At 33.2% G+C, this 64,704-nt stretch overlaps 5 protein-coding genes across 8 annotated transcripts; 3 read left to right on the forward strand and 2 right to left on the reverse strand.

Annotated features, from left to right (window-relative positions):
- Positions 1-13,127: 13,127 nt before the first annotated feature.
- Positions 13,128-17,400, forward strand: LOC7482798 (glucose-6-phosphate 1-dehydrogenase, chloroplastic). The gene is made up of 10 exons (XM_002297818.4): positions 13,128-13,553; positions 13,970-14,205; positions 14,338-14,432; positions 14,545-14,659; positions 15,515-15,720; positions 15,801-15,950; positions 16,042-16,162; positions 16,250-16,479; positions 16,603-16,803; positions 16,918-17,400. The coding sequence occupies exons 1-10, from the start codon at positions 13,346-13,348 to the stop codon at positions 17,165-17,167; spliced, it is 1,812 nt and encodes a 603-aa protein (XP_002297854.1). The 5' UTR covers positions 13,128-13,345; the 3' UTR covers positions 17,168-17,400.
- Positions 17,401-27,031: 9,631 nt separating this feature from the next.
- LOC7482799 (transcription factor TCP20) lies at positions 27,032-28,512 on the forward strand. Its single transcript, XM_024596593.2, has 2 exons — positions 27,032-28,202; positions 28,321-28,512. Exon 1 carries the CDS (start codon positions 27,141-27,143, stop codon positions 28,047-28,049), a length of 909 nt encoding a protein of 302 aa, XP_024452361.1. The 5' UTR covers positions 27,032-27,140; the 3' UTR covers positions 28,050-28,202; positions 28,321-28,512.
- A 6,335-nt stretch (positions 28,513-34,847) lies between these two features.
- On the forward strand, positions 34,848-39,174 carry LOC7482800 (ACT domain-containing protein ACR4). Of its 2 annotated transcripts, none has more exons than XM_002297820.4 (7): positions 34,848-35,800; positions 35,992-36,037; positions 36,125-36,239; positions 36,336-36,403; positions 37,016-37,612; positions 37,895-37,999; positions 38,087-39,174. In XM_002297820.4, exons 1-7 carry the CDS (start codon positions 35,730-35,732, stop codon positions 38,429-38,431), a joined length of 1,347 nt encoding a protein of 448 aa, XP_002297856.1. In that variant the 5' UTR covers positions 34,848-35,729; the 3' UTR covers positions 38,432-39,174. The 2 variants fall into 2 exon arrangements, with proteins under 2 accessions (XP_002297856.1, XP_024446117.1); XM_024590349.2 differs by having other exon boundaries at positions 35,653-35,800; positions 35,973-36,037.
- A 6,543-nt stretch (positions 39,175-45,717) lies between these two features.
- LOC7482801 (photosynthetic NDH subunit of lumenal location 5, chloroplastic) lies at positions 45,718-49,824 on the reverse strand. The gene is made up of 7 exons (XM_002299290.4): positions 49,609-49,824; positions 49,275-49,502; positions 48,741-48,891; positions 48,543-48,631; positions 47,502-47,556; positions 47,082-47,167; positions 45,718-46,126 (listed from the first exon to the last, which is right to left on the reverse strand). The coding sequence occupies exons 1-7, from the start codon at positions 49,630-49,632 to the stop codon at positions 45,968-45,970; spliced, it is 792 nt and encodes a 263-aa protein (XP_002299326.3). The 5' UTR covers positions 49,633-49,824; the 3' UTR covers positions 45,718-45,967.
- Positions 49,825-52,035: 2,211 nt separating this feature from the next.
- On the reverse strand, positions 52,036-57,364 carry LOC7460567 (uncharacterized). Of its 3 annotated transcripts, none has more exons than XM_024608376.2 (10): positions 57,034-57,362; positions 56,764-56,936; positions 56,525-56,683; positions 55,580-55,729; positions 54,889-55,032; positions 53,980-54,136; positions 53,365-53,537; positions 53,084-53,139; positions 52,475-52,577; positions 52,036-52,373 (listed from the first exon to the last, which is right to left on the reverse strand). In XM_024608376.2, exons 1-10 carry the CDS (start codon positions 57,254-57,256, stop codon positions 52,284-52,286), a joined length of 1,428 nt encoding a protein of 475 aa, XP_024464144.1. In that variant the 5' UTR covers positions 57,257-57,362; the 3' UTR covers positions 52,036-52,283. The 3 variants fall into 3 exon arrangements, 1 of the variants encoding a protein (XP_024464144.1); XR_002983692.2 differs by having other exon boundaries at positions 52,347-52,373; positions 52,993-53,139; positions 57,034-57,364; XR_002983700.2 differs by lacking the exon at positions 52,036-52,373 and having other exon boundaries at positions 52,500-52,577; positions 53,310-53,537; positions 57,034-57,364.
- Between the last annotated feature and the right edge of the window lie 7,340 nt (positions 57,365-64,704).

The following is a 64,704-nucleotide window of genomic DNA, read 5'->3' on the forward strand; positions in this document are numbered from 1 at the left end:
CGAAGCACCACACACTGATTCAAAGATTTGATACATCACAGCAATAGTTGCTTTAATTTCTCCCCTTGTAGCATATAAATGCATCTCTTCATAGCCCTCGTGCTTTTGCCAAGTCTCCAGAAAATAAATTGTACTTGGAGACGAAAGCATCAACTTTTGCGCGTCATCCTTTCTTTTAAAGCTCTTCATAATTCCTCTTCCCCCCTACGGTAAACATGGTTCCTTGGGGAATCTAAGGAAATTTCCAGCTCGCAAAAGCAAGTGCATGCCAATTTGTTGAATCTACAGCCTACAGGACTCTTCAAATTAAAAAAGGGTGTCTAGCATTTGTATCTGTGAGGAAGGAAGGTTGTATCCGTAGAGGGTTATTGTCATAGCCGACCATGACATATAAGACAACAACTTGGATAATAGCTCAAGACTGCTTCCACTTAAAAAAAAAAAAAAACTTCAAGAATAAATAGAGTATATTTGTTAATTATACTTTATAAAATAAAAAAAAATCTCAAATACAAATGAAGATTGCTCAAGATCTTACTTGTTATAATTACATAAAAATAATAAAAAAGTATTTTTAAAATATTTTAAAACAACTCAATTATAATTTATCCAAGATAACTATTTACCTTACACAATACACAGGCTCCAATTATTGTCGCTGGTAACTTGACATAACCCCTCAAGGTTGACATCAATAAAAATCATAGCATCTACCAAACCAGATCCACCATCCACGCATGATTTGATTTGATCACCTCATGTGGTAGCTTCTCTTCATAAAGCCACTACTATTTCCTACAGAAGTGACACGAAACTACTCAAGCTTTTAAACTTTCCCCTTTCCAAAAATAGGAGTATATGGTGAATGGAATTGTTATGCTCAAGTTTCTGATAGCCTTCCTAATATTTACTATTCTGTATATTGTAGCTAGCTAGGTTGGGATCATGAGCTAACAACTAATTCCAAGTATTCTATACTCCCAGCAACAATTTTTTTTAGCAAGACATTCCTGTGCAATTCTAAATTGTTGGCGAACTCATACGACCAAGTTAAAACTACAGAAAATCTTGGATGTGGATGAGTCTCTCTCGCATCACAATTTAGGAGTGCACTACTCGATCCTAAGTCCTCACAACGTGTGATCTTTACTGTCGATATTGAAATCAATGTCAAGTACGCCATAATAATTTAGGTTTCTCATCTATAAAATCAAAGCATGGCCATGATGATTAGTTTAGATACTAAAGCTGTAGATTGTGCTGGGTTTTATGCTGGAATCTTGCTTTGCCTAGTAAAAGAGTTGCCGACCTAGAACTATTTTGACAATGACCTTTGCACCTATTTCACAAGTTCCTTTAGTGTCTCCATTCAACAAATGTGCTGCCATCTGCTTCAATTATAGGAGGAAAAGCATGGAAAACAAGAATAAAAAAACATAGAAAATAAATGTCCATTTCCACCACAGTTCTCTTCTGTTCAAAAGCCAAAAAGCAATTATCAGTTAGAAATCACGTGCACTTCTTGAAAGAATATGCATAACATATTCAGGGGCAAGAAAATAAATCTAAAAGATTTAGAGGAGGAAAGATTCTGAGCAGCAAATTAAGGATTAGATTTCACAGTAATTATAATAATAAGCATTTTAGTGCAATAATTAACTGAAAACATACAGGACGGTTGTACCTCTAAGCCCATAACACCATTATTAAAGAGATAACGAACCGGTATACCATTCCCACATTGCTATATATGCTACATGCATGCATAGCTTGAACTTTTGGCCTAGTTCATAGTTATCCTATGCCAAATTGCCACTAGGTCTGATTTCAGAGACTGGATAGTTGAATCCAGCGAGTAGGGGTCATCACAGGTTGCTGATTCTAAACACGTATTAATTAAGATTTAGATGGAGTGTTCAAAACCATTAACAGAAATAGTGGAAAGCCATGGAGGCTATAAAACAAAAGCAACCAAACGAACGCATTCTCAACCTGCCATGCCTTTTCACAAAAGTAATTTCCTATTCCCTTAAACAACAAGAAAGTAGCCTCTCTATATAAGTCCTTGTCTCCACTGCTTCATTGTCTGTCAGATGTGAGTCCTCATCGATAATTAGCCTCTTCTAACTAAGTTCTCCACGACTTTCCAAAAAAAAATAATCTCTCTAAACTCGCTTATAAATTAACCCCACTAGTCTGCTTGTTAAACCTGTTTCAACAATGGATTCTATAAGAAAGGCTAAAAAGATTCAAGCTATGCACAGTTTCAAGAATCAGTTTTATTACAATCTCATGTTTCATTCTTTCCTTGCCTTGACATGTAGTTTGCTTTGTTCCTCTCCTCTTTGGTTTCCCTCTCTGTGTTCATCCATGAAGCATTTTCTGTTTCTATCTCTCCCAAATAAGCTTTCCTCCTACTTTGGCCCCAAGTGCTTGTTTATACTGGTAAATGTAATTGTTGTCTTTCTTGTTGGAGAATCAAGGCTTGTTGGGTCACAGTCATCTCCAGTAGGCGGAATTTATGATGACTACGTAGAGAGGAGCAGGAGTCTTAGAGGAGTCTCAACTCACCAAGACAAGGCAGAGGACAGCAAACCGGAGATTGACCAGGACCAACAGACTAATATTCAAGATAAAGAAGTAGTGGTGAAGGCAGAAGATGATAAAGAAGTTACTGAACTAACCAACGAAGGAGATAAGGATGTTCATGAAGAAGCTGGAGTGGAAGATGATCAGCATGAGGAGAAGGACATAATTGAGGAAGAAGACAGTGGATTGCCTCCGGAGGAACTAAACAGAAGAGTTGAAGAGTTCATTGCAAGGGTTAATAAGCAACGGTGGCTCGAAGGCCAGTTTTTAGTCTGTTGTAAGTCGTAATTATTAGGATTTAGGACACTGTTGTGCCATCAGAAAGTGGGGTAAATAAATTCATGGAAATATTGTTTTTCTTATTGCTATGGCCATTGTTTTTGGCACAAATCTGTCAACATTTCATTTTTCTGCACTTGGAACTTAGAAGAAGGGCTTTGTGATTAACTCTACTTAATTATGAATATTCATCTCTATTGATAAATAGTTTATGAATAATGGACTCTTTATTTGAAATTTTTATTTTTCACTTAAAATAAAAACAGAGAGAAAAACAAAAAAAAAAATGCTCTGGTGCTTTGTATAGAAACATTGACAATTAATAGATTAATTGGTCTGGTGCATTTTGCAATTTTGCATCCACGCCCATCGTCAAATTTTTTTAAAAAAAGAAAAAGAATCAAGGTTGTAATGTAAAGGAAGATTTGGCGTTCTAATGGGCAGAAAACGACATAGTTGAATGGGGAACAAAACATGTTATTATACTGATATATTATGATTTTATTAATAAAGCTTGCGGTACTTGATTATTTTAGCCCCGTTGCAACTCCCAGCTGGGTTCCGCGATGGTTTTTCAAGCAAGGGAGATCAATATACATAAATTAGTAATTTTTCAAATCACCACTATTTGTCCCGTCTAAGAAAAACGGGACTTCTTTGTCCACTTGGTGCACGACAAATTTGTATAGTTAATGTTCTGTTACCAGTCACAGCACTTCTGATGGCTTATGGTAGATAATGACTCCCAGAAGAGGTAAGTATTCTCTTCGCATACTGAGTTTTGATGGTTTGCTGCAGTAACAGTAAATGCACAATGTTATGTCTGCGTTGGGAATCGTATCGAGTTGAAAAGAAAAAGAAAAAAATCCCAAATGGGCATTTAATACCCTCTTTAGCTAGAACCATGAATGCAGAATTTCAAAATATGCAAATAAATATTACAGCATGTGGCACTTCTTGCTAGAGTTACAGATAGCTTAATTCAGTCATCAAACACTTGTAATGATCAGTTTGGTCACGAGACATGGAAGACAGGCGGCTGTTTCTGCTGTCTCTTTAGGTGGTGGGTTTGAAATGTCAAGGGGAATAATATTGCTTTTTTAGGAGGCGAGATAGTGCTCTTTCAATTTTCAAATGGGAACTCCTTGGATCCTGGGAGTATTTTCTGGGCCAGCCATGGCTCATATTCCTTCCTTCGCACACAAGTATGATAGTTCAACAGGAAAGAGGGCAACCATTGAGTTCGTTCTGATTAAACATAATCTCTTTCAATAAAATTGTCTTCAATCAGCCGATCGAGTGTAATAAGTTGAAAACTTACACACTAATTTTTTTCTCAACTATAAAGACAAAGCTATGTCCTGGTTATAGAATAGGTTAGAAGTAGGTCACTGTTAAACTACCTCGTGATGGGTCCGAGTCTCCGTTTAGTCTGGATCAATTTGGATTTTTTAATAAATTTATGTTCAATAAAAATAGCATATGAGAAGAAATCTATTATTTATTTATAAAAAAACAAAAAAAATATCATTATTATTTTAGAAGAATTGGAAGGCCTACTTCTTTGTTTTAACAGCGTTGGACCAAACGGTTGCTCAACCAATCTCCAGTGATTCGATCTTTTCTGATTGATCTGATGAGATTCTCAGGGCACCAAATTCAGCTCTGTTTTCTCCCACAATTATACTCTGATGCCGGGTCCCTCTTAACACTCATCTCCATTCTTCGAAATTTGTGTTTGACACTTTTAAATCTCAAAAGAGAAAAGGAAAGAAACTGGAAAATCAATAACCATCAAATAGCATTTGGATTTTCTTCCACTTCCCAGATCACTCGATTCACTAAATTGGATTTTATGGGGAATGTGTTCACAAGCACATGGTGACTTTTGGAATCCCAAGGTGTTACCTAGCGGAAAAGAGCTGGAACTTGGCAGTGTGATCTTGTTCAAGATCCTAGATTCTACTCTTGCCGGTGCAAACAATTCCATTAAGTTATCGGATTTGGGTAAAATCCATGAAATAACCGCGGTGTATTTGCGGAAAAATCCTTGTCGAAGGCCTATGCAACTCCGGAATTAGTCGGGACTCAGCCTAGACACCTTTTCTAAGCTAAAAAAAAGAGACTTTTGGGAAGTTACAACTTACATGCATGAGAAATAGAGTCTTTAACTAACCTTGGTTCCCGTGCTTCAATACGGGTCGGGCCATTTTCCCATCAATGCCCAGCAGCACGTGAGGCTGCTACTTATTGGACGGTAGGAGTTTTTTCCCATCAGGAAGCAAGAAAGTTTATCCAAAAAAAATAGTACTATATTTTAATTATTATCGGATTGGGCTCTGCTGCCTGTCCTCCAACTAGAAATCCTTAAACTAGGCTCAAGACATCTTGTTTGAATTTTTTTTTTTTTGGATTTTATATTTATTTAGATTTTATACTATTTTTTTTTTTGTTCTAGAATTCTAATTTGTTACCGAGTAGAAATCAATTTTTTTAACCAATTTAAAAGAATTGTAAACTTTTTTAAAATGAAATAATAAATTTAAAGTTCAAGTTTACAACCATTTTTTGCATCATATATACTATGCTTATACAGAATAATGAAATAATCACTTAAAATTCATAAACCATCATATATTTTTATGGCACCTTGCAACCTGTTGTTTGAAACCTTGCCTATTTACAATTTCTATTTATTGATCGATGTAGTTTGCAATTGCATCCTCCATCCAAGAGCAATTTATTGTATTTTAAGGTTAGGAAAAAAAATTCACTTCTTGGTTAAAAACCATTAAACTGACCAAAATGTCCCTACTCTTGAACTCAAACTAACAGCATTATTTGCCAAGTTCCAGTTAGTATTTTATGTTTTTTAAGAACAATACCTACATCATCATAAGGATATTTTGGGTATTTGAAAGTTGTTACCTGAGCTGTTAACCTACTTATTTTGAGAACGGGTTGTAAAGTGGAATTGGGCCCTGTCCCAGACCCTTTCCGGCCGTATTTTTTTTCAGCGACCTGAGAGAGGTATACAGGCTAAGAATACCAGGGCCTTATGCTCCTTTGATTTTTGTCAGGTATCCATCCATGAGATCTTCAACATTTTATTTGAAAGCAGCAAGTCCAAGCGAACGGGGAAATATGGGAAACGAATAAAAACCTCTTAAAGATGAGATTACTTGATGATAAATTATTGAGAAATAAGATTTTGAATTAGGTTTTTTTGATATGGTTACCCTATTCATTAGAATTTTGTGTTGTTTATTATAGATGTTTTTCTTGTGTTGTTTTCCGTCAGTGTTAGTTGGTATTAAAACCCAACGATTCCTAGTGGTTAATAATCATGGAAGGAAGATGTATTCGCATAACAAAATATGCTCACTTAGAAGGGGATGAGATATTTCTCCCTCGAGAAGGGATGTTCAGGAACTGGTTATATAACACATGCAAAAACATATTGCAAAATTGACTTGTCAGTTAACGATGATAAAATTGTAAAGGCAAAATGAAGAATTATCATGTTGATTAACAAATATGAAGAAAAAAAAGTAGAGGATCATGTGGAGAGTAATCATGGATCCATGAACAATTATGAAAACTCATTTCAAAAGCATGAGTAGAGGAGACAACTTCTTGATCGGGATAAATATCGTGGAGATTTTGGTTATTCCATTTATAATGAAATAGATGTAGATTGTTATTCTCCATCAATTTATGATGTTTATTTTGATGATGATAATTTTGAAAATGATGCCATAAATAATGACAATAATGAAAGTGATAATGTCATCAATGGTGTCCTCATTAATAAGTTAGGGGTTAAGTGCAAAGATAATGCAAAAGTGTTTAATAATTTTTTTTTTTAATTTAAGCTATGTTGATCCATTTGATTATAAATTGACTATTATAAAAAATGTATATTTATTCAAGGTTTATATAGATACAACATATGATGATGAAGGAAGTTTGAGGTTTGTAATCCATTATTCTAAAAGCCAATGCAAGAGGTATTATTTGTCAATTGATATTTTTTATGTAAAATCTAACATGAAAGAGTTGAAGTTGATATCTAAAATTATTGTACATCCAAAAAAAAGAAAGAAAATAGGTTGAAGAGTCTTGAATTCATTCATAAGATCGAGACAGAAGTGATTTACACTCGATGATAGAGTAAACTGATGTAGAAGGTTTATAGGGAAGATTATTTTTCCTTAGTTATTTTTATTTTTTCCTATGTATTTTAGAAAATTAGATGTTATGCTTAAAAATTTGGACTTTTATTGTTTTTCCTTTATTTTTTAGATTTTTTTAGTTTCTTTAGGTTGTATGTGGGTTTATTTAAGAAGTTGTAAACCTGTTAAAAATGAGATTACTTGATGAATTATTAAGAAATAAAGTTTTAAATTAGAGGTTTTGATGTAGTGACCCTATTTGGTAGAGTTTTGTGTTGTTTCTTATTGTTATCTTTCTTATATTGTTTTTATCTATTTTAGTTGGTATACATATAATGTTTAAACTTGATGGATATTGATCCGAACCAAGTTAAATAAAGTCATGGTTAATTGAGATGGTGACATGAAGAGTTATGGTTAGGGGTGACAATTTCATCCAAACTTGATGGATATTGACTCGAACCAAGTTGAACAGGTAGAAAATTTTATGCATAGTTTGGGTAAAACTCAAGGATACAATTTTGAGTTTCAAGTTAGGCACAAATACTGTTTTACCCTACTTGAAGCCCTACCGAAATGCATTAATAACTTTAATACTGCTTCATATATATATATATATATATATATATATATATATATATATATATAGAGAGAGAGAGAGAGAGAGAGAGAGAGAGAGAGAGAGAGAGAGAGAGTTTAGAGTTTTAACTATTAGACTTCCATTAGGATAATATTTAAATAGTGACTAGAGTTCAACAAGCATGGATCTTTACTATAACTGGTTTAGTATGATAAATCCTACACGCATCAATATAACTTTTCTAATTTATAAACAAGCAATAAACAAATTATGCCTAGTATGATATTTTCTTAGCTTTCCTTTTTTCTCTCTTTTAATATTTGTAGGATAATTTGTTGGAGGGTGACTTGCCTCACCCTAAAAGCTCTTCAAATGAGTGTGTTGTTGGCTTTCAAGGGAGGGTGTTGTTTCTTCGTGCTCCAGTTTATGACCTTGACAATAATCTTTTCATTTTTTTTTATCCTCGTGTCTCTTTAACATCATTAGTAATTAAAGGAAACCAACTAGCTTTGTAAACCCCTGAACAAATTTTTTTGGTGTTAAAAAAATTAATTAAATTAAATTAACTTGATAATAAAGTAGGTTAATCAAAAAATAAAATGAAATAATATTGAATAATTATAAAAAAGGTTTATAGAATAAAACTTTTATGTATGGAGTTTTAAAAGTAAACCAAGATGAAATATCCAGTTAAATGAAAAATAAAACATGAAAGTTCAACATAAGAGAAGTTTTGCAAATAACATAAATTTGGGACTATAAATATGGTTGTTTATTGGCCAATGGCTAACAATATGAAGAAGAAAAAAAGGAGGTTAGAGTTCTTTCATTTTTTCATTAGTTCATGAGAGAAAATGTGTAATTTCAAGTTAGATTAGTGAATCAAATGGAGTTTTGATGAATTCAGAGAAGATTTGAAAAATTTAGAAAAGGGTTTTCAGCTTAGAAAAGGGTGGAATTGGGAGTTAAAGGGAAAAGGTGGAGAAGGTTAACAAAAATTGGATTATTTCTTATAATTTATTCTTGAATGATTTTTATTATGAGGCAAGAACTACCCATATTATGATTCATTTAAATTCTAATGTGTTTTAAAGTTAATTGTATAGTGTATATATTATGGAATGTTGGATTATATAGGTTGGATTGTTTATAATGGTAATCTTGGTTTGGAATTGTCGCACTCGATATCGCGACAACCTTTATGTTTCTAGAAAAAAAAAATATTTGACATCTTATTCTTAGAGGGGAAAGATGTCTAGTTTAAGGAGTCATCACCTAGTATTATGGTTGTTAGAAACCCTAACTGGTCAACAAAGATTCTATGGTACGAGACTAATTACGTAAAATAAAAGCTACCATCACCTTTTAAGTGTTCTATCAGAGGTAAACTGCATTGCTGATTTTGTTTTAAATTTGCTAAGGATTTGTTGTATTATGTTTTTGATGGTCTGACTATAATATTTCTAAATATTTAATTACAAATACTTCCAACTCTTGTTGTAACACCCTCAATTTTATTTATGTTATATTCGTTGAAAAATTAGGAATTTTTTTTTGTGTGCATATATATATATATATATATATATCATGATCTCTGATCCCTAACTATCCTGACAATAATTTTAAGCTTATTATTAGTATTTACACATAGATATAATTTACATATTTTTTTTTCTTTTTAACACCATAATCTCTAATAAATTTTCTGTAGATATATCCTTCAACTTTAGTTACTTGAGATGACTTCTCCATTACCAAGCTTCATAGTTTGCTTGTAAAGTTTACTCCTTTTATCACCTTGGTCCTCATCTTAATGGAAACCAAGTAATCACATAAACAATTTGGGTCTTCCTTAATTCCTGATCAAATTCATTACCACCTTAACCATTTCATACATAGATGACTAAGTTCTATAACCACACCTTAGTTTCCATTCTTACGAATGACTAAATCATATGTCTATACCATTTTAGTCATGCCTCTGCGAATGATTAAGTCAAATACTATGCACTTTAGCTTTCTACCCCTTTGGAAACTAAGTCAAAATCAAATGTTTATATCTACTCAATTTCTAACCATTTAGACAACTAAGTCATACACATTATCTTTTATATTAATTAATTTCATTCATCGAATAATTCTTTTTATTTTTAACCATGTGTTCTCATAATTCTCTTACAACCATGACATAGTTCAGTTCTAATAATGATCAAACATGCATAACAAAGACAACCCAATCACATAAAAGAAAATGAAAGAACAACTACAATAACTTTACATAGTTAAAAAGCGAAACACCAACCTGCAGCTCCTGGTATTCGAGTTCGCTCTGCTAAAGTTTCAGCCATGAATGATCCTCCTATAAATAAAAGGAAGATATTCTTGTTACAATATTCATATCTAGAATTGTAACACGCACATAATTTCATTGTCACGTTATATATTTCAATATTACATATTCCAATAATTCTCGTCTCAACATTAATTTCATTCATACTAATTAATTCTTCTGTTAGTATTTGTTATCAAAAATACATATTTTCCTAACTTAATTTCCCTTAAAATGCATCTTTTATTATCGGTAATAAATACCTTCAATCCTCATTGATTTACACTTTCATACTTCAATTATTTCTTTTTCATAACTTTTTAATTTAATTTTTTTTGTTTATATTTGATTTTACTAAGCATGACAAAATAACTATGTCATATGATCATCCAAATAAATCCTCACACCATTCCTTATACCTTCATAATTAACTAACTTGTTCATGAACATATAATTTAATACTCTTTCTAATAATTTGCATTGTAATACATTAAATTCTCTACCTATATATATTAGTATGCATTGACATTAACCATTTATTTACTTAAATTTTCCACATATTATTATATCCCTATATACAACTTAATCATTTATGCATCAACACACCATAATCACACATAATTATACAAGCTTTATTACATTCCATGTTCATCCTCCTTTATTTCAAATGTGATCGGCATTGTTGTTTTTCATAACACCCAATTTTTATCTTCCATCCTTCATTATTTTGCTTCATTATCAACCTATCCTATCACAATGTATCAATTTCAACAATTTCACATTTTCCCCTAAATTCTCTCCTAAAAACTGTAATTCAAGAAATCTAAGAACAATGCATTAAATCTATTTCTTTTCACCCAAACTTGTTTAAACAACTTAGAACTCATTACCCAACACTAAAATGAACTTCGAAAGCTAACCTGGTGATGTTTTCCTTCCCTTACTTACAACCCTTTTCTCTCCCTTCTCCCTCACTTAGTTTTTCTTCTTAAATCATTGCTTGAGGGAGTGATTTGTTGTTTTACACCTTTTAGATCCTTGATTCTACACAATTTCTACTCTTTCTCTCAAGGTAATTTTTTGTTTCAAGCGTTTTCCACTCCTTATTTCCTCTCCCTTCTGTTTTATTCCTTTGTTTCTGGCGTCAAAAGAAGGGAGAATAAATTGCTAGACTTTGTCAGCTCATCAGATTATTTACAAAACTGTCATTGATGAATTTTATGTTATTTACTATCTGACTATTAACATTTTTAAAAATATCTTCCCGAACTCGGATTGCCATAAAATTTTAATCGAATGTAGGACTATATGTTATGAGATTTCTTGTAAAATTTCAGTTCAATCTAACTGTCGGATTGAGCGTTCTGCTCAATAGCATGAAACTAGTCAATATGAGAATTATTATTATTATTATTATTATTATTATTATTATTATTATTATTATTATTATTTAACCATTTATTTTAATCACTTTTTTTTCAGGGTTTCACACTGGTATTGACAAATATTACGTAAGAAAAAAAAGTAATATATCCCTAACATTGGCATCAATGAATATTGGGGGGTTCAGAATGATTCTCAACCCTAGTTTCAATATTTCTAACTCTAACTTTAGTGTATACCGAGAGTACTTTCAATTTGGCATTAGTGAATATGAATATTACTGACTCTAGCGTCAGTGCATAAATAAGTAAAACTTGAATTGAAAGAAAAAAAAATATTTTTTTTGCATTAAAGGAGCCCTTTTTTTTCCAGAGAAAAAGAAAAGACAAATATATTTTATATCAGATTCATATTTTTACAGTATAAGTTTACAACCCAATACTAGGTGAAGTCATTGAAAAAAAAAACATGTGAGGGACCCGTAAATAAATTCAAGAAGATCCCTGAATTTGAACTTTAGAACAATTATGATTTCACACAATAAGGTAGAGACTCTTTCACGAAGGGAGATTTGTCTTAGACCTTAGAAGAGACCAATGTATAGAAAGATGACATAGAAAAACAATCATACAACAATGCAGCTTACCTTATGTATGGTGCACTGAGGGTGATGCGTCTTTCCCTTGTACAACTAGTCCCTTACTCGAACTCTCGCAGACTATAGGTTTCCTAGTAACTTTAATACTAGGTGGAAACTCCTGAATCTCATAATCATAATTTTATGATTATATCCAAACCTCTTTCCTTTCCAACACACTCTCAGGAGGCTTAGCCTGCTATTCGATGTCGCCTCGCGATAAGCATAGTTAACAAGACATTTTATTGGGTTTCAACATATCGAGATTATTTACTAAATTTGACTTTTAGAATTAGCTTTGACTTAATAGTTACAAAAATTTAAAAGAATTATAAAATTATTTTTATTATTTTTTACTATAGTTACAAATATTAAAAAAAAAAACTCATTTAAACAAAACAATTTATACCATTTATATCTTGTTTATATTTTTATTTTCTATCACTCAACATATAATTATAATTCTAAAATAATAAGTTACATTAAAATTTAAAATATTATTAAATTGGATCTTAGTATTTTTTTTAAAAGGGATATTTAGCTATAGTCTTATTTTATATTTCACATCATTAGATTAAATTATTTTTTTCTTTTGAAAAACTCTTCCTTTTAAAGAAAACTTATGTCAAAAGATAGCGTGAAATTCTTATGTGTCTATATTTTTTATATTTTCCTCACATTTATTAAAAAAACTCTTTAATATTTGCAACATATTTATTAAAAAATATATAATTATGTTACAATTCATATCACGTAAATAAGCATCAAACTAGATAAGAGAAATGTTTGAAAATGTGAAAAAAATATTTAATTTTGGGAGGCCACGTTGTGTGCTTTCTTCTAAAATTTGGGTTTCATTTAAACTTAAACTTTATTGATTAATAATTTATTATGATGAGAATAATTAAGTTGTCACTGAGTTTTTATATACTTCTTATCATCTATGTTATTAATTGTTTATTGATTATAATATTATTGATTTTTTTTTTCAGATTTTAATATAATATAATTTCTTCAATGAAACTATTAATATATAATTAGTTAAAAAATTAACTTATAATTTTATAATTTTACAATTTAATAACTTTAATTACTATGTAAAACACTACCTTCATCTGTCTCTCTCTAAAAAGAGAAACAAAAGGAAATACAAAAACAAGACAAGTGTTGTTTGGTGAAGACAAAAGAGCAGCCTTTCGGAGATCTCAAAGGCCTTACGCCCTTGCCCTTTAACCCTCGACGTTTCCGAAGTTTGTTTTTAGGCCCCAGTCATCACCATCACCAACTCCCTCAAAACCGATCTCTTTGATTCTTCCAAAACATACTGACTCTTTTAAAACAGAAAGCTGAGAAACTGTTATCTTTCTAAAAACATGGCTACCCTTTATTCGACGACATGTCGTTCCATTTCATATTCTCTAACACCATCTTCTTCTTCTTCTTCTTCACTATCAATTAACGGGCAGAATCACCATCAACGACTAAACTTCTCTTCTTGTATTGCTAAAAGGGTTTTACCTGTTAAGGTCTCTTTTCATTCTCGAAGAAATTTTCATTTAAATGTGGTTCTCATGCAAGATGGTTAGTCCTTTTAGTTTTATTGTTCTCATTTCTTTTTTCTGAAAAAGATGATTTTTTTTCATTTGTTGTATGAATTGTTTAGCTGATTTATTTGTATATTGACAAAAATGTTTGGTTAAACTGTCTACATGTACCGTTTTGTGCTTTTTGATTGCCGAATGTTTGGTTTGTCTTCTGTTTTATTGCTTGAAAATCCACAAGATGCCCTTTGATCTGTATAGCTTCAGTTGTGATAAGTTCTGTTTTTTTCTTCTTTTAGAAACTGAAAAACAATATAGAAGCAGAGAAAAGTTTTCAGCTTTTAATATTTTCGCAAGTCATTTTTTGAGATATTACTTGGTCAGTTTTTTTTTTTTTGAAAAAAAGAATACCTATGCTCTCTTGTTTGTTCTTATTTGAATGGTAACTGATTGTAGGTGCAGTGGCCACTCCAGTGACCCCAGTTGAAAATGAGACTCCTTTTAAGAAATTGAAAGATGGGTTCTTGTCTTCAGTTCCATCAACTGAGGAAATTAAAGAAGCAGCTAGTTTTGATGTAAATAAAGATGAGTCGACTGTCAGTATCACTGTGGTTGGAGCATCTGGTGACCTTGCAAAGAAAAAGATATTTCCTGCACTTTTTGCTCTTTATTATGAGGGTTGTCTCCCGGAGGTTCAATTTTGGATTTTTCTGTTATCCGTCTACGCTTGAAAGCTTGATTTCAATGATTGATTGTTTTTAAAGTCTTCTTCTTCAGTTTATGATCATATTCATATTTTAAGTTGTGAAGTTATTTGGTTGCAGCATTTTACTATCTTTGGTTATGCTCGGAGCAAGATGACTGATGCTGAACTTAGAAACATGGTTAGCAAGACCCTTACTTGCAGAATTGATAAGAGGTGATTTTAGTCCTTTCCTTTTTGGCCATGACGTGAAGCTTACATGTTATAAATGCCTGTGATTTATTTGGAGGTTGGGACGTGATATGTATTGCTGCTTCTGGATTTTCAGGGAGAACTGTGATGAAAAGATGGACCAATTTCTTAAGAGATGTTTCTACCATTCTGGTCAATACGGTTCTCAGGAAAACTTTGCGGAGTTAGACAAGAAGCTGAAAGAACATGAGGTAATGGGGATCTGGGCTAGCATTGCAGCAGAATGGAATATCTCTATTAGTAGTGGATAACTTATTGGTGCTTGGCATGTAAAATGAACATTTAACAAAATTCTTATTCCATTTGTGGTTTGTGGATCAAAGTGAGGGTTTTGTTGATAAGAATATCACTTTTGACTATGAGTTAATTGGACATTATGCCTTATTGTTATCTGTAGACATTCCTAGTAAGGTGCATAAACTGGGCTGAATGGGTGGTAGGGAGGTTTTGCACTTAAGATATTTTTATGCCAATACCCAGATTTTGTGCACCTTAGCTTGTGGTAAGTGCACACTGCTGTATCACATAGCAAATTCTTGGATCACTATGTTGGTGTTACCATTTACCATCTCCAGGCTGATTGAAAGAGGTTTTGATGTAATTACGGGTATAATTGTTGGGGAGATGTGTTTAGTAATCACATGCAGTATTGCAGTGCATGAGTGAAGTATTTGGTCATTAATGTATGGGTCATATGATTTGTACAACCAGTCACTGTAACTACGGATGTGGCAATTTTTCATGCAAATTGGTGGCATGTTCATATTGCAAGGATTTAGCACCATTCTTCATTATCATTTTCATGATTTCACTTTTAAATTGTAATTATCATTGTTCTGTACTATTTTCAGTGGCTGGTGAACTATGCAGCAACTGAGATACGATTAATATTTTATCTGTTGGTTAGAATATCATAGAATGCCTTGTTTTTTCTATATGGTTAAGATAACTAGAATGGGGGTTCCTTACAATTTTCTATGAAAGGTTCTACTACTTGAGCATTTATATAATCTGATCATGTTTGATAATGAAATTTGCATGTGCAGGGTGCGAGAGTTTCTAATCGCCTCTTCTATCTATCAATTCCTCCAAATATATTTATAGAAGCGGTAAAATGTGCAAGCTCATCAGCTTCATCTGGTATTGGCTGGACCAGGGTCATTGTTGAGAAACCCTTTGGCCGAGATTCAGATTCATCGGCTGCTTTGACAAAAGCTCTCAAGCAATACCTTGATGAAGATCAAATATTCAGGTAGAAGATTTCTAAACTTAATCAGCTTTTATCGAGGAAATTGGAGCACGATCTGATCAGATGAATACTCCTTTTTTCAGGATAGACCATTATCTGGGAAAGGAGCTTGTGGAAAACCTGTCTGTTCTGCGCTTCTCTAATCTCATTTTTGAACCCTTGTGGTCAAGGCAATATATCAGAAACGTACAGTTGATATTCTCTGAAGATTTTGGCACTGAAGGACGTGGAGGGTACTTTGCATTCTGAGATGAGAATACAGCTTACAGTTCTACATTCTATCTAACAGCTTATGGCTAAAATTTTTGAATTGGTTTAAATTAGGTACTTTGACAATTACGGAATAATAAGAGACATAATGCAGAACCATCTGCTTCAAATACTAGCCCTCTTTGCGATGGAAACACCTGTCAGTTTGGATGCAGAAGACATCAGAAACGAAAAGGTTATTGTTACTTGCATGAATGTGGGATTTTAGTAAGTTATTTGTTTTCTTTATTCTTAATTAAATATTATTGCTTACTGATTGCAGGTCAAAGTTTTAAGATCAATGAGGCCTTTACAACTCGAAGATGTTGTTGTTGGGCAGTACAAGAATCACACAAAAGGAGGAGTTACTTACCCAGCATACACTGATGACAACACTGTACCAAAAGGCAGCTTAACTCCAACATTTGCTGCAGCCGCTCTCTTCATAGACAATGCAAGATGGGATGGAGTGCCTTTTCTAATGAAAGCTGGCAAAGCATTGCATAATAAGAGGTGAGCATTACATACTACACTGATAACAAAATGTAACAGGTTGTTAGATGCATGCAACTAACCTGTTCTCTCAGGACCGGGTAATAGGTTATATAATACATGCAATTTACTTATTTTTGTCAGTGCCGAGATAAGGGTACAGTTCAGGCATGTGCCTGGCAACTTATACAACCGGAATTTTGGAACGGATCTTGATCGGGCTACAAACGAGCTTGTTATTCGAGTGCAACCAGATGAAGCTATCTATCTGAAGATCAATAACAAGGTTCCTGGATTGGGAATGAGATTGGACCGTAGCAATCTACATCTTCACTACGCAGCAAGGTAAAATTTAAGACCATTTGAATCATATACATGAAAAGACTAATTTATATGCAACAAGTTCTATTTAACACAATTGCCTTGATTGCAAATCAACTTGGTGTGCCCCCATTGTAGATATTCAAAAGAGATTCCAGATGCATACGAGAGGCTTCTGCTGGATGCAATTGAAGGCGAAAGGAGATTGTTTATCAGGAGTGATGAACTGGATGCAGCATGGGCACTCTTCACTCCTGTTCTTAAGGAGCTTGAAGAGAAGAAGATCATCCCCGAATATTATCCTTATGGTAGTCGGGGCCCTGTTGGGGCTCACTATCTTGCAGCAAGATACAAAGTCAGATGGGGCGACCTTGGTATAGAGCAATAACTCACGGGGAGGTTTTGACACTTATAGCGTAGCGGGATAAGAAGAGCATATCGCTTTGTGATTTTGCTGTCATTTGTTAGGGTACTGAAAATAATTTTCCTTATCTCCGTGGGTTACGAAAGAGCTCTTGTATTTGAACTCGTGGGATACAAGGAGCATGCCAGTTACTGGTGCAAGCAAGCAGAATTTATCATTGAAGAAAAGGAATATCCTTCCTTTTGTGATTTGAATCATCACTTTTTTTTCTTGCGTTGCCATGTATTGTTTGTTCTTCAAGAAAAATAGGAAAAAAGAAAAAACAACACACATTTATTGTATTCCCAATATTATATGCTACATGGATTTAATTAGATAAATCAAGAACCATTTATATTAGAAAAAAAAAAGTTGTCGACAATAACTAAAGATGATCTGGAAAAAAATTAATAAATAAATATAAATTAAGATATTTAATTTTGTAATATGAGTCATTTACTTATTTGGTTGTGTTTAATGATTTTTTTTATTAAAAATATTTTTTTATTTAATCAAATAATAATAGAAATAGACACGCATATAAAATCGATTATAAAAATAAAATATTATGTAATGTTGTATGTATTAGAAAAAAAATACTATTATTTTATGTGAAAATCAAGTAAAAGCCAAACAATATTTAAACAAATAATAAATTTAAAATTTAAAAGATAAATGTAAATATAGATATCTGATTTCAAAAAATGAGGTATGAACTTGATTATATTTAATAATATTGTTTATTAAAATCAATGTTTTATTTAATGAAACAACAATAAAAAAATGTATAAAAAATGATTTAATAAAATTAAAGAACTTTTTTAAAATAAGGCTTCACAAAAAAAAAAATACCTCTTAAGATTTAAAAAAATAAAATTAAAAGCGTATTTACGAACTAAATAAAAATTAAATCATATCTTTTTAGAAACCAATTGAACCAAAACAAAAGATTCAAGAGTGCGGGGCTGGCATGGATGGCTTGTATACCTAGTTTTTTTTTTTAAAAAAGGTTAAATAAATAGTCTAAAAAATCAGAGAGAAGTAATATTAATTTATTATTTCAAAAAATATATATTAAAAAAAGGTATTAATTAAAAAAATAAAATTAGAAAAAAAGAGGTTAGGTGTTGTTGGGTCTAGAAAACTAGGATCGCTCGCATAACCTATTTTTGAAATTGTTCGCACTCATATGTCTTTATTTTTTTAATTTGAAAATAGAGCGAGCAACATGTTATCTGCCCCATAATTGTTTGAAAAAATATAAAAGCATGCAACATATCACCTACTTTTCTCTTGATTCCGGTCATTGTAGGGGTTGGAAAATCGAGATTGATGATTTTTTAATCTAAAAACCTATTTTTCTACTCAGTTTGACTAAAAACATCTATAAATCATCCTAAACATCTTGATAAACTCACATATGAACTCAAACAACCCAAAAATTTATCCAAAAACCACAAAAAAAAAAAAAAAACCCATGCTCATATCTACCATATAGGGAAACTCATGGTCAAATAACATCTAGGATAAACTTCTAATGGAACCTATTAACTTTAAAATTGATTTTTTTTATGTTAGAGTAGTGTCAATTGAGACTTTATCTCTCAATCACTATCACTAGGTGACTCATAAAAATTTTATTTTTTAAAAAAATAGGAATCAAAGTCTTATGATTTGAAAAGTTTCACCAGAGTGAACTATGGTCAAAATTTAATTCTGCTCTATTATGCAGGATTACAAAAGATTATACAACATTGATGTTTTGGCAATAGCTTAACCATCAACCAAGGGTAAGTGGCATTGTTGCTGATAAGTTTATAGAAAAGCCTAGTTTTACTAGTAGTTTTAGGGTGGAAGCTCAAGGAAAGTCTGGTGGTTTATGGCTTTTGTGGGGGAAAAAAAATATGGTTGACCTAAGGGTCTTACAATCCTCTCGCTATTTTATACATACTTTAATGGATGATGGCAGAGGTTCATCATGGACATGTACTGTTGTTTATATGAATCCAAAAGATTAGTTGGAGTGTGTGGAGGAGATTGGGTTGTTAGCCAACTCTATAGCTTCCCTCTGGTTAATGATAGGGGATCTCAATGAAATTATTTTGATTTCAGAGAAAGTAGGGGGGGCAACAGCTAATGTGAGGAAATGTCTTCGTTTTGGTAAATGGGAACAAAATTGTGGATTAATTGATCTTGACAGTGGAGGTCCTAAGTACACGTAGAGAGAGCAAGAGAGAAGAGGGTATAGAAGAGTTTATGAACGTCTGGACAGAGGGTTTGGTAATCATGCTTGGAGATTGAAGTTTTCTGAAGCTTATGTTAAAGTACTGCCTCGAGTTAAGTCAGACCACCACCCAATTCTTGTAGAGTTGAATAGCACAGACAAGAGGATGCAAATTTCCAGTGAATCTTTTCGGTTTGAAGCAGCGTGGGCCACTTAAGAAAATTTTGCAGAGTTCTTAAGAGAAAATTGGCAAAATGATCGAGGTTTGACATCTTCACTAAACATGATGACAGTTAAGTGAAAGGAATTGAACATAAGAGTTTTTGGTAACATCTTTGTACGTAAACAAAAGGTGTTAGCTCAACTTGGAGGAATACAAAGTCATGTCTAATGGAGGTAATCAGTATCTGTATAAGCTAGACATAAACTTACAGAGAAGTATAATCATATTCTTTCCCGAGGGGAGATCTTTTGGTTCCAAAAGTCTAGATGCCAATGGATTTCATTTCAAGATAAAAATTCAGCAACATGGGTCCCAACATCTCCCATTTATGCTTCGCAGATGACATGTTATTTGATGGGGACATCACCATTTAGGCCCATTTCATTGTTATTTTATTTATTTAGTTCATTTGAGCCTGCTGATTGTTATTTTATTATTTATGTTAAACAGTTTGATTTAATGGGCCGAGCCTAATAGCGGGATGTTTTAGGATTTACTATTTATATGTTCTTCTATTATTTTGAGAGAGTTTTGATGATTAATGAAAATTACTATTATTTACTAAAGCTAGTGAAGTAAAGATGGGGCGTGTGTTGCATTGTTTTAAGTTGTTCGGTGATTCTTCTGGACAGAAGGTGAGTATTGCAAAGACAAAGATTTATTTCTCCAAGAATGTCTCATCCATGTTAGAACGAGCCATTAGTCATAAAAGTGGTTTTGCTAAAACGGATGACCTTGAAAAATATTTGGGAGTCCCTCTCTTGCATCGAAGAATTAATATTGAGAACATGTAGCGGAAGCTGACAGATTGGAAGTCTAATAATTTATCACTAGCAAGGAGAATAACCTTGCGTGAGTAAAAACTAGCAACGGTATCGTTGTATCCTATGCAATCTTCCGTTATCCCGAAATCAGTCTGTTCAGATATTGAGAGAATTTGTATGGATTTCATATGGGATCCCTCAAGTACGGGCTACAGGCTAAAGGCAAAGACTCTCCACTATGAAAAACAATCTGTAAAATCTGGCCTAAAGTAGTTGATGGAGTTTGGTGGTCTACAGGCAAAGGGTCAGAAATGCGGTTTTGGATGGATTTGGACCGTAATATCAAACTGCAGTGCAAGTGATTTAAGAGGATTTGAGAGATTGCTCTATGGCTGACTTTGTGGATTCTAGTAATCAATGGAAGCGGGAATTCTTCGCTCATTTATTACCCGTGCAGATGCAGGTGCTGATGATAATGGCTAGCTACCCTCCTCTAATGACAAATGAGAGTAGAGTGCATAGACGTTATGCTGAGGATCCATATATATTGTCAACATTGCCCGTTTGAGATGGAATCTGTTCTTCATGTTCTGAGGGACTGTCCACTTCCACAGAATGTATGGAATGTTATTATTAAACCAAGTGACACAGAGAAGTTTTGTCCTCTACAGGTTTTATCCCATGGCTAATAAGTAATCTCTCATCTACTGCTTCTATTCCATGGCTAATTATGTTTGGGGTTGTGCCTGGAAATGGAGAAAAGGAGTTTTTGGAGGAGATGCCAGTTTACATTCCACTCCGTTAAATGCCAAAAACCCTGCTGCTCGCATCCATTTTAGCAATGAGTCTGTCTTAAATTTAGTGGTCAAGAAGCAAGCTGAAACACCCCCCCCCCCCCCCAGGTGCTGCTGGAACGGGAGGACTTCTTCGAGACAACTATGGAACTCATTTATCTTTTCTCAATTTAGAAAAAACTTATTTTATGGGATCATGTATCTTTTTCAATCTAGGAAAACGTACCGTTATGTTTGTATGATCTGTATATGTTGATATGAATGGAATGAAGAATGTTGTCTCTTTTTTTTTTTTTTTTTTTCAATTTTAGCATTCTCACAATGAGTGATAATAATGGAGACGTACGGAGATTTGGAAATCCTTCACGGCGACCATATTTATGTTTGGCAGAAGGTAGTCAATCTGTACGCACACTCTTATAAGTATATATGTAGGGTGCCGAAAGGGACTAAAAAAATCAAGCGTCTTCTCAAAAGTCAAGACAAAAGCAAAACGAAGGAGAAAGGTAGCCTTTTAATTTGATTTTGATGGAGGGTACCATGCGTTCAGTTTTGGTGTTTGTTCTTGTGGGATTGATTTTCATGGCAGCCGGTCCTAGCACAGCTAAAGCAGAATTTGGCGTTGTTGTAAACCCATGCATGTACCCCTGATAGGTGCATCGCTGCTTGCAAAAAAATTCTCGAGGAAAAGTTTCTTAGCGCTACTAGCCACAAATGGAGGGTGTATTTGTTTTGGCTGAAAATTGAGAGCGCTTTAGCTTTTAGGAATTGACGTTGCAAGGGCAATGAAAAAATAACAATCTCAAAGTTACGTACTCCTTTTTTTCTTATAATAATTGATCAGTGTTATCCTATACTTCTACTTCTGAAATATTCGTGAGGGCTCTTCCTTCCTCTCTTGCATCCATTTACTTGTAGAATCTTCATTTGGATAATGAAAAATGATCTTCAAAAATTATATATTTCTCATGATTTAAAATGCAAAATGCAAAATGCAAAATGAATATCATAACTAATTTATAATTATTTATTAGTATTTGATCAAAATATCAAAAACTTTTCACCAATCATTTTGTTCTCTTTATATTTAAAGTGTTAGGATTTAGCTGTAAACTTTAGTATTTGGAGATATAAAACTATATTATAGAGTATACCTTTAGATATTAAAGATACAAAAAATAAACGTGATGTTGAAATTTGAATTTTAGAATTTAACCCAGCAAGGTAGAGACTTCCTCACGAAGAGAAATTTGCATTGGATCTTAAAAAAAGACCAACGAATAGAAATCTGACCCAGTAAAACAATCAAATAACAACATAGTTTATCTTAGATAAGATACACTGAGGGTGATGCGTCTTTTTTTTATACAACTAGTCTTTTACTCAAACTCTCGCAAATCATAGATTTTCTAATAATCTTAATACCAGATCCTAGTAATCTTAATATTAAATAGCGACTCCTAATTTTTAATGATAATTTTATAATTGTATCTAAAACTTTTTTTTTTCAATAATATCATCTTTCAAGAGATATTTTAGAACGCGATGTTTTATGTATCCGGTGAAACATGGATAGTGAAAAATAATTGGATGAATGCATATGCTTGGTACGCAACGAGGACACACTTCAAAGTTGTTTTGTTCGCTTCCTCCAATCCAACGTAGATCATATCGATTCTGTTACGAGCTGGTATTGTCCCATATGGAATCATCACGGTGGTTGCAATGTCTAAGCCACTTGGGATTAAACGTGAGGTGCTTATAGACCTTTTTTTTTTTGTTTGTGTGTGTAACATTCATGTCTATCTTTAATGCTATATATAATTTGCTTCATGAGGCTGTCTAATTCATTTCAGGAGACAAGTAAAAGAGAGATAAAAATATGGTGAGTGTAGTTTCTTCCACCACCTCCTTTTCAAAACATGCCAACAAAAATCTGAGGTTGTCCTTGTAGAGCCTTTACATTTTCCACATACATGACATAGGGAGGGAAAAGAAGTTAAATGGTCCATACCCTCGAACTAATTTCCTTATCCTAAACTCAAGGCTTCTGTAACTAGGAGGTAGGAAGGACAACGAGGCTTTGTAGATTGTTACTATTTAATTAAAATTTATGTTGTTCGGCACGTGATCTTAAGGCCCTCGCCTAGCTAGGATACACTGAGACCGAAAATAGGGTTCAGCACCGGTAATGAAGACGATGGATTTTAACAAGCTAACCAAAAAAAATAAAAGGGAGGCCGGGGGGGTCGCTATTTTATTTCTTCTTGTGAATTGGTGGAGGAGGGAGTTGAGATATGCAAATCACCGCAAACTTCAGTGGACCAACATAAAAGCAAGAAACCTGACTAACAAAAGACCAGCCACCATAGTATCAAGTTTGAGATCTGCTATGACTCGTGTCATTAATTAGCAAGAAGTTTTTCTAAAGAGGCGATGGACAAATGGTCAAGGTTTGGTTGGTTTTCTTGGTTCTCAAAAGTATTTGATTGATGGCACCGTTCTGATTCACAAAGATAAGGTTTTTTTCAAAGGGATTTTAGAGGTTCATGAGTTATGAAAGAAACATCTTGAAACCTACTAAAGTTGAGAGTACTCTAGATAAAAGCTTTGAAGTTTAGTGAATTTGGTGATATGTCGATAGCTAACTTTTGAAGGCTTGTCCTATATGTTCCCAATATGGGCAGCAGATATGGTAAGAACAGTACTGCACGCACCAAAACTTCAATCATGGCCTACCCCATTATCATCAATCATCATCTGCTTGCTCTTCTACTTGCGGAAGTCTATCTTACAGCTGCGATGTGATTGACATATGCACTAGCTTTCAAGCTTCAAAATCACGTCGGGAGGCAATTTGAGGAAGGTAAAATAATTTCCCTCACAAAGCGTGGGCAGGAAATTGAAAGAACTGATATATATATATTCTCCCCTCTCTTAATGATGGGTAATTCTCCATTCCTTAATTACATTTCAAATTGGGAGCTTTTTGCATGCATATCTTAAGATGATATAGTATTGGTTGAAGTTAAAGATACCTCCCGCAAGAAGAATAGCATTCCATATAATTAGGGTAATATAAACTTCTGTGTCAAAATACATTCCTTGGTACGTACTAGCTATTTTTTATGCATCATTAGATTTTCATATATATATAGGTAATTTAAAATCAAGAGATTTAATTTAGTTAACTTTTTTTAAATTACCATTTACTTGTAATGTACATTCATTTTTTAGAATGCAAAATAACATCTTTTATAAGGCCAAAGCAATTACACCTTATTATTAGGTATAGTCATGGGCGCTTGCAGATCGGGTTTCTTGATATTCATATATTAATCATTATTTATTAGGTAAAAAATTTAGATATTCATAAAATATTTATTGGGTTTCGGGCATCTAATGGTTATTCATTATCTACTATTATTTATTAATCAATAAAAAATAAAATAGTTAATATATATATATATAAATATAATAAATAATAAAACGATAAATATTATTCATATATATGTGTGCGTGCGTGCTTGCGCGCGTGTTTTATGTTAATATTAAGATATGTATATATATCATATTGTATTAAAAAAATCTAAATATTCTATAAATATATAAATATAAATATATATATTTCAGGTTAAGTTCTGGCGGGTTTCGAGTCAAGTTTAACAATATTTATACTTCATTTATTATCTATCAAGTCAAAAAAAATACTTACTTATTCGGGTCAGGCGACAACTATACCCACCGCATCAGGATTAAATTTCCATCTATACTTAATTAATATTTCCGCACTCCTTACTTAGCTGCATCACATGAACATGCGTTGATAATGTCAACAAAGTGATGACATTATTGAATGGAGTTTTATTATTAATTATGGAATGTCAATATCATTGGGCCACAATGGACTATAGCATGGTTTTAAAAAGGAACGATACTAGTTTTTCGAATGGATTTTTCAAAATTATTTTTCAATCAATCAGATAAATTAAATTGTTTGTTTTTTCTTCTTTTCTTTAGAAAATGATTTTATAAAACATTTTCCTATAAGATTAGCATTATTTTTTATGAGTTTAGATCATAAATCATCAACTTAAAAACAAAACTCTTATTTCCAGACTTCCTGTATGAACTTCTAAGCAGCAGACGAGTCTCCGAGCTCGTTAAATCGGGCTTGTTGCTTACAGAATACATGCTTACACGGAGAGGAACAGTCTCTATCTCACGCATACACACTGCATAAGCAATCATGCTGGCTTGTCAGGAAGATGGAACTTTCTGCATAGCCCATGTTTCATGATTGGCTCCAAAAGCTAAAGAATTGAAGGGCCCGCTGCAGTTGCTTGATCAAGAGAATTGAACTGTATGCAACTCCTAGATTCAAGTACCCACTCATCATCTCCAATAGAAACTCGGCCATGACAATATCATCTCTCATGTCCACGGGACATGTGAACTGTTGTCTTCACTCTTATTTCTTCTACCAGAAGAGAAAAAACTCGGTGCTTTCACACATGCACACAGCCCACAAGCGGACTGACTAGCAGAAGATTAATTTCACTTATTCTAGGCACAATTGACGCTCTGATTGTCACAAGTCCAACCATAACATTTTTGTCCTCGACAAGAATGCAGGACATGACGACAATACCATGTTGAAATTGCCAATTCGAGTGAAATCATACTTTGACATTCTTTTTTTTATAAGATATTTCAGATCAGCAGCTTGAATACACTGAAGTAGATCCTAGTATTCTGAACAAGGCTTTTATTTTGCGATGAGTGATCATCAATCAATATTAATGAACAAAAAAAATCAAATTGAAAAACACAAAGAAAGCATACTGCTTCGCTTCCATCCCCTTCGACATTCTTCTGCCATGTTTTTTTTTTTTTTGTTTCCCAGTTCATTGCCTTTTCATTTCATGTGACTTCATTGAAATACGTTTTGTATTGCTATAAATCGCTGCGTGGTGTACAAAAAGCGTAGCTGCTATGAGAAAGACACGCTTCCTTTACTTTCTTGAAAGCTAACTAGTTTTTCTTTTTCTTTTTCTTTTTTTCTAAGATAAAATGTTAATTTTATAGAAAAAACTTGACCCATTGAACTCATTGCTAGCTACTGTGGTCACTCTAAGAACTTGAGTCATCCTCATTATAACATCTATTTTATTTTATTTTTAAAAGATTTTTCACCAAAACTAAATCAATCTTCTCAGTGGGTAAAAAAATAAGTCATGCGTATGGAAATTAAGGGATTTACTCCTTGCCACTCAACTTTGGGTTTAAACTCTTATGTGTTTAGTATTAATTTTAGGAATCAAAAGTTGCGTTGAAGTAATTTTTTTTAGATTTTTTTTTATTTTTTATATTAATATATCAAAATTATAAAAAAATAATAATTTAATATTGTTTTTATTTTAAACACACCTAAATACAATTCTAAACTCAAAAACATAAAATAACTTCTAGTGGCTTAATTAAATCTTAACCAACAACAAGAAGCAGATGCTTAGTGCCTGCCATGTGCATTGTGTAAAACCAGTGAAATGCAGTCGTATTTAAGTTGACAAGCATAACAACAACCATATGTACCTTATGTGTATTCAGGTTGAACTCAAATGTTAATTGATTAAGAAAATAATGATAACTTCCGGATCATATAACATTTTTCATCCTTAAGAACATAATATTTTAGCTGATGAACATTAAATTTACCGACTAATAAAAGATATAGCTCGGTCAAATGAAAGAGAAAGGCGGTTGCCTTAATCATTCTGTGGTAACTTTAAGCCGAAACTTTTTGACAAAAAAAATTCGATAAGGTTGGAAATTTCAATCTTTGAACATGGAGACAAATATATTGACAGATGAGATTGAAAGGACAAGAAAGTATATGCCCTTTTGAGGTCACCTTCTTCAATCAAAGAGGCTCCTAGTTTCCTCTGTTCCCATGGAACCTAAGGGCCCAAATCATCATCAACTACAGGTGCCCTCTTTCTTGAATCCTCCACAAAAAGCAAGCATGCCAGAGAACAACATCAACAACCATAACAAGCAGCCTGCTGAGATCAAAGATTTACAAATTATGATTGAAAACAGAGATCATAACAAGAAGCAATTAGCACCAAAGAGAAGCTCCAACAAGGACAGGCACAAGAAAGTAGATGGTAGAGGAAGGAGGATAAGGATGCCAGCTCTTTGTGCGGCGAGGATTTTTCAACTGACGAGAGAACTGGGGAATAAATCTGATGGAGAAACAATTCAGTGGTTGTTGCAACAAGCAGAACCATCGATTATTGCTGCGACTGGTACTGGGACTTTTCCTGCTTCAGCTCTTGCAGTTGCAGGGGCCTCTGTTTCAGAACAGGGGAACTCTGTTTCAACAGGATTGCATACAAAAATGGAAGGGTTGGGACCCGCTGTTGTTGGGTCCAGAGATAGGACTAACTGGACCATGATGAATACTAATTTAGGAAGATCTAATGTGGCAAGTGGGGTCTGGCCCTCTGTTGGCGGGATTGGGTCAGGGTTTGTTCCAAATTCTGGTCAGTCAACATCGAATTTTGGAAATGAAAACTCCACTACTTTACCAAAGTATGGGTTCCATGGGGTTGAGTTTCCAAATATTAACATGGGATTAATGAGTTTTTACTCCATGTTTAGTGGCACTAACCAGCAATTTCCAGGATTGGAGCTTGGACTTTCACAGGATGGGCATGGTGGGATGTTCAATCCTCAAGCTTTGAATCCCTTTTGCCAGCAGATGGTGCAGGGCCGTGGTGTCTTAAATTCGTTGAATCAAGAACAGCAGCAAGAGCAACCTCATGATAAAGATGATTCCCAAGGATCAAGGCAGTAGAAATATGAGATAGAGGAGTTTCTAATGGATGAAAATCTATTAGAAATCAGTAGAATTAATGGTAGAGCGTATAGTTCCATATTCTCCTGCCTCTGAGGACAAGAAATGAGAGCTAGACTTCATCAGCAGTCTCATCTAAGTTTGCTAAAACAGGTGCTTTTCTGTCTTTTTTTCTGTCTTTAGTTCTGTAAGTGAAGATAGCATATTTACTCCTTTTCTCATTTAGCTGTAACAATAAATAATACCACTACTTCTAATTTGTCATTTGCAGGTTGAAATTTGAAGATTACATTTGAGTTTGTTTCACATAGAGTATTGGGGGAGTGTTGTGTCACAAATATTTTTGCCACTGCATGATCAGAAGAAAAATACTTTTGCTACTGTAGACCTATATGTTTCTGTATTTTCTTGCCAATCTTTTCAAGTTTTGATATTTCAATGAAAAATACAATTGAATGGTTTATTGTCCTGCTTAACAACAGATACACTTCTTGAGTTTCCGCCACGAACTCTGAAGAATCTTGTTAAATCAAGTTCTCTGGTTTCTTTAGCTCAATATTATTTCTTTCCTGTATTGATCACAACTGAAATGGCGAGACCGAGTGGCAGCATATAGCTGGTTGGGTGGCATGTTTTCATGCTTGAAACTCCTTTGAGTCATCCCTTCAAGGTATTTTATCTTTTGTGATAAGATAGAAATTTTGAGCTTCATTGTCTGCAGCGTCACATGGCTACGATTTATATATTTCTATTTTGAGCAAAGGGGTGAGTTTCCAATCTTTAGCATAGATCTTTCATGCCTGTACAGTCTTAAATGACTTAATATTCAGGTAGAATGCACATTTTCTTGCAAGACACTTTATCCCTACTGCAAATCTGCTTCTAATAGAAGCACTCCATGCATGTTTCTTCTTCTCCAAGGAGAGGAGTTCTCGAAGGTCTTCGCACGGCTTGACAAATGCGTGCTCTAGTGATTGCTATCTAATTAACTTCAATCCTAAGGAACTCAGACTTGTGGGTATGAAATTGGTGCTATATTCCTCAGCAAGGTGGAAAAGCTCACCTTACAGCTTATGTTTGACAATCGACACTAATTTCAACCTAAAATGTTTTTTTTTTTTTTTTGGTGCTAGCAGCCTAGCACTAAGCACCTAGATTTTAGGCTTTTCCACATTTCTACCCTCTTACAATTCCATGAATCTGCAGAACAATGAACTAATTCAATGAAGTCCAATTATATGAGAGGGTAATTTTATAGTCGTACCTCCCCCACTTTTTTTATTTTTTGAAATCCTTTACCTCTACTAATTATTAAAAAATTGTACAAGCTAGTATGCAAGGGAAGAAATTTTTAAAAAAAATGTTAAAATAGAGCTTACAAGTTATGAGTTGATTTCAAAATTAGTAAATGTACCAGAACTTTTTTTTTTTAATTTGAGTACTTATATTCATTTTTTTTTATTGAAGGGTTTGGATTGCTTGTTTTTTTTCTTTTCAATCAATTACTTATATCCCAATTTTCATAATTATAAAGATAATGATAAAATCAATTCCTATACTTATTGGGTTTTTTATTGGAGTGCTTGTACTCATTTTTTCTTTTTAATAAAAGGGTCATGCTGCTATTTTTTATATTTTTTTTCCTTTATAGAAAAACCTTGGTTTTATATGAACTTTATTTCCACCCCAAGTTTTTTTTTTATATATAGTTTAACGTGGGTATCCGGGCCAGCTTACGCGCACCTCAACTAATCTCACAAGCCCTGAAGTTAACGATCATGTAAGCCTCCAGTAGCCATCATATGAGCAACCACAGGGCTCGAACCTGAGACCATAGAGGGAACAAATCTCTTGATCCCAAACTCTTACCACTGGGCTACCACTCGACTAATCCCACCCCAAGTTTTTTAATTGTATTTATAATGACTTTTGGTTAACTAGCACATTAACCATGGTCAGTGTGGACACATGGAATTCAATTAGGTTGCCATGTGTCAAATTTGAATGTGTTCTTCTCTTAAATTTTTTCAATATTATTGTAATTTGAAAATTTTAAAAAAATCAAATTCAAATATAGGACTTATGTTTTTTTTTAATATATATATTTGATAGTAAAATCAAAATATATAAAAAAGTCAAATTCAGTACTTTTGTTTTTAATTTTTAAATGTTTTTTTTATTTAATAGAAGAATAAATAAATTAAAAATCAATCCTTGACATGTGACAACCTTCTGACATGAATGAATGTGATGTATTCAATACTCTAATTATGCGTTTGTGTTACGAGAGGTACAACGCGGTGCAACCTGTAAAAAACGCGCTTTAATAATTGTTGGTGTAGTATTTAACTGAAGGACGCAATAAGCTAAGAAAATATAGTAGAGGGGGGTAATAGACTAAAGTAATAGTAGAGGGGGGCAATAGACTAAAGTAATAGTAGAGAGGGGTATAGTAAATTAAATTGATAAAGTAAAAGGACATTTTCATACTTTAACTTCATCTCACCGTATATTTTTCTTTGTTGGATTCTGATGAAGTTGTCAAAAAAAAACTCATCTATAAATGGGGATTTTCATGGATTGCAAGGCCCAAATGTGTGGGCTTGAACTTGATAACAGGCTTTATATATGGGCTTGGTTGATGAGCTTGAGTAGTGGTTGATGGTTCGCAACGAAATTCAAATCAAGATCTTCTAGGTAAATTAATAATTTTCAAGTGTTAGGAGCAGGAGCGTGTCCATGGAGACTTCATTGAATTGCACATCAATGAATTCACATGGAGCATAATGAGCGGCTTGAATTCAAGAACTAAAAAGCATGGCTGAACTGGTGGTGCATTCTCATGATGGAAACCCTAGAACCAGTAAGCCGACAAACTTTATTACCTTCCAAAGACTACAGAACCAATCGATGCAAGGGGGGCATTTCATCGTTGTGAGGTGGCCGCTCAGATAGGCTAGTGGTCCAATTCAAATGGGTTGCTGGACCACTTAAAGATAACCTGAATCCAGTCCATCAAGGATGGTGACACGTTAACACCTCACTTGCCAAAACTTTATATGTTTTTGTTTTTACTCTGCAGGATTCCACTCCAACTCGTGATTTTCAAAAATATATATATATATATATATATATATATATATATACTTTTTTTATGTATTTTATTTTATTTTTAAAATCAATACATCAAAACTATTAAAAAATATTAAAAATACATGTTTTTTTCATATCAAATGTACTTTTAAAAAACATTTAAAAACAATTTTAAACACGTTCCAAACACCCTCTAAGCAAGTCAAGTCATATGGATCTCCCTCTGGAATCCACAATCACACGTATGCTCTAGCCCAACGGTCCCTTCTTGCCTAGACCACTCATTGTCATTCAAAATGATTGAAATGTTCCTGAAAGGCTCCATGCTGTGGAATGTTAGTTATCAGACGGACAATGTTGCAGAAAGCTAGATAGCATGAGGTAGAGTTATTTATGTAATCCACAGATTAAACACAAAAATCGACTTGGAAAACTTTGATGTTAGCTTCGTTTCAACTCAAATCCCCTAGAATTGCACTTCACCCCACATGTAATAACTGTGGTGAATATACAAAATCGAATAAATGTAAGAGATTTTATTTACCTGAAGTGGTACCTGCGTGGCTGCGTGCTGGTTCACCGGTGACTGGTGCAGAGGATTGGCCGGTGGCCACTGAATATTATTGAAAGGAGAAAAGGTACCACCAGCCAATGACCAATTCGCATGTGGGAAAATGGCTAGTCCCCTTCTCTTGAATCATGTAAAGGAAGAGGCCGAGGGAGTCCCGACTACCGTGGCTCCCTTGCTACGGCAGGTGGGCCTTAGACATCCCTTTCCTCCCGGCTTGTTATGGAAATTGTTGTCATCTTCGTGATCCCCTCTTGACTATGCCTTTGGCAAATCCAGGGTAAATAAATAAGGAAGAGTTGCAGAGGTGTTTGGTGCACTTAGCATGAAGGAAGCATTGATGTGATGAGACACAACCTAGAGAGGACAAGACTTCCTGAACTAGTATTTAAGTTTAACTAGTCGACACATTTATTCACGTCGAGTAGGATTCTGAATAAACTTACAATGCAAGAGAGTAAAGTTATGGCATCATTATAGAATGTGTTTTTTTTATATATATATATCATGAAAATCCTTAATTGAATACTGAAAAACATGCATGATACTTATATTTTATAAAATAAATTGAAAAATATATAAATCAATAAATAATAATAAAAATTATTAACATTAATTAAAGACTAAGATTAAAAGTTGATTTTCTTTGTAGCAAATGATAGATGCACATGTAAATATTTGATTTAGTAATAGGAGTGATTTTTTATTTTTTATTTCATTATATGGTAGTAAAAATAAATATTAACAAGAAAGACAATTATTTAAATTCTCTCTTTCTATTCATGTTTTTTTTTGTTGATACAAGATATATCTTTTTTATTAACACTGTGGTTTGTTGAATAAAAATGAAGGCAATTGAAATAGAAATTAGAAAAAAAATCTAATTGATTTGAAATTAAAATAATAATAATGTATCTCTCTAGTGAAAAACCTCTTTTCTTATTCATGTGTTTTCTAATTTTTTAACTAAATCATGTGATTTTACTAGGAGTGTTGTTTTTTTAATTAAAACATATCAAAGTTTTAAAAGCAAGTTTCAATAAAAAAAAATTATAAATTGATAATTTCAAAGCATAATATAAAAAATATAAGATTTGATAAAAACAAACATATAAAAAATACAATAAAAATAATAGAATAGATATTTTATCCGCATTAAATGTCCATGAGGGAAATATTTTTTTTTTTAAATAAGCATTTTAGATTTGTATATAATTATTAAAAAATAATTGTAGTTTAGGGTTTATACATAAAATGTTTCCGTGCACGTGCAAGTAACTTTTTGTATTTAAAAATTATAAATTAAATAGTAAATTATATTATTACTCTCATTCAAACAAAAAATTACAAAAAAACACCGAGAGAGAAAGAGAAAAGGACGTCAATACCTTTGTTTCAATGGCTTAATTTTGGTTATTTTACTATTTATAAATATATTGAATAGATAAAAATACCTCCAAACAAATCCATAATGCCTAATGCACCGCATGCAAAGAAAAAATATTTTTGGTTTAAAGGCAAACAATTTTGTTTTTTTAATTTTGTTTTTTGAAATTAATATTCCTTATTTATTTTTATTTTTTATTGAATTATCTTGGTATCATGTCTCGAGCTATGGATTCAGGAAGTTCACTAGGTTTGGCATGATCCTTTTTTTCATTGCTTTTTTAATATTTTTAGATCTAGAGTCGGTGGTCATAATCTTGGATTTTGTTTTTTTTTTAATATGCATCCTCTCGATATCTTTATGCGATAAAAAAATGATAGGTTTGCTTGATTCTACTCGCGGATTTTGACAACATTACTTGGTTTTGGTGGTGTTTTGTTTTTTAATGTTTTTTTTATTGATTTTATCCTTTTATAATTTTATTCTAGATGATTCACGATCATTATTTTCTTAATTCTCTTTCTATGGTCTGGAGTCATGAATTTTTTTTCCCGTTCTTTGAAATCCTATAATAGCACTTGAGTATTATTTTTTTAAGCTGCAGAAAAAATCAGCCCGACTAACAATGAAGTGCAAGTCATCTATCCAGTCATACACTAAAAAATATGTAAATAAAGCAAATAACAACAAACAAAGCCATTTAAAAATATTTAAAAAAACAATCATATCCTCAGTTACAGTATATTAGAGTTTAAAAATAAAAGCATTAACTCATTCATGTTACATGCCATACTGCCCAGAATGTGTGGGGCAATCAAATGTTCAACGACTCTGAATCTCTCTAACCTCCATGTGCACAAGAAACCGGCATGGTAAGTGGCATTAATTGCACGCATCATTCGGTCTGCTCTTCATGGTTTTTTTTTTTTTTTTTTCCTGGAGAAATTTCATGGTGTTCTTCGATTCCTTCCTACATGTTCATTTGTGCATATATTTCTATATCTATTGTCATGTTTAGGAGTTTGTATGTGTCCAATAATATTTAAACATCGTACATTAAAAAAATTATGGTTGGCTAAGATCGTGGGATCAAGTCTGTTTCGACTTGATATAAAAGAATTATCATATAAATGGAGGAATATTGTATAGTATTTAATTTAATTTAATGGTGTGAAAAAAAATCCTCCACAAATAAATGACAGCTTGATCCCACGATAATTACTTGTATTACTTGACTTGTGTTGTTTTTTTATTCAACAGTAAATGACAGCTTTGGATGAGTTTGTATGTTGATAATAGAGATTCATAATCTCCTTTTTGAAGGATAATTGAGTCTTTATAACCTATCATTTTCATCCTTTATGGAGGGGAGGATTAAAAGGTTTTTTTTATTTTATAGCATTCAAACCTCTTATGTATTAGAGAGAAAAATATCTTTGAACCGTAGAAAAAAATATCTCAAACTTTATCATAAAAAAAATATGTACTTGGATGAACAGTTAAAAATAAAACATACTGTTACGTCAATAACCAAATCCTAATATAAAATGGCAACAATAAATAGTTAAAGTAATCGGCACCCACCAAATAAATAAACAATTCAATCCTCGAGACAGAATAGAGGGTCAAAGGAAAAGGTGAATACGATTCTATGTTCCCGCAACTAGCCAGACCAATAAAACCCGGGGACGGTAGATCTAAGAGAAGTTTTTTTTGTTTCTTTAAATGAAGAATCTAAAATAGAACGACAGCCAGAGGGATTCCAACAGGGTAGAGGAATCCTGCTAAAAAAGGAAAGATAAGGAGAGAGATACGAAGAGGGTGCCATATACCCAAAGGGAGGGAGAGACTGAGTAACCCTGAAGCCAAACAAAATCCAAGAAGACATCTAAATAATTAAAAGCACAGCAAGATCTTACTAGATTTTCATGGGAGTCTGAGATGGACCAGGAGTTGATTACGGCCCTCAAAAGAGCGCACCTACACCCCCCTACAAGCGAGTCAAAAAGAGATTGGAACACAAGAAGGACGAACCTAGGCGTGTCATGTCTAATGTCTTGTATTGTATTGTGTGCTACAACAACACTGCCGTCTGATAGTATAGAGCGTAGACCATCGACAAAACCTATTAACAAAACAGAGCCTGTAAAACAAGGGCAAGAAACAAACATTGAAAACACACTTTGAGCCGCCTAGTGAAAGGAAACTCATCCACAAACCCATAGAAGAGAAGAAGACCAAGTGTTAGGAGGTGGGTAGGCCCCATGTTAGCAGACGACTGCAAACCTGGTTGACAGTGTCCCGTGCTCTCTCCTCTTTATCTATCTTTGTATTTTTATTTGTAGGGGGGTGGTCGTGCTGATAATGTTAAGTCCCTCCTAAACTCTTCGTCCAAACCAAGAGCCAGCGCCACCCAACCAACACACAACACACACACACCATGACACCACAACATAACTCAGAATCCAGGGGTACAAAAAACGGAAGACACTGATGTGAAGAAAGTGCGCCAACAAACCAAAACAAAGCCAGCCCATTTCTCTACCTTTTTGACACCCACACACACCCTCTGCTTTGGTTTGTAAATCTCTCATTTTCCTCTTCTTGTTCTTGTTCTAGTTGTTATAGAGAAATGGACTGTTGGTCTCCTCTTACAACGGATGACGAGTTTGAGAAGCTTGTAATTCGGATGAACCCTCCAAGGTGAATTTACCTTCCGTTGTTTTTTTTTTTTTTTAAATCATTTAATGTGTGAGTTTTTGTTTGAATTGAAAAGGGTTGTTATGTTTTCACGAAATTTTCATTCCCTGAGCTCAAAATTTGGATTTTTAAAGGATTTGGCAATATGTGTGTGTGTGTGTGATATCGTTTTCAGTTTGTGTTTAATTTTGCAGGGTTACAGTTGATAATGCTTCAAGCAGGAAAGCCACTCTGATTAAGGTGTTTATTTGAATCATTTGGATGTTATTTGTTCGTTTTATGAGGTTAAAGTCTGTAACTTGATTTTGTCTTGTTGATAATGTTCAGGTTGATAGTGCTAATAAGCGTGGTAGTTTGTTAGAGGTGGTTCAGGTCTTGACTGATTTGAATCTTATAATTAGACGAGCTTACATTTCTTCAGATGGAGAATGGTTCATGGATGGTTAGTTTTTGGTTCTTGCTTTACATTTACGTTTGGTGACTCTTTAATTCAATTAATTGTGGTTGATTTTCTTGTTTTGAAATGGTTCTTTTGCAGTGTTTTACGTTACAGATCAACACGGCAACAAGTTATCTGAGGATGATGTGGCTGAAAGAATTCAACAGGTAGATTTGCTAAACTGTCCTCCATTTGTTACCAGAATTGGAAATCAAAATCATTTCCACTATACTTTCGTTGTCAATGTGGAATCACAAATGGAGCCCGGATTTGTTTCTCATTATAAGAGACTTTAAAGCATATAACTTTGATTCTGACCGCATTTCTAAATTTGTTATGCCCTAATGGAGCCTTAGCTCCAGCAACTGCCCCTATTTTTTTAGTCTTTTCACTCCTTGTCCTTAATTTTTGACAACAATCAGAGAGCAAGGCTTCATTTTTCGTGCACATTTTTAGACTAGAGTACCACTATTCTCTTTCAGTTCCGGTTTTACTTTATAAAAGGAGGTGGAAAAAATTTAAGTTTAGAGAACGGTAAATGTCACAGGCCAAGTTGTATATAGAATTCCAGATACAGTGAAGTCACTGTGCACTTCTTCTGTAGATCAAAATCCTTTCAATTAATTATTCTCCTTAGTTTCGTTTAAGAAGATAATGAAAGGAACAGACATGGAAGAAATGGTGGTTGTTATTTTGTCTGTACCTTTAAGTTTTCCAACAATATATTTGGAGCCTTGTGATTTTCATGCCATGCTCATGAATTAATTTACATGTCACAGTCATTGGGACCAAGAGGGCGAAGCTTCCGGTCTTTGAGACGGTCTGTGGGTGTGCAAGCTGCTGCAGAGAACACAACTATTGAATTGACAGGAAGAGATCGACCAGGCTTGCTTTCTGAGATTTTTGCTATTCTTACTGACCTCAAATGTAATGTGGTGGCCTCAGAAGTCTGGACCCACAATTCAAGAATGGCATCTGTTGTTTACATCACTGATGAGGCTACTGGATTGCCAATTGATGATCCTGATAGGCTCACTAAGATCAAACAGCTTCTCCTATATGTTCTAAAGGGTGACAGAGATAAACGAAGTGCCAATACAGCTGTATCTGTGGATTCCACTCATAAGGAGAGGCGGCTGCATCAGATGATGTATGCTGATCGTGACTATGACATGGATGATGCAGATTTTGGCTCGGCAAGCGAACGCAAACCTTTTGTGACATTGGAAAATTGTGTAGATAAGGGTTACACTATTGTGAACTTGAGGTGCCCTGACCGGCCAAAGCTACTATTTGATACGGTGTGCACATTAACAGATATGCAATATGTTGTATATCATGGAACTATCATAGCTGAAGGACCGGAAGCTTGCCAGGTTATCCTTTATTACCTCAAGATGCATTACTAATTTTCAGTTTCACTGGCTTCGACTCTGTTTGGCCTGAACCTGGGCTACCAAAAGTCAGATTATATTTTCAATTTTTCTCATTGTCGAACACCTGATCTGTTTGTTGCTGTTGAACTTATTGTTCTCTGATCATCATAGCTGCTATTCTTTTGGTCGACGGCTTTGCTGTTCTGATTAATCTATCTTTTTCACCAAACAAATGCTTTTGAAAATTGCTACATAGCATCTCATTTGTTTCTTCTTGTACAGGAATATTTTATAAGGCATATGGATGGGTCCCCTGTTAGTTCCGAAGCAGAGAGGCAAAGAGTAATCAATTGCTTGGAGGCTGCTATTAGAAGGAGAACTTCTGAGGTACAAATGTGCTCAAGTTTGATTTTGATGCTAGTTCCAAACTTGTCATCTGACCAATATTTGATTTATTGAATTGTCTTAATGCAGGGTGTAAGATTGGAACTTTGCAGTGAGGACAGGGTAGGCCTTTTATCTGACGTGACTCGCATTTTTAGGGAAAACGGTCTTTCTGTCACCCGAGCTGAGGTTACTACCAGGGGTTCCCAGGCAGTGAATGTTTTCTATGTCACTGATTCATCTGGATATCCAGTGAAGAATGAAACAATTGAAGCAGTTAGAAAAGAGATTGGCTTGACTATACTTCATGTGAATGATGATGCTCACTCTAAGTCCCCGCCCCAGGAGCGCGGTTTATTCTCTTTGGGTAATATCTTCCGATCTAGGTCAGAGAAGTTCCTTTATAACCTGGGTCTGATAAGGTCATATTCTTAGTAGTCCAATAGCTAAACTAGGTTGTCAGCAACGTAAATGTTGGTTGTTTCGCTTAGTCACGCAGGTTGTTCCTTAGAGCTTCGGTTCAATTTCTTGTTGATCTTGGGTGAGGCATTAAAGTTGCAATCAAATTTGAATTTGTAAAGCTTCTTTTAAGTATCTTGTTCCGGCTACCTTGATCCCATGTGGCATTGTAAATACTGTTGTGCTGGCTCAAAAACTTCATCCAAAATGCAGCACTGAAGCTCATTTTGCATGATGTTTTAAGCTATGATCGCCGGGATTTGCATTCTGGATTCTGGTGCCCCACGTAAAGACTCATTTAGCGCAGGATGTGTTGTAGATTTGGATATACATTGGAGCATTGAATTTGAGAATGGTGATTTCCATGAGAACGGCCGTGCATTATTTTGGTGGGAATATTTCCTTTGGTCTCTCTCAGCTACTAATCAGGTGGCTAATCAGCTTCGTCATGAATGAGCTACACTGTTAGAGGATTCTTCCCCTGAAATCATTACGGAGATGGCATACAAATATATTGGTGAGATGTTTTAGAAGTACTTTCCCCTACAAAGAGTGGACAAAAAATGGCGATGTGTAATGGGACAAGGAATGTTTTAACAACTTCCCTGTGTATGATACTAAGCCATCATGATTGACTTTTGCTGCAAATCCGAATAAAGAAATCACCTCGTGCTCATGACACCATGGAAGTTTGGTTGTGGTGGTGACATGAGAAATTTTATACCTTGTTTCAGGGCTCTCCCGAAGTTACAGTAAGCCCCAAACCATTTCCTCTTTCCATGTGGCACGAGTACTGTGGGAATCAAATCCATTCAAGGCAAACCTGCATTCCTGAATCTGGCATGTTCTTAGAGATTTGTAAACTTTTGCTCATTGTTCAATTAATCTCTAGGATTTGAGTTCTTCGATGCAACCATTTTTAATTTTATAGAAGTATACTATTTTATTATTATTTTGCTAGAAAAGTGCACTACGCTTTGATATTTAATAATAAAATCCTTGTAAATATATATAGATGTCGAAAGATAGAGACATAATGTTTCAAAGATACAAGGGAAGGGAATAAAAAAGAAAAGAAAGGGAAAAATAATAAATGAAATAATAAAATAAATATAAATAAAGAAAGAAAGAAGTGCCCAAATTCAAATCTTAAAAAAAAAAAAAAAACTCTTTCGATAAAAAAAATATTCAATTCTTATTATAAATAATGTCTCAAATATTCACACACAGAGAAAGGAGATTAAAGTCGAAGCCCTGTGCAATAAGAGATAAATGACGTAATTATGACATAATAGAACGCGTAAGGACTCATTAATTAATCCAAATTCTGGTTCCAAAATGCAGACTTCAGCAATTGGATAAGCACAAGAATCTAAAGTCTAAAATCATATTTAAAAAGAAGAAGAAGAAGAAGAAGAAATTATCACATTCATTTAAAAATTTGGGTATAATAAAAAAATTTAAAAAATTTGGTGAAATAGTACACTCTCACCTTGTCGCACTTAAAAATAACAACATTTAAACATGTCGCGTTTCTGAAGCACGATAACTTAACATGTATCCTCACTGTCAATTCTCTAGCTCAACCAATTGCCTGGTTGATTCAATTGTATGAACCGGTTGACCGTTTCACATAAAAACTATAATTTTATGAACTTTTTATTTCAAATATGTTTTATGAGTGTCAATGATATAGTCGGGCTTGTGATAACGAGTGATTCTGAGCAATCAAGTGTGAGTCTACCACACTAAAAGATGATATGCCCTAGACAGATTATATGGATGACTTAGCATATACATTTAGACTAGTGGGACAAGTACAGACCTATAATGAGGTATGGTTGCGTCAGACCAAAATAATAACTCAAAAATATCATAACTTTTTATCCGACCATTGGATTGCTTTTAAATTTTTACAGGAGTTCCTAGAAATTGTTTCCCTTATAGTAATCATTACGTCGCTATGCAGACCGTCAAATATCTAGATTTCAAGAATATCGCATTGAAACCCTGATTTTAACAGTTTTGTGATTTTCATTGTTATTTTTTAACAAATCAACCGATTTATTTGATCATTACAAACCGATCAACTAGTTAATCCTGAATTTAATTGATGTCACGATTCTAAACCGTGACATCAATTATAATTTTGTCGTGGTTCTGAACCATGATATCAATTATAATTTTATTGTGGTTCTCAACAGCGATATTTAATTAGAGTTGCAGTTCAAAAATATGATATTTAATTAAATATCACATTGTAAAATCTAAAAATATGATATTTTACCATAAACAAATTTTGCTGCTATGATAATTCTAATTTATTTTTATGTTAATTGCTAAATTTGTCCAAAATCATAATGATAGAATTAATTGCTAAATTTGTCCAAAATCTAAATTTTTATGTTAATTGCTAAATTTGCTAAATTTGTCCAAAATCATAATGATTCAGTCGGTCACTAATTAGAAGATTAGTTCGTGGCTCTCATTAATTGTAATGATTTTGTAATTAAGACTTACTTTAAGAAATAGTAAAAAACAAAACGGCAGAAAAGTGACCGACTGAATCTCAACGGGGGAGGAAAGATGTCACGCAACTCCACGTCCCTGGCACCACTTATATTACTGATTTATGATAGCTTCATCAGCGACGTTCACGTGTCAGGATAAAGCATAACAAACACCAGCCGCCTCTCTACGTGGGGCCAACTTTCTAAGTGTTGGTGGGGACCAAGCTCGCCGTTTTGAAGCGGGGCGAGGGTCGGATATTTAGATGAACAAAATGGTCCAGCACATTGGTCACGTGGTTGAGATTCTCTAAGATCTTCTTCGAAGCACGTGTAAACTTTTTCCAGACAAAATCATTATACAATGCCATATGATGCCATGTCATAACATTATTAATTTATTACGCTTATAAGGTCAAAGACGAATGTTGCTTGCCTACTCTGCACAGTATGGAAATGGATACGTAGCCAAAATAAACAGGATTTAAAAAAAAAATTATAATAGTTAATTAAAAGTCTTGGATAACACCATTTGAAAAATAAAATAGTATATTTTTATTGTTATATTTTTAAAACATGAAATTTATTAAATATTATAATTTCTAAACATCATAAAATATTTGTCATTCTTTATAATAACATCATTTAAAGCTTGACATTGCCAACTAATCAGCAGGTTGAATACAATTGTATAATTGATTGACCATTTCATACATAAATCATAATTTTATAATTTGTTTTTATCCAGATATTTTTTATGAGTAAAAATATATATTTTTGTCCAACTTGTAGACTAAAAAACTGACTCTAATTGAAATCTTAAAAAGTTACTGCTCGTGCATTAGTTTTCACGGGTGATTTTTAGTAGTTAAGTGTGGGTCTGCCACAACTAAATAAGAATTTACCTTGGATAGATTGCGTGGATGGTCTAGCATAAGTATTTATATACCAATGAAACAGGTCTATACCCAAGAGGAGATCTGATTGTACCAGACCAAAATGATGGCTCAAAAGAATTATAATTTTTTATCCAACCGTTGAATCTCAGTCAAATTTTTACAGGATTCTTCATAGGTTGTTTTCACTATAGTAGTTATTATGCAAACTGCAAAATCTCTAGATTTCAAAAATATCACACCCGGGCTCGATTTTGGCGGTTTATGATTTTTCTTATGAATCGGTCGGCTAGTTAGTCCTGAATTTAAATAAATGTTGCGGTCAAGAACCGTGATATCAATTAAATTTTTTCGTGGTTTCCAACTGTCACATTCAAAAATGTGTTATTTCCCCAAAAATTTTTGCTCATGTATTATTTCATCATTTATTTTTATTTTACATACTAATTGTTCAATTTATCCAAGTAAACATGACTGAATCCCGGCGAAACTTTATATATATATATAATTCATTTTATTCTCGTTGTTTAAAACATGACAGAATCCAGGGTATACGGACTTGTGTTTCCATTAATTTTCAAAAACATCATTGCAGATAACGAATAAGGTCGAGTGGTGGTTCCGCTGTGTAACTTGAATAGTTGCTGGATCTATAAACATAACATTGAACACGTTATTCTCGTTTCAGGGGTGTAGAACATTTGTTCAACATGGCATTTAACTAGTTCCCACACTAACTAAATTCGTCTTTCGATGTCGTTTAACCTGAACAATCGCAAACCTAAAGATGTAGTACTAGGTTTAATTTATTATCCTCTTCGACCAAACTTAATTCATTACTGTAAATAAATCATTGGATCTCTTTATCTGATTTTGATTCCTCTTAATCTTGAGATTTGTAGCATCAAATCATTCTCTCTTTAAATGTGTCGCATTCCAATCATGCAAAAATCATAATCCATAACCATCTAGGTGGTGGTCCAGTGATAAGAACTTGAGATCAAGAGGTTTGCTCCCTTTGTGGTCTCAGGTTCGAGCCCTGTGGTTGCTCATATGATGGTCACTAGAGGCTTACATGGTCGTTAACTTCAGGGCCCGTGGGATTAGTCGAGGTGCGCGTAAGCTGGCCCGGACACTCAAAAAAAAAAATCATAGTCCATTATTGAGTCTTGAACGAAATTAAAGTATACAAAAGCCAAGAATAACAAAATTTGCTATAAACTAAAAAAGCAAATTATGGAGAAACATTCAATGTATTCATTTTTTATTCATTAAAGTCTTTACTTGTCAAAAGTTATTACAACTATTTTTATAGAAAATTAAACTAAAAAACCCTATTAATATGGAATAGAAAAATAAAAATAAAAAAGTTATCCACTCTATTATGGGTCTCATCATCAGAATTTTCAATAACAACAATCGATTCTGATAAAAATAACATACTAGTATCTGGATGTTTTTTTTTTCTGGGTGGGAACCTCTTTTTCCCTTCACACAAATATATCATTTTCTGCAACATCTCCTAGTTATGGTTGTTCAACAACATACAATAACTAATTACCAGGAAACTTGAAGTCTCGATGCACGACCTCTACAATCTCCAACCAAAACCACTAGAATTTCTTAGGCTTTGATACCAGTTCGAATGATAATTGAGTGTATTATAAGTCAAAACTCTCAGAAACCAAGAACACTATAATTATAAGGAGACATCCAAACCATTCAATTTTTATTCTTTTATGTCTCTACGTGCTAGAAACTATTACAATCATTTATATGGAAAAACTAAAAAGGAAATATTAATATTGAATAGAAAAATTATTTTTTTAAAATAAAAAGAACCTAGAAAAGTCTAATAATACTGAATATTAATATTAAATTAAATTAAAGACTTATGGATCAATAATAAAATTTAAAAAGTTTAATTTTTATCACACATATCATTTAGTCCTCCGACACCATTCTCTCATTCCTTTGGATTGATCAAGTATGAGGCTCGATCTGCATAACCTGAACAATAATTGGGCATGCAAGCATGATATTGAGATAATTTTCCTCACTATTTAAATATAAACTTTTTAATAAGTATGTACTTAGTATATTGATGGATGATTTTTTTAAAAAAAATACTTTTTATTTAAAAATTTATTAAAATATTTTTTTTTATTTTTAATATTAACATATCAAAACTATTAAAAACTTTTAAAAAAAAAACATCAATTTAACTAGGCACCTTGTATCCTCGAGTCTTCTTTGTAATCTATTCAAACGCCTCCGAGCCTATCCATATAACAAATGAAGCACTCAAATACCTTTGAACTATATGTGAAGAAGGCTGTGAAATACAAGTGCTAGCACTCTACAGCCTTCATGCGTATTCCACATACACTACTATTTTTTTTATAGCCCACTCCGGCATCCTTAAATCGCTGTATATCTCTTTAGAACATACATTGATTCAAGTAACTTATTTAAGTATTAACTACCAGGCCAACTGTGGGAAAAACTCTTTTAAATTATGAACAATCTGTTCCTGAAATTTGAAAATGCTGCAGCTCTTTTAAATTAGTCCCATTTATTATTATTATTTTTATATAAATTTGAAACTACATTTTCATTCAAAATACATATATTTTTTTTGAACAACTCTTTTATGGTTTTCTCAACAAATATGTTTATTTTTTAATAAATATGAATTAGTTTTAATATATATCCTTTTCAATAAGGCAATGTTATTTCACTACTAGTTTCAGTTCAATAGAATCTTTTATGATGTTTTTTATTAAAAAATATATTTTCAATCAGAATATGTATTTTTTTTAAATAGCCTTTTAGAGTTTCTTATAACTTGGATTACGAGTTTGACCGGTTAACTTCGGTCGATTAAGAATCAAGCTTCTTGATTTTTTTTTATTGCATAAATAATTATTGATTTATTTAATTAAAATTATACATAACTTTTAAATTTAATATTGAGATTTTTTTATACTGAAAAGCATGTACGAAATGCTATCATATTTATTTTTTTATGCTGAAAAAAAAAAATCCAACCCGTGAGTACTTAAGTACGGGTAGCTAGTTCCCAACTATTGCTCGGCTATTGGGATATTTGTTTTTTTTTTTTTTTTATCTTTTTTAAGTTGATGGTAAAAAGAGCTGTATAGCTTCATTTATTGGTGGTCATCGGAAAACAACCACAGCTATTGGAGGATAAAATTAAGGCCATGATTGTCAGAACCTTTTATATACTTTTTATTACCGTGGAAGTTCAGGCTGTTGATCAGATTCTCATCGACCTCCATATTAGAATTTTAACCACAGTTATATCAAGCTACTATTATGATAACTCTCCGAGTAATCACCGGGATCAGACACAACAGGCTTACCTGTTGTTCGGTAGGAGCACGGACACTGGTAAATTAGGATCATGCTTGATTTCAATCTAGGTTTTCTGGGAGATTTTAACGCCATTGGGAGATTCTACGAGAATCATGATACGTAATAATTGTGTTTTCAGTGATTGAATACTGAAATTTCATTTATTTTTATATAATAACCTACGTTTTCTGGGTGAAGTTCAGTACAATTTAGTGGGCCTTTTCCAATGTCTCTCACATTTTAGAAGTAGGGGGTGTTAAGATAAACTGAATCAATCTATCATCCCAAGGCCCATTGAGTGGTTTTCTGGTGGCCTCATGGAGCTTATGTATCCTAAGGCCATACTCGGGCTCAAGTCCATCCTAATCAAGCAAACCCACTACAGATCCGGGTCGCAAGTAAATGTCGAAGTAGGCCGCCTGTGATCCCTTGGAATCACTGAGAGCACTATGAAGAACAATCATCGTCCTGCCATCATTAGTAAAATAACAATGAAGTCCATTGTGGAAGTTTGGATCAAATGTTGAAAATGATATATGCCTTAACAACCACCCGATAAAAATTTTCCTATCCGAGAAACAACTCTTTTTGCTGAAGCTTTCTACTGGATACAAGTGAGCAAAGAAACTGTCAGAGATTGATCCATACTCATTTAGACAAAAGCCCTTCAAGAGGGGTAGACTTCTCTCAGGTTCGATGTTGAGGAGAATAGAATAGATGGATAGAATTGATCATGCCTCAGTCATGGGAAGCTCGCCACTTTCAAGGATCACCACTCTCTTTGTGGGACGGTCTCCTCTGTCTGTCTCTTGTGACTCGATCAATTTAACAATGTCCATGCCTTCCAAAACTTGCCCAAACACAACATGCCTTTGATCTAGCCATGGAGTCTTCCATTTCCCGTGAACAGACAAACAAAACGAAAGTGTGTCAAGTAATATAAATGTAACGTAAATCTGCAAAGATTTGACCACTGAACTAGAAGGAACTGATCAACAGATCACATAAGAAGCATTTGCAGAAAATAACCTGTCTCCATTAGTGACTACTAAAAATCATGCCAGCTATAAGAAATAGGTGCTAAGCCGACAGAAAAATGAAAGTAGCCTACTGTAAGAGAATGGAACTTCATTGGTAAAACTTAGTTGATATAGACCATATCAGTTACCACAAACAAAAAGAGTACCAAATGGATTTGGATTGTTAGAGTGGATTCCAATTTTCAAGCACCTACACATACTATCTACACACAGGCATGATCAACATGCAGTGGTTTTCAATACATAGCAATTTTGCCTTCTTTGCAATGGCCTCATCACATGCAGAAAACAGTCCGACAGGCAAAATCACCTGCATAGTTTCCAGAAGAAGGGGATAGCCCAGAAAATAACCAGCTGAACATTTTATTCCATTCCTTCGCCCCTCTTGGGAGGTACAAAATTAAGCCCCATTTAACTACAACTAAATTTTTGTACCTTCCAAAATCTGAGTGTTAGAGTTGGCTTCAGAAACAATGACCTATTTTCCTAGTTCCCTTGATCTCTTCCCCATTATACCTCAAATCAAGTAACCATGCAATTTATTATGTTAACCATATTTCAAGTTCGTGACTTCACAAAGAGAGAACCCCCAGGGAAATTCATAGTAGATATAGGAATCATTTTCCTTCTTTAATCTCTCTATTTGAGATCCTGCTCCATATATATTCAAAAAAACACTAATGATAAAAATTATCGGGTACTGTTACAATAGGATATGATGTGTTTGTGTGTACACCCACATATGTGCATGTCTCCATGCACATGCATGAGGAACATGTTTCTAAATGGAAAGACAATTATTTACCTTAACAGTGCAGATAAAAAATTGGCTTCCATTGGTGTTGGGCCCTGCATTTGCCATACTAAGAACTCCTGGTCCAATATGTGACACTGCAAAACATTTGATTGAGATTTCATAATTAGACATATAGATAAATATACACATCAACCACCGAAATGCAAAAATAATGACTGGGCAGAATCCAGGAAGAAGCAATCACTCAATAAACTCCCAACCATGAAGAGATGTTCTTGGCAAAAACTCATTATTAAAATATGAGAAAATTTCTGTTTAGGGACCGCTCAAACTTAAGACAGGATGAGAGTGAGTTATGGAGAAGGGATCATCTATCTTCAACCAAAGAAACTTCCTAGGTGGGATTTACAGTTTACTGAGCATGGGTTCCAACCTAGAGCAATAGTTACATGAGAAGTACCGACTTACACTTGAAGTTTTCATCTTTGAATGTGCGGCCGTATATGCTTTTACCTCCAGTGCCCTGCAAGTATTTCCAAATACTGACAATTAGAATAAATTACTAATTTAAAACACTTTTGAATGCTTAGAATATCATGGACAATGTTTCATTTCTTAACAAACACTCACAGAAACAAGGGAAACAAAAGCATAGAAACTGAACACGGGGTATCCTTTTCAAAATAAAAAGAAAATTTCAAGGGTTTTAGAAACTGAACTGATCTTTTTTCAAAATAAATCCATTAAACCTATACTTAAATGGCGATCCCATCCCAACTAAGATATCCTTTTCAAAATAAATGTTGCCAAGCAAACTGGACAAATCATGTAAACTTTCTAACTAAACCCACAAGAATGCAGAGATTCCCATTCATTTGACCCTTAACTTGATCTGTAAAGTGCACATATCCTTGTTCAACTTAAGAAAATATTTACACATGGGCCATTTAAAGCATTAGGTCAACACCCTCACACATCTCAATCACAAGTTCACAACTTGAATAGTGATAAACTCTATATATTTGCAGCACGGCCAACTTATTCATTGAATCAAATTTCACAAATTATAAGTTTGACAAGTAAGCACCTTGTGTTTCTGAAATGCATTTAAATACTGGTGCAGCTCTGATATATCAGACCAAGTGATGAAAAACTTCAAAGTGATCTCTTATTTCATAAATAGTAAAATATTTCTTAGAATAAAGAACACCACATTGTTCAATAGGAACTTGAAAGGTGAAATTGTTTAGGAGGTAAGAAAATTAAGGTGGATACGAGATATTCAAGTTCCCATAGCATGCAACTGAAATTCTTGCTCTTTTATCAGATTTTAAGCAAATATTACAATTTCTAGTGAGACAATAAAGGGAGGCGAAGAGTTCCTTTAACAATGACAAAAGGCCACTAGCACTGCAAATTAATTGATATCTTTAGTGGTAAGTATACTTATGAAACAGGGATTCAAAACTTGCTAACTAACAAGACAATATATTGCAAGAGGGCACTCACATTTCCTTTGTCAAAGTCCCCTCCTTGAATCATGAAATCTTTGATGACACGGTGGAAAGCAGAATTTTTGAAACCAAAGCCCTTCTCTCCTAATCAAAATACATAATTGAAAGCAAATTATAAAAGATTCAAAGCGTTGATGTTAAGGAAAGAAACGAGCTAATGGATAGTATAGATCCGAAGTTCAAATGACACAACCTGTACATAATGCACGGAAGTTCTCTGCTGTTTGTGGCACATCATCACCAAATAACCCAATGACAATTCTCCCAACAAGCTTCCCTACTGGATTCCCAATCCCTATATCAAAATACACTTTGTTGGTCACCTTTGACTGCAACTCCGCAACCTGAAAATTTTAACAAACAAAAGGAAACAAAAAAGAAAATCAAGACACCGATATAAAAAAACCACATACAATTCAAACTTCATTCATCCACAAAACTAATTCCACATCAAAACCATCACAAAACAAACTCTAATAAGCATTTCAAATTTTCTGATCCCAAATTGGTTTCTTAAACTTTACAAAAAGCTGCATATAATCGACAGAATTCAAGAAAGTTAAAAAAAAACACAACAGTTCACTAAAATCTAAAAGGAATACAGTATCCAGGTCTCAAGCAAACAATACCCTCAATCGATTGAACCGATAAAATCTACATAATAAACTAGATACATAGAACAACCGGAAAAAAAAATAGAAAAGAAAAACCCTGCAAAACCCCTTACCTCTGCACTAGCTCGAACGGAGCTTAGAACACTGGATTTCTTCGGAGACGAGGTTGTAAGAGAAGCAAAACGAAGCGAACCCGAGAAGAACAAGCTCGATGATGACGAGGAAACATTAGACGGCAACAAATTTCTGCTGGGAAACTTGACTGCATTACACGCGGTGGAGCTTCCTGATTTTACCCGCGACATGGTATTTATGGGGCTGAATAGTGAGCCCACATTTGGCTGCAAAGAATAAAACACAAAGTTTATGTTGGATTAGTTAAAAAGAAGAACAGTAAAGTAGGGGTGTGTTTGATCAGTGAGAAAATGAAAAGGAAAAAGGGAGTACCAGAGTTGTAAAAGAAGCCGCCATTGATGGGGATAGGGTTTGTCTATGCAAGTGATAGAGATAGAGAAAGGGAGAAGGTGTTTGGTGTGGAAGCGCTTGCTGGAGAGATGATGATGATGAAGATGAAATTTACAGATATGGTGTTTGGTGTTAAGAAAATGACAAATGTGTCCTCTAAGAATCACCACGGGTCAGGTGTGTTGAAAATCCACAACCATACCAACAACCCCAAAAAACCCCTCCCCTCCCCTGCTGAAAACAAAAGGTCAACGGAAACAACAAACATTGTATTATCATCACTATTCAACTTACTGGTAATTTTGACTTAAACCATAAAATTAACACCTTACATTATGCATTTATTTCGTTATTTTAACATTATTAACAATTAATTAACAAAACAACTAAATCACGTGGGTTAGTTTCACTGTTTATGTAAAAAATAATGATACGAGTGGGTTTCACTTTTTTTCCCTTTTAATTTAACCTTTTTATGATATTAGGTTTCAAATTATCATAAGAATATAAAAATTAAAAAAATTAACAACTGAAAACTAAAACATGAAGACATCACATGTCTCACATCAAATTCATAATAATTTATTTTATTCTACAAATTTATTTTATTTATTTTTTAATATTTAATTCTGAGAGAAAAAAAGATAAAATCAATTGAAAAACATGAGAAATAAGTGAATTGTCAGTTAGATAATTTTTTGACAAATAAATTTATCATTCCTGCTGTTAACAAGTTTCATGCAATGAAAGAAATATGATGATAGTAGCTGTTTTCTTTAAAAATCTATAAGAAAGAATATCAGGCTCGGTTTAGAAAATTTCCATTAAGTTATTTTTTTTTTTGTGATTTTGAGATATTTGGAGGTTATTAGGTTGTTTAGAAAGGTATTTATGGTATTGTGAAAATATTTTTAGGTAAAAATAAATTGAAAATATGATTTTCAACACAAAAATACTTCTTATTGTGTTTTTCTTGACACCACAGTAGTGACTGAAATCTAGATTGCAACCCAGCGAATGACACGTCATCTACCACAACATGCGACATGTCTATTTTTTAAAAAAAAAAGACGAATGACCTGTTGTTTATCTTATAACAAAGAAAAAAAAACAACTACCATATGCGTATGGGCTTGCCTCTGGCCATTCGAACAAGTTTTTTTTGCAAAAGGACCAACCAAGCTGGACTACTCAGGGCCACATTTATGGGCTCTCTTTTTTATTGACCTTTTGGGGTTGTTTTTTTGGCCATTTGGGTTTTTTTATTATTTTATTTCTAATTTTATTATTTAATATTGGGTTTTTATTGATTTTTATCCTTTAATAATTGAATAATTGTAAATTTATTTTCCTATTTTTTTATCTTATAATAAAATAAAAATAATAATTCAACTCATTTGAGTTCATAACCTATGATGTGAATTTAGTGGGTTTACCGAAGTTAACCTAGCTAGTATAGTTAACCTAGTATATTTCTTTTTTTTTTCTTCGAATTCTTTTTCATACATACCAAGTTAATAATATTGTATAAGAATAACTCTCACATAATTTTTGTTTGACGTTGCTGGGTTATTTTATATAAACCTAGAATTGCAAGGATTGAAGTTAAAGTATTTCAAGAAACCACTTTTTCCCCCCTAAATAGCCTCGTTTGATAAATCTTTTTGATTCTTTTATGTGGTGCTAATATGTTAGCATTGCCCGTCCTTTTGTTACGAGGTACTAGACGCCAAATTTTTATCTCGGGAATCTGGTCCTAAAATGGAGAAATCGACTCTCAACGCTCCTCCAAAAATTAACTTTCGTTTGCCTTGACAAACACGAAACAACACGTTTCTTGCCGCCTAAAATCCCTAACTCCAGAATCCACTCCTCGCGAAGAATCCAACTTGTTCACATTCTCCTTCTGATCTCGTCTAAACCGATGTTTAATCTGTATCACGGCTCTAATTCGCCTTCTAAAGAGAGGATAACACTGGCTTGTGCCGCTTTTGCGAGGGAAGGAGAACCGAGAAGAGCAAGACACTTCTTGTGTGGATTCTTAACTTGGACACACTACTTGTAGAATAGCCTGTAAGATTTTTCTTAAGGTCTAATATAGCCTGTAATTTTTCTGGGTCTAATGCTTTTAGCTTTTCTGTATGGAAATTCCAAATTGATTACGGCTAACAGCCATGTTAGGTCAGCATACCCATCACTTAAAATTAAGATTTCACTGAATTATAATGCCAGCTTTTAGCCCTTTTTTTTAGTTCTTCGAAAAATGATACTTTTAAATATGATTTGCCTGTACATACAATACAATGATCAACATCTGACTAAACTAATTCCAATTTCATCAAATCAAGGCCGTTTGATCTGTAAAAGAATCCATCTTCATGTCAATTTAATCTCAATTTGGAGAGACAGTTTTCGTGTCCAAGGCTCTTTCACTTATTATCAATTTTCTGAACTCGTTCTGCAAGCGTTTCACCAAGATTACAAGCATTGTTTCCCAATTGAAAGACAGAAGAAACATGACTTGTAGGGAAGTTTTAGTTTCTTGTCCACATCTAAGTTGATGGCTGTGCAGAGAACATTCATTCCGTGTCGCCATCAGAATGCAACATCCTTTCCAGGAACAACTGCAAGCATGGAGAACCTTCAGAGGAAACAAATCAGAGGACATTCATTCTGTTGGGTATGCTGATACCAGCCCTCTTCAAAATCTTGCTAGAAGCTTCCTTTGCCGCTAACAAAACCTCTCCCTATTTTACAACAATTTGCAATCATAAGCATAGCACAAAACTCCATCGGTCATTGGGGAAAGAGAAGATTGATAAACAAAATGATGTGCAGTACAAAGTACCTCATCCACATTCACAATCTTCTTGTCCTTCATAATCCATTTGCCATTGCACATTACGGAGACAACATTCTCAGTCCTCATACTGTACACAAGGCTTGAAATGCTGCAGAACAGTAAAACAAATATCAATCCATTGAACCAAGTACATTTATAGGCTGTTACACACAAATCTAATAGAACAAATGCTGCACTTCAATTCTGAACAGTTCCAGTGGAAAAGAAGAAAGTTAGACAGAAGGGCTGTGCTGCAATTTCTGATAGCTGATGGCCATGTAGAACACATGACCATAGTTACCAGGAACATGGGACATTTCGGTTGTGGTACAAGATTCAGGACCAGGGTACACACTTAGGTCAATTTGTGGTACGTAGGGGGTAAGCTTAGTAGGCACATAACTTGACAGTTGTTTATAATTCAGATAAACCTCAAAAGCCCTAAATGAGAATTTTGATAAATGCATTTACATGTGGTTAATCAAAAAGCATACGTTGAGTAGAAGCTGGAGAAACTTCTTTACCCTAAATGGTTGAGTTGACATATATTTAAGGCACTGAGAACATGAGATGAAGAGCTATAACGTTGCAAAAACTTCAAAGCTACTTTCATACCAGTCATGAACAGGAACCATGGACCATGAGTTGGGATGGACCACAGTGATGTCAGCCTACCAAATCATGAAAACAAAGACTAATCAGATTCAACTGCCTGAAAAGACATTAAAAAACCAAGTACTTGTAGTTAAAAGAAGCTAGATCTCTAATTGCAAGTTAAACGTGAGAGGGGAGGGAAGGGAGAGGAGGGCAGGTGGGGAGGGAGAAGAGCAAGTGATCTAACTTAGAATCCATTTGGGACTGCAACACAGTCCTAATTGGAGCTTTAACAATCCGACCTTTTTCCCAATTTCAAGGGATCCTATTTCATTATCCCAGAGCACTGTTTTTGCACCATTTATGGTCCCCATTCTGAGAATTGTTTCAGCTGGGAGAGCTGTTGGATCAGTTGTTCCCTTCGCATAAACTTCCCGTCCTTTGTTGATCAAAGAAGCTAGATACATCTCATCAACTACAAAGAGAAAAATACCACATAAATTTGCAGTCACCTGTATTCCAAGGACCAAGGACATTTTGACCTTAGTGCAAGTATTGACAAAAATTGCTTAAAGGATGAGCTTCGAAATATTATTTTATTCTCCTTAACCTATATTACAGTGCAAAGGAAAATTATCTGACCATGTCTCCAATACGACCCGGGCCCAGACATCTTTATAATGGTACAAGGTGAAAATCTTGTGTTTTAATAGCTACTCTCACTATCTATACATGTAAGCATGTGCGATGAGGAGGTATTCCCTGTTTCTTTCTTTTTAAAGGTCTGTCTAGAGTTCAATAAAAGGGAAACCAGAAACTGAAAATGGCCAAACTTGCATTAAAATCACCACAATAACAGAAAAATACTGAACATCAAAGAAATGTGAGAATGGAAACAATAAAATCATAAATCAAACCGATGCTCATTCTATTATTTGATGGTGCCCCATCTGTTCCCAAGGAAACACAAATGCCAGAATCAAGCATCTCCCTAATAGGTGCAAAACCAAGCATTCTCATTGCAGCAGCAGGACAGTGAGATACTTTGACACCAGCTCTTGAAAGAAAACCTATCTGAAGGAGAAATGATAACATCACTGAGAACATGATCTTAAAATTAGCTAGAGACAAAAGCGCGGATCACAGATGGTAAATGAGGAACAAGCAGCCATCAGTCAACCCAGAAGCAAATATAACAACATATGTTAGAAAGTCAAAAGTTACAACAGCAATTTGAGGGGGGGGGGGGGGTTGGATTACAAAAGGAATACAATCTGTAAAACATCAAGCCACTTTCTACGTTTCCATTTAGTATAATATCAACCTCTAGCATTTTGCTAATATATTTATTACGAAACTAACTGTCTGTTCAGTGACACTGAACACATCAAAATGAAAAATCTCTTTGATGCCAATGGGAAAAAAATGAAAAATAAAATCGTTGGGAGTCAGACTAATCATAGCCTACAAGGAAGCATGCCATATATGATAATCCATCTCGCATAATCTTCCTTGAAATCCAACTAGAAACTGTCATCTTGTTATAATTAGTATAACATGTCCAGTTCCAGAAAATACATTATTACATGGATTTAGAAATGTCTCAAATAAGAACCAAAAATAAAAAAACCAATGGAGATAGAGTAAGCATAAAGAACAAGTTTATATCAAAGAAGTATTATAAACAATCTCAACTATCCACTAATAAAAGAAAAATTCACCTATTTGCAAATTTACTAGACCTTATTTATCTACTTTTTGATGCAAGGATGGTAAACTGATGTATTTCCATGGCGTCTAGCAGAGAATTAGCAGGAGCAATTCACCTCAGTGTCGTCAACCCAAACTGTATGAGCTGAAAGTAAGTTGTTTTGAAGAAAGTTTATCTTCTCCAAGTGCGTAACAGTCCCGTGTTCAACTTTCCGATTACCCTTCACGAATTGATTCTCATAAGGTATCTCTGCAACATGCTAACAATTGGAAAGATTAGTCCAGCCTGTTTCAACATCTTCTTTCTTTGGCAGGACTTTCAACTTCTGAACCAAGTAAAGTTTCTCATGATGGAAAAGGAATTAACAATATTTTTCATTGCCTTTAATTTATCATTATTATTATTTTGGAAGGAAGGAAGGAGAAACATTGTCATAATTGTTTAAGTCCATTTCAAACAGATCATTCTCCTTGCAGTCGACAGCTGACTTGAGTGTTGCATCCTAATTTGGATGGGATATATCCACAGTATCACTATTATGAAGACAAGCTACATGCAGAAACTGAGATTCGTGTCCCTATATATTCAAATTGAATTATGGCATAACATCAAAGAGCTTGTCACGCTAAAAATTGCTGTTTATTTGGCAAATTCCAGTGCATCTATACTTCCAACCCAAAACAAAAACGTTTTAACAGTTTTCTAATAATAAAACATTTCAATGCACGTAAATATCCACCAGATAATAAATCTGCATGTGATTTACAATATAGATGTAACTCTGAGGTAAAGAGAAAGTTCAGTACCATGTGAATTCCAGTTTTCAGTTCCTGAGCTGTATTTCTAGTTTCAAGAAGTAGGCGATCAGTTGAATTCATAATTTGCCTAATTCCAAACCATACTCTAATGCGTCCATCTGCAGTATTATGATGCTTCTCATAAAGCTCCATTTGAGACTGCCCTTGAAGTGAGAAATTTGGCTTCAGTCGATGATATAATTGTCGTTTAAAGTAACTAGTACAGCAATTGTGGATATAAAAGGGGGGAAATGATACTAAACAACAGAGGAAAAGGATGAAATATCTTTGCATAGAGACTTGAACAAAATTGCAAAATGCAACAACAATGTGATAGTGTGTGCCTGAAAAGGAAAAGGGCGTAAGATTCACAAACTGGACACGCCTCAAGGGATTTTGAAGCACAACTTTGATCCTAGCTCACTAGCAATGACAAGCCTGAGCATTACCTATTTTAAAATAGTTCATGATCACACATATCAGCATAAATGCTTGTCTTTGAGTGGGAAAATCATGGACACAAAGACACTCATCAAGATTCTAAAGTACGATTACAGTTGACACAACTTTGATCCAAGCTCACTAACAACGACAAGCCTGAGCATTACTTATGTTACAGTGGTTCATGATCACGTATATCAGCATAAATGTTCATCTTCGTGGGAAAATCACGGACGCGAAGACACTTATGAAGATTCCAGAGTAAGATTAACTTTCCCTTCTTAGTAACGCTTGCTCCTCCAAAGGAAGAAAATTGTAATAACATTCGAAAATGCAAAAACCCAAAGCCCGTCATATATTCATCAATGGTTTGCATTTTTCACTACTCAATCAACTCAACAAGCCTGGTTGTTCAGACATTAGTGCCGTAATATAAGCACACATCAACATATCAAAGAAAAGCATGGTAATGAACTCCACAATATCAACTAAAAATCCAGTATAATCCTCAACCTGAATACAGTCATCCGTAGTTCGCATAGCCCAAGATGTAGGCAAACCCTCGCCAGTATCCATAATTGACTCAGTTAAGCAGGCGCGCAAGCCCAATTTTTCAACAGCACGAGCCATTCCAGACACATACTGGCCCCCAGCTTCAGCAAAGCAAGTAACCTATATAAAATAATGATAGTAATAATAATCCCAAACATCAAACTGAATTCCAATTTAAAGAGAAAAATAAAAGGACTTACACCAGAGTGAATGAGTTCAATTCCACAAAGTAAAGTAGAAAGATAAGAATCATCCTCAGTCATATTAGATTCATAAGGCCAAATACGATGATGCAACCATGTCATCAGATCAACATCATCAGCTATCCCTCTCGCTAGCTGTTGCGATGTGTGCACGTGCGTGTTTATAAATCCTAATGTATTATGATCAACGGATTCGATTGGAGTATATCTATCAATACAAATAAATAAGCAACAAAAGAGTGAGGGAGGGAGGGAGGGAAGGAGTACCAGGAAGTAAGATATGACTGTGAAGGTCTATGATTTGGAGATGGTGCGCGACAGAGGAGAATTGAGAAAGAATATCGGAGGATTGACCTATGGCTTTGATTTTATCTTGTTCGATAACAATCCCTCCGTTCTTAAAGACTCGACTCTCGGGGTCCATGGTGACGATCATGGCATTGTGGATTATCGTCACTGAATTGCTGCTGCTGCTGCTCTTCGTCTCCATTTCTCTCGCACTCTGTGCAGTGCTAGTGCTACGCTCTCAGAGTTTGACTTCCCAGAATAGAGTAGAGTTAGAGTTCAACTGCTTCGATTTTTCTAACGGTGTAAACCTGTAATTAAGATTTAAGGCATAGATCGCACCGTTTTGCATATGCGCAAGCGTTTAAAAGTGGATTTAGTCCCTCTACTCCAGGTTCATTCTCAATGTCATCCCTATACAAATTATTGTCGGATGATGTTTATGTTGAAACTCAAAAAATAAAACCCAGCAAAACAACAGCGGCAGCAATAAATCCAAGAGAGAAATGGTTCTAAAATACGCTACATGGAAGAATAATGATAACTATATATAGGATAGGTGTGTGCTAGTTTTAAACAATAGCATCTATGAAATAATAGGGTTAAAATTGAATCAATAATTTATAATATAGAATATCTGATTTATACCAGATAGTCTTATCCATAGTTTTTAGAGCTGGCCTGGTCCAGGGCTCGGGTTCCAGGTTTTAACCGGTTCACCCGGTTTTGACCGAGTCGCTCGGGTCAATTTTTTTTTTAAAAAAAAATCAAAACAACGTCGTTTTTAGTAAAAAAAAACAAAAAACAAAAATCAACAAGTTGCAACCGGGTCTTGTGGGGTTAACCTGTTTTTTTTTCTCCTGTTTTTTTAACCCGATCCAGTTTCAGTCCTGAATCAGTCGAATCTCGGATTGACTTGCCAGACCGGATCGGATTTTAAAACTATAATGTTATCCTGACATGTATAGTGTAGCGGTGCTAGTTAAAAGTAATGTTAGCTATTACATAATCTAAACAAAAGTAATGTTAGCTATTACATAATCTAAACAAAACTAGCTAGAAAGCTAATATATATTCATGAAGAGTTCTCCTAAGAAGGGAAAAAACACCTTTGCATACGGAGAGAATTAAGTACAGTCTCAGATTATAAAATATTATAATTATATTGAGTTACAACATTAGGAAATCTTAGTTTAAGGTCTAATTAGTTAAAAAAAAAACAACAATAATGATAAGGACCACTTGGAATTATGGTATCAACATTTTAGATTAAAAGGATTGTTTGTCATTGCCGTTCCAATGCCATTTTAAAATTTTTTTAGTTTTAAATTAATATTTTTTTTAGTTATCTTTATTGTTCTAATGTGCTAATATCAAATTAAAAAAAAATATAATTTTAATATATTTCTAAATAAAAAATAATTTAAAAAATAATTTTTATTATATTTTTAAATATGCTTTAAATCAATAGAAGAAAAAAAGGCTCTTAGTTTCAGAAACAAAATAAGATTCTAATTCTGTTGATACCAAGTCATATTTGTTTAATTCAATACGGCTCCACAATTTAATATATAAGAATTATGTAATTCAAAACTTAATATTGATCATGTTTTAGATTAAATAGAAAATGACATTGTAATAGTAAAACTTAATTAACTTAATAAGTTTTTAGATACTTCTAAAATCACGAGGAAAGATTTTGAACTTGGATTTGAAATAAACAATCAAGAGAATGAGTAATATTTTGTGATTTGGGTGGTTTGATGAGTATGTATGGGATCAAATTCTGGTGGCATATTATATGCTTGACAATGAAGGTATACTTGAAAAACCACTTAACTAAACGCAAAAACTGTGGATGAAAGCATCTTTCACTTGAACTGTAGTATTTTTTAAAATAAAAAACAATTCATAATAATTTTGAAGGGATAAGCTGCCAAATCACCACCCTAACGTTTACCCACAGTTAAGTATTGCGGTCTAAACGGGGTTGGATAATTTTTTTATATTTTTAGATTAATTGCCATTCCAGGCTTAATGCTGGAGATGGATCTATGTAATTGGTTTAACACCGATCGATTTCTCAAGTGTCCTGAAGAATGGAGATTGGAAATGATCAGTTGGATGATCCAGCCAAAAGTGATGATGGAACAGCAGGTCCTGTTCAATGATTATTAACAGTCCACAACATAGATTAGTAGAAGCCGCCCATGCATGTTTGCTATGATCTTTCCAGGAACGAGACATGGAAAGGAAAAGGTTGATAATTCTCCGTCAATCCAATCGTTTGAATGTTTTCTTCTGGAAATGGTATAAATGTATCCATGTTTGGTGGCTGATCGGCAATATTTGACACGAGATATATGAGCTGTGGTAGGATTTTTCTTACTGATGGCTCTGGCTAAGTGGGTTTTAGAATCTCCAATCTGTGGTTTTTATGATATGGTGCAAATAAGGGAAGAAGGAATTGTACATGTGGATAAACCAGAGAAATGAATTAATTTATCCATGTTTTCCGCGGCCTGGAGTTTTAGCCAAACTTTATTGAGGTTGCAAAATATTTTAGTATAAAGTCATAGGAAATAGGAAAAAGTGTTTGAAATTGTTATAGTGATTATTTTTTAAAATATTTTTTGTTCGGATATACATTAAAATAATATTTATTTATTAAAAAAAATTATTTTTAATATCAATACATCAAAACGATATAAAATCATAAAAAAATAATTTAAAACAAAAATATTTAAAAGAAACAATAGTAATTTCATTGATACCAAATTAGTGCAAATACAATGAAAAAAAAAGAAGCTAGATTATGAGGGATGATAATGGATCTGGTTGGGTGGAGGTGAGTTTTCTATTCAGCCACCTAGCAAACCCACATCCAATGAGGTCGGATCACGTGACGAGTCTTCTTCTCATATCGGAGTACCTCATCGAGGACTGGACCAGGCATGCCTTTTCTAATATCTTTTTTTTTTTTAAAATACTCTTCTAAAATTTCTTAGCACCTCACAAAATCGAATCTTAAAAAAAATCACGCAAGAAAAATCTCATATACTTAATAATCTTTTTTTTTCTAAATCATATTTAAAATATTAAAGTAGATATGATTTAAAAATATAAAATTATACCTTTAAATATTATCAGTGATATGGACTAAAGTGTTAATGATTAATTAGTACAATTATATATAAATCAATTAAGATGTCTTTTATGTTTAAAAAGGGTGTATATGATGTTAAATTATGTGCTTATTATTTGGTTCATTTTATTACTATTATCTACTACAAAAAGAATACATCAACTCTTTAACTTAAATAATATACTACTTAGTACTTGATAAATAGATATTAATTAGATAATTGATTTGCATTATGCTAGGAGTTAGATTATTTTTTTCATGTAAAAAAAATATTTAGGTATCACTAATATTTTTTCTAGTATAAAAAAATTTAATATAGGATTTACAATATAATATTGTAATTTATATATATTAAAAAACTAAAAAAATATATTTTTTGTTATTTATAAATTAAAATTCAGTTAAAAAATAAAATTATATGATTATGTTTTTTTTCTTTTATGGATTATAATAATTGTGTACATATTTGTTTTCTATAAAAAATATTTAAATCGGATTAAGTGGTGCGGCGAGTGAGTCCTTCACTTGCTCACGCACTCAACATAAGTGAAATCAGGTTGGGTAGCTTTGAACCTGGCAAAATCAAATAAAAACCGAACCTAACTATATTGAAAGATGTTGGATATCCAGTAAATCCGGTCAAATTTTCATCCTATATGAGCAACTATATTATTCTCATACTATATTCAGAGAAAAAATAACAATAAAAATTGTTTGTTATTTAAAAAAATACAGACGGGAAATAATCTTATATGAAACAATTGATCCTTTCAATTAGTATGAACAATAAATAAAACTCTTTGAAATCTCTAGATGTGACATGCTAATGAAGAGACTTATTACTGGTAGGTAATATGGCTATGTTTTGTGATTGTAACTTGAAAATTATGTTTTGAAAATCATGGTGACCTAATCTCTTGCAAATTTAATTTCTACGAAGAACTTTATCATCAAATGCTTGCAATATCTTTTATAACTTTGAATCAAAGTTCTTATAGGGTGTTAATGACTTTTTCATAAAGGTTACTATCAACAAATTGTTATAAAATAGCTTCTATATTAGATATTAGATAGGTAAATAAATAGAATTTCATCCCTTTAAAATGTTTTGTTATACTTTATAATATAAAAAATACCAAATCAATAGATTTAGATGTGGAGGATAGATTGGAAGGGAAAACACCTAATTTGGTTAAATAAAACATTTTGATTTGGATTTTTTTCAGTTCCATGGAAAGAGAGAGAATCGAGAGTGATAGAACAATGTATTATATTATTTAATATATGGTTTCAAATTCTAGTTTGATTAGAGATGTAAAATGTAATATTTTAAAAAATAAAAGTAAGGCAAATAATTAATTAAATTATAAGATGGCTGATGTAAAGTGAATACAAAGTCAACTTTGATAACATGGCATGCGTGGTGGTGACATTTTGAAATATCCTTGGCTGGCAACCTGCTTCTTGAAATGGTCCCTTGTTGATAATAATTGTATACTTTTTTATTTACTACTAAAAAGTTTTGTCACATTTTTTTTTTTTTTGCAATTGATACATATGAAGATAAGGATTTGAGTTTAACACATATTTAAACTCTAAGATTAGATAAAACATGATCGAAGTTGAAAAAATCTGTAGTTTTTTCTGTCAAAATCCCATAAAATCTAAAAAGAAATGTTTTAAATACCCTAAACATTCATGAATTTCCATAAAACAACAAATCAAAAAAAAAAGAAGCTAAAATTCAAAATTAATAAGGAAAACAAAATCTAAAACACACCCAGAAACCTCAAAGATAATTTTGAGTGTATTTAGAGTGGAGTACTTTAGCGAGTCTAAGCAGCAAATCAAAAATTAATATTAATTTAATTTTTAATTTTAATTTTCCTGTAAAATCTAAGTTTAATTAAATAATCGGATAAAAAATTATAATTATTTTGAATCGTTGTTTATTTAGATAACTTCTAAATTGTTTCTATTTATCAATCTTATCCATAAAATTATAAAATTATAATTGTTCCACATCAGTAATAAGAGGCTAGAGAACATATAATAATTTACATTGATTAAACAACTCTTTACTCAATACAAAAAAAAAAAAAAAAGCTTCAAATTAGTTCTGAAATGTGGAAGAGAAGGCAGGATTACATGTGTGGTAGAGGAAGTGCATGATTTATTTTTCTTAATGAACATCAAGAGGGGACATATAGTGGATTTTTTTTATTACAAAAAGGCCAAGGTTTTCTCCAGCATAAGTGACACAAACATGGCATGCCTTATTTATTACTCCAACTCAAGGAAATATTTATTTAAATATTCCTCTTGGACATGGCATGGAAATCAACTAATTGCCAACTACAACTTGCTGACAGATGTTTGCATGTGATATCATTTCCATCACAAGTCAATTTCATGATTGGAACTGTGCTGGGGTAAACACCGGGTAAATTGAAGCTGGCTATGGCTATGTTTCTTTTTTCATTTTAAAAATATTTTAATTTCTTTTACTTTAAATTAATATTTTTTTTTAATTTATTTACATTATTTTGATGTAAAAAATAATTTTTAAAAAATAAAAAAAATATTATTTTAATATATTTTTAAATAAAAAATACTTTAAAAAATAACATTAACCACAATTTCAAATATGCTATAATTACAAGCAGCGTCGATCGCTTTCTTTTCGGTAATTGCTGAGTTTTCCTTGATTATCTTTTCTAAGAGAACGAATATTTTATTGCAGGTCTTAATCCGATGAGAGAATCTAATAAGATTTGAATTACTTGTCCTGTCCTAAATAATCCAAATTTTACATAATTTGATGCTGCTGACTGCTGAGGTTCTTTAACAGGGTATAATAGGATTTGGGTTCGCGCTTCCCTGCGATAAGGATAAAAAAATATATAATTGCATTAAAAAATCTCACATTATTATTATTATTTTTGTTTGCATGCAATAAAATATTTGAAATGATGATTAAAAATTTAATTAGTATATCAAAATAAATTAATCAATCACCATAAATATTAATAAATAAATAAAATCAAGAGAGTAAAATAAAAAGATAATGACAAACTGTATGGACTTGGGTTAACACATAAAATTTACAACCCGAGTAATAAATACGACCATAATGACTTAACCCAACTAGATAATTTGTTTTTTTTTTCTCTTCCTGGTTGGACCTTCAATAGATCTTAATTGACCATAAATCAAATTAAGTTTAGAAGTAAATAAAAAAGTTTTTTAAAGTTCATTGATAAAAAATGATGAAATTGCATTTTTTTTATTTTAAATTCAATAAAAAAAGAAATCAATGATAACAAAGAGTTAAATTGTATGTTTTTTATTTTTTTAATTTAGGAGGGGATGCATTAAAAAAAACCTAAGTCTTAGAAGTTGTGTTATAACCGTCGAATTAGCAATCCGCTCTAAGAACTCAACCGGCTCTAATAATTTTTTTTATTAAATTTATGTTGCACCTAAATAAATAATAAAAAGAATTTTTTAAAAAAATCTCCACAAAAGAGCCCAGGTGTGCGGGCTAAAGGCCTACCGTGTTTGGGCCTATTAAAAAAAGTATCCAAGCGCATGGGTCTAGTGGCCCAGACCCGCACGATTGAGCCTTATATATTTTTTAATATTTTTAAGGAGCGGACCTTTTAAAATAAATAAATCAGGTGACACATCATTTGTTGAAGTAGACAACGTGTCGCTTGTCTGCCCAGAAACCGACCACAATAGTAGTGCCTAGAAAATTAGGGTCTAGGTATTTCTGCCCAAAAATCCCCGTTTTTAACACATTTTAACCAAAAACACTTCATAAACACCGTCTCAACACCTAGAAATTAATTTATCAACCTATAAAACTCCAAAAATAACCTCAAAACATGAAATCAAATCGGGTTAATTTTTTTTCCTGGATTTTAATCTACTGTTTTGATAACATTAAGATTCAAAACAACCACCATCAAACTCTTTTTATCGAAAGAAATCCGTGAACACCAACATCAACTAACTTGGTGGCTATAATATGTGAAAACAATGACTTTCTCTCTCTATATACTGAAATATGACAAGAAATTTCTCTTTCCTTGAAAATCTAGGAACTTAAAAATAATAAAAATAAATTTATGTATCAAAATTGAATTTTAAAAAACATAAGGAACTGAAAAGGTCTAATTTTATAAATTGGGGGATTAAAGTGTATTTGTTAAGCTAAATTTAAACGCACCACCTATTTTCGGTGCATTTTCTAAGTTGATCCTCTATCTTTTAATTTTGTCCCTATCTAAATATTCAAAGCAATTGGATGCTAATTTTACAGTTAAAGGACACAATAAAAAAGAGTTAAAGGATCAAAGTGAAAAAAAAATAGCACTGCTCCAGTTCATAGTGTATTGTGAGTGTGTGAATAATATTTTCTCACTGTTCAAATACACCCTTTTCATTTTAATTTATTTTGTTATATGAATATGATATTTATCATTTTATATTTAGATAAATAC

Source organism: Populus trichocarpa, chromosome 1 (genome assembly GCF_000002775.5).
Source record: "Populus trichocarpa isolate Nisqually-1 chromosome 1, P.trichocarpa_v4.1, whole genome shotgun sequence".
In the NCBI taxonomy this organism is placed as follows: Eukaryota; Viridiplantae; Streptophyta; class Magnoliopsida; order Malpighiales; family Salicaceae; genus Populus; species Populus trichocarpa.

What these genes read in the sequence shown, in the direction of transcription:
- LOC7482798 (XM_002297818.4), top strand. Translation starts at nt 13,346, where the DNA reads ATGGCTACCCTTTATTCGACGACATGTCGTTCCATTTCATATTCTCTA. An exon ending in TGTGGTTCTCATGCAAGATG is followed by an intron (nt 13,554 to 13,969) that starts GTTAGTCCTTTT and finishes AACTGATTGTAG; the next exon opens with GTGCAGTGGCCACTCCAGTG. An exon ending in AAGACATCAGAAACGAAAAG is followed by an intron (nt 16,163 to 16,249) that starts GTTATTGTTACT and finishes TACTGATTGCAG; the next exon opens with GTCAAAGTTTTAAGATCAAT.
- LOC7482799 (XM_024596593.2), top strand. Translation starts at nt 27,141, where the DNA reads ATGGAACCTAAGGGCCCAAATCATCATCAACTACAGGTGCCCTCTTTC.
- LOC7482801 (XM_002299290.4), bottom strand. Translation starts at nt 49,632, where the DNA reads ATGGCGGCTTCTTTTACAACTCTG. An exon ending in CGGCTTCTTTTACAACTCTG is followed by an intron (nt 49,503 to 49,608) that starts GTACTCCCTTTT and finishes TATTCTTTGCAG; the next exon opens with CCAAATGTGGGCTCACTATT. An exon ending in CTTCCGTGCATTATGTACAG is followed by an intron (nt 48,632 to 48,740) that starts GTTGTGTCATTT and finishes TATTTTGATTAG; the next exon opens with GAGAGAAGGGCTTTGGTTTC.
- LOC7482800 (XM_002297820.4), top strand. Translation starts at nt 35,730, where the DNA reads ATGGACTGTTGGTCTCCTCTTACAACGGATGACGAGTTTGAGAAGCTT. An exon ending in TGGCTGAAAGAATTCAACAG is followed by an intron (nt 36,404 to 37,015) that starts GTAGATTTGCTA and finishes TACATGTCACAG; the next exon opens with TCATTGGGACCAAGAGGGCG. An exon ending in TTAGAAGGAGAACTTCTGAG is followed by an intron (nt 38,000 to 38,086) that starts GTACAAATGTGC and finishes GTCTTAATGCAG; the next exon opens with GGTGTAAGATTGGAACTTTG.
- LOC7460567 (XM_024608376.2), bottom strand. Translation starts at nt 57,256, where the DNA reads ATGGAGACGAAGAGCAGCAGCAGCAGCAATTCAGTGACGATAATCCAC. An exon ending in TTTGGGTTGACGACACTGAG is followed by an intron (nt 54,137 to 54,888) that starts GTGAATTGCTCC and finishes TTTCTCCTTCAG; the next exon opens with ATAGGTTTTCTTTCAAGAGC. An exon ending in CCCTTGAAATTGGGAAAAAG is followed by an intron (nt 53,140 to 53,364) that starts GTCGGATTGTTA and finishes ATGATTTGGTAG; the next exon opens with GCTGACATCACTGTGGTCCA.